General features: G+C 35.6%; 1 long non-coding RNA gene across 2 annotated transcripts; it reads right to left on the reverse strand.

The window, feature by feature from the left end:
* Positions 1-3,833: 3,833 nt before the first annotated feature.
* Positions 3,834-28,257, reverse strand: LOC110742044. 2 transcript variants are annotated; one of them, XR_002519273.2, is made up of 3 exons: positions 26,923-28,257; positions 14,898-14,985; positions 3,834-6,401 (listed from the first exon to the last, which is right to left on the reverse strand). It is a non-coding gene; the product is annotated as an uncharacterized LOC110742044 (long non-coding RNA). The 2 variants fall into 2 exon arrangements; XR_002519272.2 differs by having other exon boundaries at positions 26,788-28,257.
* Positions 28,258-72,089: the final 43,832 nt, after the last annotated feature.

The raw sequence follows: 72,089 nt of genomic DNA on the forward strand, positions 1-72,089 counted from the left end.
TCTTATATATATTTATATAAATACATTTATATATAAATTTACATTTAAAATTTATAGAAAAATATATAAATTTATGTATATATTATATATCTTACATATATTACTTATATATATTATATATATAAGTAAATTATATATATTTAACATATAATAACATATAATATATATTTGCTTATATATTATATATTTGCTTGTACATATTATATATATTTGCTACACTTGTTCTTTCAAATATAATATATAAAATATTATAATATATTATATAATATATAAAATATATATTATAGATATATTTGGTGTATTATATATTTAACATGTATTATATATTATATGTATAACACATGTTATATATAATATATAATATTATACATAATGTATATTATATATGTATTATATAATATATATGTATTATATAATATAAAATATATATCTATATCTATAATATATAATATGTATTATATAATATATGATATTTATCTATAATATATAATATATATCTATAACAGATATTATACATAGTATATTTTATATATAAGATATATTGTATATATAATATATGATATATATTTTATATATTATATATTTATATATAAAGTATATATTATACATAATATTATATTTATATATATATATAAAGCACATATATTTTATATATAATAATTAATGACAAGTGATGTCATTAATGCATTCATTTATTCATTCATTATTCATTGATATATAGCCAGTCAAGCAAGCAAGCAACAAAAATATATGAGTGCTTATCATGGATCAAAATTTTGCTGGCTAAAGGCTGAAGAAATAGAAGACGAAGTTTAAATACAGTTCATTTGTCTTCTTTATAGACTGGCTTTTTGCAGCAGACAATGTGCTATGTCTGAGACAGGTAAATTCCAGGCACCTTAGAAGAAAATAACATGTACCTAACTCAGTTCTAAGGGACGAGAAACTCTTTGTGTAATCTGAGGTGAGCATGAGGATGCAAGGAGTTAGTCAAACCAAAGAAAGACAAGATTGAATGCTGAATATGAAGAAAGCAAGGAGACCCAGGTAAAATAGGTGGAAAAGATGTCGAGGAGAATTTAACCTAATCATTATGCCCAATAGTGTTCACCAATCAGGATTTCGTATATATAAAGCAAGAATATTTGCTGTACATATAGAAAAAAGTTATAACTGTTTCAGGCATTAATTCAAATGATAAAAAGCTTTCTGTACAAAATCATCCCAATAATAATTAAAATCTTGTACCCTATTACCAATAATTTACTTTACAATAGGCCTCCATAAAGGCAATCATGTCCACATTAATTAACAGGAGATTATCAACAATCTGAGAGATTCATGGCCTTACTTTCTGAATAGCAGCATGCAGAATATTTTTGGGAAAAAAGAAAGCTAAAAAATCAGGGACATAGTACATCTCAGAAAATGACATCATCTTTTACTTTATAACTTCAAGTTTGCTCTCAAAAATGTATAACACCACAATATTGTGAAGTTTTACAATCCAAATCTACAACAACTCTACAAGGTCCTTGCCGTGTAAATGTCTTCAGATGCATAATCAAGCACAGAAAATAAAAAATATGCCCAGTTTGTTTCGCAGAACAGGGAAGAAGTGTTTGCTTAGATAGATTCTGGGCACCATCTGGGAGACAAGTGCCTGGTTTCACAACAGATTGCATAATTTTCCTGTAGAATCTGGAGAAAAGCCCTAACTGCTTTAATAGAGAGTTGATTTTACATGCCTTTAATCTTCATTTCGGTTTGTCTTAAAGGCAATCCATATGGCTGAATGGCAGCAGTAGTCATTAGCTTAACACAGTGTTCAGACTTCCATCTTTCTGTGAGAGACATGCAATATTTCACCTTATAGAGAGTTAGTTTTCATTACACATGGTAATTAATCTTTTTACTAGCCAAGCATCTACTGCATATATATGCCATTGATTGATTAGATTGGAAATTTAATATTACAGTTCATACATTAGTAATATTTCAATATAACACACACCAAGGACTCCACTATCAATATAAGTAAATCAGAAGCAGCACAAAAAATCAGCACCTGGAGCAAGAAGGGTGACCTTAGCAGGAAGGGAATACTTCATGCACAACAGAGAAATCCTAGAGCAAAGTTCACATTATTAGAAGCTCTGTGTGGAACCTGTGGCTAGAGGGTACATGGATTTTTAACAGGCAACAGAATACATCTAAAAGCAGATGGCAAGACATAGTTCCCAAATGGACAAGACAGTCAGGCTACCCTTTTATGTACCTGTCTCTACACATCTTTCTTGGCCGATGCTAGAGAAGAAAGCACTTTGCCATCATGTTGTAAAGGATACAATTAAAAATCAAAACAGATGAGCAGAGTTCAGTATTTTAATGAAAAGAATTGCTCGTCATTGTATCCTGGCAATAGTTTCTGAAATGGAAGAAAAGTAAAAGAGCTTTTTTCATTGAGATAAATTCTTTTTAGGCCTGAGGCATATACACGTGCTAGAGAGAAAAAAAAAAGTAACCTATATGTGTCTATCTACACAGAGAGAGAGTTGAGAAAAAAAATGTGTTTACCTTTATTTATCACACAGGAATCAAAATGCTGGCCTGGGACTCTCAAATATGTTATCAAACATGATCTACCAAATAGTGTTCCAAGCTAAAGTGATGTTGGCTTTCCCAGTACATTGGGAGAAATTGGGGAATGAAGCATACACATTCCCAAACTCCTAAATGTTAAATAAAAGCTGTAAGATTAAAAAAGTATAATTCCACAATGCAGACTTTTCATCCTATTATATGGTCCTTTTCTCTATTTTACCTTGATTTTCCTGCAGGGGAAGGAGTCGTCCAAGCAAGAAAAGTATCATTCTCCCCACAAACTATGTACTCGAGTGGCCCCAAGGAGTAGTACAACGATTATATGCAGTGGTAGCTAAATTAAAGGGTACAGAATGATAACCATGAAAGAGAAAGGAGAAAATAAATTGTAAGATTCTGATAGAGAAATAAAAACAGGAGCAGTTGAGGCCACTGTAGAAACCATTTTTTTTGTATTGTAGCTTTTGTAAAAACTAAATATATTGCAGATGATAATAATGGCCCCAATTCTTCAACACATCCTGGTTCTATCCACTTTGCCATCTACTTTGTAGTGCCTTCCCTTTCTGAGTCTGAGTTCAGCCATGTTTGCTTTGGGCCAAGTGAATCTTAGCAAGCATCACACAAAAGGAGGGTTAGAAGGGCTCCTTGGGCTTCTTCACTCTTTCCTTCTCTATTGCCATGTGAAGGACATTCCTGGGCTAAGCCAGTGGCCCCAGGAGGAGGATGAGAGACCCACAGATTAGAGGTGAGTCACTCCTACCATTCTAATCAAGGCCATTCTAATCAGCTGACATCTAGCCAAACTCCAGATATCTGAGTACACCAAGTGAGAAACAGGGAAGCTGCCTACAGGACCATCCCTGATACCTGAGCAATACTTGCTTATTATTCTACTGAGATTTTGTGTTGTCTATCACACAACTTTATTATTTCAGTTGATATCTAATACAAAGTAAATGAAAAGGGCCAGGCACAGTGGCTCACTCCTGTAATCCCAGCACTTTGGGAGGCCAAGGCGGGTGGATCTCCTGAGGTCAAGAGTTCCAGACCAGCCTGGTCAACATGGCGAAATCCTGTCTCTACCAAATACAAAAATGAGCCTGGCATGTTGGCATGTGCATGTAATCCCAGCTACTCAGGAGGCTGAAGCAGGAGAATCGCTTGAACACGGAGGTGGAGGTTGTCGTGAGCAGAGATCATGCCACTGCACTCCAGCCTGGGTGACAGAGCAAGACTCAGTCTCAAAATCAAACACAAACAAAAGTAAATGATAAATATTAACCTTTATTAATAACAACTGTTAATACGGTAATCAGTTTTGTTTGCTCTCTCTCTCTCTCTCGCTTGTTTATTTCTAGGAAATTCCAGAATTGTGAAAGAATGTGCTACGGCATTTGATATAGAGATACCCATAGCTGTTACATTGTTACTGAGAATTTTGGCCATCAAGTTCAGTCTGAGCCTATCACTGTGGACAGAGTGATGGTAATTTTGATTAGCTTGTTAATCAGGATCCACGTCTAGAAATGAAAATGTGCAAAATTGCTTGACCGGAAAATATAGAGCATTTTTGGGAAGGAAGAAAAGGGAAATGGATGGAAAAGACATAATTAATAAATGCCAACCAGGGGCTAGCAGAGTCCAGCAAGTAGTTGAATGAATGCATAAATAGACAAACAATCGATTTATTGAATGAATGAATACATGAATATTTTAAGGCTTAGATAATATTAGTTTTGTCTTTTAAGCACCATTGAGCATGATCTGATGGATATTGTACTAACAAAAGATAATAAGCTAAACATGTTTTTACTTTTATGTATTAAACAGGTATGATGTGCAGGGATATAATATGCAATTCACTTAATATTTTATGTAAATTCTATTATATTTTTTAACATTAGACATTACAGCTTAGCGTGTAGAATATGGTGGTTCCTCTGCCTGAATGGTGATATGCACTAATTTGGCTTTTTAGTGCAGAAATCACTTTGCTGAGGAAAGCTTTTGCAGCCTATTTAAACTCATTTTAATTGGAATCCCAAGTCATTCTTTGTGTCTATAAGTTGGAACTGCTTAATAATCTATAGCAATAAAGCAAAGATTTGGGTGCAGATTGCTTTCCAAAGTACCTCTTGAATGCATACTATAGACTACCCAATGCTTTCAAATACAGTTCATATGAGTAAATGAAAGGGAATGATGGATGCAAATCAATTAACATGTATCATCCAAATCATCAGCCTAACAGCAGACAAACCTTCGATAAATGTCAAGCTAAAATGGTAAAATCAAATTGTGAACAGCCAAACCTAATTAATCAATCCTGTGCATAATTATTAGTTTATCAGCACTGTTAATAGTCAAACAGAGTGATCTTTCAAACTAGAGTATTGGATTAATACAAATTAAATGGATTTCTGCTCAGCCATATATCACGATGTGAGTTTCACTGCATGGAATTGAGATTAGTTAAATCTTGATTTGAAAATTGCGTTCACATTCTGTAATAACTATATGGGCTGGGGGCAGGGAGAGAAGAGGGTGTTGCTGTCCACAGTGTGAGAGCAAGGAAAGAAAAGAACATTCTTCACATTTGAAATTCTGTCTTCTTCTTGTCACAGAGAATACCCTGCTCCAAGCTGTTCAGAATGTGAGAAATTCCTAGAGATTAAATTAAAAAGTGGCTACATGGCCTGATTACCAAAAGTCTAAAATATATGAAGTTAAACTGATGAAAGCTGTGAGCAGAGCCTAGCCAGGGCCCAAGATGTGGAGTGCGAATTATGGACGTGACGATGAAACTCAGTTAAAATGTGGAGATGCTACCATCATACAGGATGGGCAGTGGCTAAAGGAACAATAAATCAAACCCACATCATCAACTACCTGCAGAAAAGATTTTCTTGTATAATTTTTAGTCAGAATCCATGTGGAACTTAAAGTGGCTTGAGGTTCCTAGAGGTCTGAAAATAATAACAATGAAGCAACAACACAAAGTGGGTTAGTTTATGTTTGTTGTACATTGCATACTACTTGCAAAGCTGCCTGGCTCTCCTAGTTATTTTTTATGTAGGTAACTTATTTATATTTTATGATAAATTCGTGAATTCAGAAGTATTATTATCCCATGTTTTTCAAGGGTGAAAAATCCTTGACACGGGGAGATTAAGTAGCATGTCCAAGGTCAGTTTACAGCTAGTAAATCAAGCAGCTGAGATTAAATTCCAGACAATTTAGCAGCAGAGTTCACATTCTTAGAGTAGAAGTTTATCCTTATGTCCTGCAATTCAATATTCCAAAGTTGCACTTTGCATATTTAAACTCCCTTGTGTCCATCTGGATGCCAAGTCTGGTTTACATTGGAAAAGTGTTTTACCCTTTATAATGCATTCACATTTGATTTCTCAACAACCCCATGGGAAAGATGAGACACTAAGAATGAGATAGTTTAAGTGAATTTTTAAAGGCAATATATCTAATTTCGTTTAGTTTAGTGTGTTTGTTTGTAGTTGTTTTCTGTGATGATTTGCCTATTTATGTTTTATCTTGTTCCAGAAATATTTAAGATTCCTTATACAGCTAGTAAGTGGAAGAGGAAAGATTCAGTCATGCTAGAGTCCAGAATTCATGTGAAGTGTTCAGGACAGGGTAAGTCTTATTTCTTCTCAGAGGCTGAAGGTACCTGTCTCCACTCCACTTCCCAAGTAGTGATATGGCTATGACAAGTTGTAAGCTATAAGCAAACATTTTCATGTAGTCTCTTTCTGCATCTTACGTTTCATCTGTGCAAACTGAAAGGGCATGAGAAAATTTTGTTTAAAAACACTTTAAATTTCAATATTCTGAGTGTTTGTAAATGCATTTCCTAATCTACAAGTAGAAACTCAGTGATAAATATTCAGTAAGTACTAGAAAAGTAAAACAAGTAAATATGCTTTTTAAATATGCTGTATTCATATGCTTTTGGTGTACTAAATAGCTTAACACGGGAAAACTGCATCAATATTACAAAAGAAAAACAACAAAATGTCAACTTTGCCTGGGTTGCCTAATGGACGTCAAATCCACCACAACTTTTTGCTTATCATTCACCTGAAATATATATTTCATTAACCAATCTCTAATATAAACCATGAAATTGGCATTTTTGCCTGGAGATGTAACAAAAAAAAATAAAATGCCATGTTTAGGAGACAATGAAATAGATCCTAAAGATAAAATCAATATCAAAAGTACAGATCAATAAAAGTAAAGATGTGTGTACATTTAAATATAACTAGTTGAAAAATTCAGACTATATATCTCGTGTGTGTGTGTGTGTTTTATCAAGGCTACTTAAAGTGATTTTGCTGATGGAGTTGGAATTTGGGACTAGATTACTCCATGATTTATCAACATAATGCCAAAAGGAGTGATCTCAACTAGAAAACAGTCTCATGTAAATAAAGTCCACTACATATTTTAGTTATTTTGTAATGCAGATTCAGGCACAGGTTCAGATTTCAGCAAGCTGAAACAAAAGGAAGCCGGATTAAGTTGCAATTTAATTTTAAAGGTCTGGAAAGAGCACTATGATCTATTGTGGAAAAGACACTAATCACTGAGGACCATAATGATTGCTATTTGATAATTTTAATATGTAAGGGTGCCTGATTAAAATTTAAGGGGCATCTTGAGTATTTCTGAAGATAAATTAACATTTATTGAGAATTTCTTGATGCCAGAATCTGGACTGGTTGCTTTGCACACGATATCCCATTTAATCCTCATGACAACTTTAGGAGCTAGGTTTCATTAGCTAGGAAAAGGTTATGATTTTAGTGCAAATAATGTGAAGTTTAGGATCAGATAGTTATGAATTCAAAGTTTCCACGAACTATTTATTTATTGAGTGACTTTGGCATTATTTTACTTAGTTGGATGGGCCATGCGAATTGGACAGATGCCTTCTCATTTTAAACATTGAAACAGTATTTTATTTTATCTTATTCAATATACGTATTCTACTATTCTACATATTCTAAAGTCTTCACACATAGCAGGGAAAATACTGACAGTGTTGGGAAAAGTGCAGATGAAATGTTGAGGAAAAAGGAGAAGGATGTTTATATATTAATTTACAATCTGTAAAAAGAGAGTGTTTTTGAACTAAAATTTAGTGTATATTGATGCCCTTATTATATGTCTAATGGTAAAGCATCATCTTGGGATTGTATTGTGAATCCTAAAACAAAGGATACGCTGCGTCATGATAAGCTAACAGCCAACCCCAAATTTTAAAGACATAACACAACAAAGCTTTGTTTCCTGCTCATAGTGAATTGGTGGTTGGTGGGAAGATTCTTTAGAGCAACTGTCCTCTAAGTGATGGCTTAGCATTGCACTTCCAAGTCCACTTGTAATGCTTCCATTAACAAGAAACCCAGAAACAGAGAGGAGGGACACCACCAGTGATTAAATGCATTCACCTAGCAGTCAAATACATCATCTCATTACATTCACATTTTATTGGGCAAAGAAGTTCAGGTGACCATGCCTAACTTCAAGGTGGCAGGGAAATGTAAGCTTCCTGTCTGGGAGAGGTCTGGAAGGAAAATAAAACTAGACATTATTGAGCAGCTTTAGGCTAGACATTGTTTTATTTTTTTAAGCATTTCTAATTTTTCTAAGAAAAAGATACACAAGGTGTACTAATCTAGGAAAGCTCCCATCCTTTCACTGGAGTATGGAGCAAGTATCTAGATGGAAAATATCAACTTCCAAAGAAAAATGTACGGAGGTTGCTCTCTAACACATTAAGTAAATAATAATAAGAGCTATTTTTTAAAGTCTGCCTGTTACTGCCCAAATTCTAAAGTCATATGTTTCCTATGCCTCTGAAAGTCTTCGTGAAAGTTAGGCTATGAACTAACACAGAGCTAATACCTGACAGAGAAAAACCTCCCTGAGACTACAACTGCCTGAATGTAGAATTTACTGCAAGGGATAAATGTGACATTTAAATTGCATTGCACTTTCCCCTATGTATTTCTGTCAGGATACTTTCGGTCACAAAGTGGAATGATTTTAAAATACTTTAAAATACACAATATTTGACTGTAACATTATAATATGAAAGATCGTTCGATAAAATACTAGGTGGTACAAGTTGCTTGATTATTATGATGAATGTCAAAAGTATGCAATGTGGTATTTAATACAATTCAGTGAGTGATGAGTTAGTAACATCATATTTCCTCAGAGGAACAAAATAGAAGACCAGGAAATTCAAAGAAAGTCTGATAATTTCTAACAATACAATATTCAAGAATAAAACAGAATGATAGATTTGAATCTATATGTATTTTGCTTGTAACACAAATCTCTCATGGAAAATAAATAAATTAAAAAGTCAGGAAGATATTAACTGAAAAAATAATGTAACAAAACTCAGGAATATAACAGAGAAGACCTTATTATATTTATAAAAATATATAAGCTTCTGAAATGTTTGAGCATGGCTAAAGCTGTAATTAACAACCAGCACCTATATGTCAATTTAACTTTTCAATCTTTTCATCTTGAAAATAGTCATGTCTATGCAACCTCACAAAGGTTTCATGAGGGTTAAAAGACAACTAGTTAATATGTCTAGCAAAATCCCTGTTGTATAGTGTAAGCCTGATTATACCTTGGATCTCAATCCTAGAGAAGCCTCAAAACACAAATCCTAGGAATTGTGATTTAGACACCGATTATCTTAGTGGGTATTTTTTAAAGCAAATAGATGATTTTATAAACATGTAGCATTCAAAAGTACATCAGGCACTGAAAATTTTTGAAGTACGTATATGATACATTCCCAGTAATCAGTGTGTGTATGTGTTTGTGTGTGTGTGCAGGCATGTGCATGCGTGCACGTGCTTACATAATTTCAAAAGCTTCACAAAGCCCATTTATGGTCCTTAAAAACAACTGTATTATTTTGTAAAATAATTGTTCTCATTTTTCTCAATATAAATGAAAATAAACCAAACAATTGACTTAAATCTTCTTCCTCCGTAAAATCATGAAAAAAAGATGATATAGAATAATACATCAGTGTTCTAGCTAGCAGAGTGAGTATGCAAATATTTCAGCAAGCAACATTTTTATTCTAGCACCTCAAAATGCATTAAATATAGTACAGGTACTATCAATTAAAGTGTCTGAAAATTAATTTCAACAAGGAGCAGAATCATGCAACTAATCACAGACAGATCTAAATAAATTAGCTCTTAATCATAGCTTTGAAAGGAGAGAAAAAGAAGGCAACATCAAGAAAGTCAAATTACCTTCCCTGGGGTGAAGACATAATAAAACATACAATAAATCAAGGGTTTAACTTCAATTTTGTTGATAAGATGATCACAAAGTTTTAATAATGATACTATATATATTTTTCTCCCATCTTGCTTTTCAATATAATTGTTTATTGTTAGATAAAGGGACACATTTGCCAGAGTCAGAGTGAAATCTGCATGCAGCCAAATGACAGTGTTTGGGAGATAATGGGAAAAAAACACTTTCTAGCTTCTCAAACTTACTTTATCTACAGACTATGTTGGAGTGCGGGGTGGGGAGACTCCCTTGCCATAGCTTCACATATGGAGGTTTGCCTCTCCTGCATTTTTTCTGTACAGAGAGATGGAAAAAACCATCCCAATATCTTTTCCTATTAAATAAATCAAAGATCAAAAACTTAAGGCAAAAATATAGGAATTGACTCTGGCATTTCAGGAGTTTCTGTCCCATAGTTTTCATAAGCATAAGCTCATTTCTGCTTTTTTAAAGGAAAAATAAAACCAATCTGGTTTTGAATCCTGGCCATTCTGCCCATTAGCTGTATGACTGGCCAATTTACTTAATCTTTCTGAATTTCAGTTTATTCAACAGGTGATTTAAAAAATAACTGTCATATCTCATAGGGTTGTGGAGACGATCAAATGAGATCATCCTCATAGCACCTTAACAATATTCAGAGTTATATAGTATTAATAGTTTTGTACTGGCTGGCATTTAAATATTTATTTGCTGAAATATTTATTTTTATGGCTTTAATTACATTAGGCATCTTAACTCTCTGCTGAAGCAATTGCTAATGGTAGGGCAGAGTTTGTTAAACATTTGAATTTGAACAAGAAATGGATTTCTTTGATTTCCAATGCTTTACACATCTACTTTTTTAATCTACTAGGAATACCCTAGGAATAACCTAGAGAATGTTATAATACAAAGGGTACACAGTTGGAGAATGTCTGGGTGCATGCATTAAAACTACTACTCTAAGACTCTGCTCATAATTCCAAAGCATCTCTCTCTCTCTGTGCATCTTATGCAACATATGAATAGTTTCTATATCAAACCATTTCCATACAGCAGCCGGTATCTAAGGTGAAAAATTGATCACAATTCCCTGGCTTAAAGCTCTTTAGTATTCCCCTTTACCTTTTTCATCAATTCCAAATATCTTAGGAAAGCTAACAGAGACCTTCATGATTATAAGGATATAGCTCATCCCTATATCCTTATTTCACTGTTCTCTATCTCCAGTATTCTATGCTACCTTCTACAATATGGGGCCTCATCCCCTATATCTTGATCATTTTTCCCCTTTGGACCACTCTTTGCCTGGCTGCCTTTGAGTCATTCTTCAACACATGTGCTGCTGCTGCTTCTCTGAATTGCACACCTCAGTTAGGTATGCTGACAGAATATCCTATATATGACCTTGCAGAGGTAGCTCTTGATCTACTGTCTAATATTGAAATTATTCAACTATTTAATTTTTCCCACTAGATCATAAGAGCAGCATTATTTTGCTAGTCACTGTATCCCCAACATCTAATATAGTGCCTCGCACATAGAAAATATTTTTTTAAAGTAATATGAATAAATCATATAGCATTAACATTTTATTAGTATTGCCCTTGTCTCCATATTTTGAGCTTTTAAAGAACATGAATAGTTTCAATAATTAAATGCAAAAGATTTATAATGAATTTGGAATACTGTAGTTAGTTTCTCGAGGGCAGGAACCTATCTGACTTTGTGTTTGTTGTTGTATCATTTAATACCCAACAGAGAACCTGGCCCGTAGTATGCACAAGATCAACATATGTTGAACAACAAATGAATTAAGATGCCTTTGACACTTAGAATCCAGAGAATCAAGAAAATACCAGATTACCCTGTACTAGGAAATGTTAAATAGTTCACAGACACTTAAAGCAATAATTAATGAATAAAGAAATGATAATGACCTTTCTAATAACCTCACTATTTACTCAAGTTTGATCTGAATGGCCATGTGATAATTATTTTGAAGTCTTAAAGATGTAGGAATACGTAAATCCCTTTCTTAATTAGTACACTTTGCTTGTTTCCATTGTTCAAAGAAAAAGCAAAACACATAGTCTCTTCACAAGATACAGAGTAACAAGGAGGAGCACATTTTGTGAGGGTGTGTGTGTGTGTGTGTGTGTGTGTAGTATTGTTCCATTCTGATATCCAGGTTAATTTGAAAACACTACATTTGGTTTCTTGGCATTTGTTAAGAAATTATACTCAAAGTGAATTTTGAAATGATTCATGATTCATGTTGTGTAATCTGAAGAAATGACTGGTAACGATATTCTCCTATATTTGTATGATGCATTAATCTCCATCATTGCCAGTTAACTGTGTACATTTCCAGTTCCTGAACAACAAATATTTTGGAAAGATAAATAGCTTCTCTTTCTGGAAATTACCATATATGGACTTTTAAAGAAAATCTTGCTAGTTTTTATGGAATGCAGTCATTATAGAAAGCTGTTACTTTAGAATGAAATGAAATCCATGTCTAAGTCAGAGAATGATGAAGAAAATGAGGTGAAGGAGAGGGTCTCATGTCTCTTTCAAGAACCACTGAAGGATACATCAATAAGTAAAATAAACCTAAAAACTATTAAGTAACTAACAATACACCAGTACTCAAACATACGGGGGAGTGGGATCTCCAGCTTGGACCACCTGGATCTAGTAGTAAAATCACGCCACTGGGATTCTTGACTGTATTACTTACTCTCTGTGTGCTCACTTTATTATCAGTAAGCATCATGCTATGTTAAGCTACTCTAAGCCTAACAACTTACAACTTTGTTTTATGTTTGGTTTTATTAATTTTAAAAAATAATTAGGTTTTGGGGTTTTTTTTTGTTTTTTTGTTTTTTTGGTTTTTTTTGACAGGATTTCACTCTGTCACTCAGGCTGGAGTGCAGTGGCATGACCATAGCTCACTGCAGCCTCGAACTCCTGGGCTCAAGCAATTCTCCTGCCTCAGCCTTCTAAGTAGCTGGGACTACAGGCATGTACCACCACACCTAGCTCGACTTTTGATTTCAATGAAGTGTGATCATGCCCTCTCTAGCATCCATATAACCAAATCACAGTAAAGATAAGATATGTCTTGCTGTCATTCCAACAGGCAAGAGGGACAGTGTAATATGACAGGTCAGTCTAGGTTGTCATGATGATGAGACAGAAGAGGAAACATGCCTGATAACCTCCATGGAGATGCATGAACTGAGGTGTAAATAATTCTTTAGAGAAAACATTCATGATTTTATTAAAAAATAAAAATGAAATTTATTTGGAGACATGGCATTTTATTAGGGGCTCACATACAGGGGAGAGTCCAGTGGTGGCGGGCTGGACAGGAGAACCACCTGATGTACAGACTTGGTCCAGTGGTGGTGGGATAGACATGATATCTGCTTTCCTACAATCCACTGGTGGTCGGCTAGACAACATATCCACCTTACATATGGTCCAGTGGCAGTGGACTGGACAGACAAACTGCAACTGCTTGCAAACAGCATGAAGTTTATGTAACATTCTCATTTCCAACCTTCCCCTTAATGACCTCCGCCTGACAACCTTCACGTAATCCAAAACTCAGGGCCACAATTCTCTGTACAGCTGTGTTCCATGCAATGGCAGCTTATAAGACCAATGAAAATAACTTTTGAGCAGTGAAGAAAGGATATGTGAATAGAACACCAAACTCATCCTGCTTCAAACAAAGCAAGTTTACCTTCATCTATTTTATGTATTAGTCATCTGCTTGAGACTTTTATTGGAGATATTGATTTATTTTTTTAAAAACTTGAGAACTTCTAATATTGATTAGCTTAAGGTTCACTTCTAGTTTAAAGATTTCATTTGTTTCTGAGGGCAGGGTCAATAGTATTCAAGAAAAATAAAAAAGCTAGTGGAAAGACAGATATCCATTCCAAAATAAAAAGATACCCATAGTAAGAGCTAATTTTTACTAATTAGTGTCTAAAAGTGATGTGATAGTCAAAAAGAGCCAAGATTAAATATGTAGTGCCAAGACCCACTAATCTTTTCAAGTTATGATTACTTGTCCAAGAGCAAAAAGTATCCAGGCAGTTGTGATCCTCTGCTTAATGTTGCTTCTGGGAACTCCTGAATCAGGTGGTAAATAGTTTCCCCAGATATCAAAAGTTTAGGTTTTATAAATTCAAGAAACTGCATGTTCTTGTGAGGTTTTGCCTGATCCTGAGTTTTAATGGATGGTAAGGAGTAAAGAGCTCATCAAGAGTATGAACTCCACTTTTCTCTTTGGGAGCATCATTCCTGCAAGTTTCATCATACAGGAATATCTGTTCATGCCTAAGGCGTGACTGTATGATCTCTATGTGCCATAGATAATGGTATTATTGATTATAGAGATTCCTTTCAAGCGCTTAGTAGATACCAAACACTTTATTAGGAATTTATCAACCAAAATATGCCAAATATTATTTTCATCTTTTCAAATTAGAAAGCTTAGCACAGATAAGTTAACCACCTTGGCTAAATTCCAATGGCTAAGAAAATTCAAACCTGAATTTATTTCATTGCAAAGTTATTTGTTTTCCCCCTTAACAACTCAGGCTTTTCTCCTCAATTCTTTGTTTCTTATGTCCACAATAATTCCAACATAGAACAAAATAGAAAGATGTAGTTTTTTTATTTGTAGGGTTGCTCTCCTCCTCCACCTTCTATTTCTTCTCCTCCTTCTCCTCTTCCTCATCCTCCCCGTCAATCCTTGTCTTTCTTCTCTGTCTCCTTCTCCTTAACTGATTTTTCACCCTGTTATATAGCTTTCTTAGATATAGGGCTACAGTAATTTCAAATACATCTCTCTTACTCTTCAGAGTTATTGCTTCCTAAAAAATAGTCTAGGCAAGTGTCCCTGAATTCTTTGACCGGGAACTTACCTGCTCTCCAGAAGGAATTATATGGTGAGCCATGTGAGTCACATGACCTGCTCCTAATTCCCATACCATTAACGATGTGGGGAAAACTCTGTAAGAAGAAACAACAAGGGCAATTATTTTGTTTTGAGGACAACTCTTCTGGGGGTTTGCGATGTGAAGTTGACAAATGAGACAGAAAATTCTCTCTTCTGATAATGATAACACCATCTACTATTATACTAAAAACTTTTCTCAAGAAAGCACTCATTTGACTTTGCCTTTGTAAGAGCACTTGAAATTAATTCAGATTTGTGGTTTCAAAGGAGGTTAACAGAACCAAAATACTAAATTACTTCCAGTATCTTAAACATAAATTTAGAGAAACTACTTTTCAAAGGCAATTTTTCAGAATATAGAAAGCATATCTCTAAATTCAAGCCACAGTAGGCATCAGGGCTTAAATATCTGAATCTCCTTTGTCTTAAACTGAGTAATTTGGTAGTGACATCAGAATTCAAGCCCTGTCCATGTTAGGACTCATGTACTAGGAGTTTTTGACAAGAATAGTTGGTATTAAATTCTAAATTGATGCTGAGTGACAGAATATTTCCCATGTCTCTGCCACTTGCAGACAACTACCACAAGCTCAATTTGCTTCACAGGGATGTGGCATGTGCCATCCCACAAAAAGTCACGTGCGTTCAAATGAGCACTGGCCAATATTGCTTTTGAGAAATAAGAAAGCTTGTCTGCGTTCCCAGGGCCAATTATTTAGCCAACTATACATTGGGGAAATAAATTCTTGAAGCAAAAGATTTCATTACATTCATAACTACAAATATTGTTCTTGGATATAAACTGCCTGGCTCACTTAACTCAGTGACCTTTTATTTCTATAGATCTAATAGATTTATAATACGTTCTGGGAAGAAGTTTTTTTTCCCTTAAATTGCTCTTTCAAGATCTTGAATATCAGATGAAATATCAGATGAAATATCTAGTCCTTCTAGAGATATCTAAAACGTCAAAGGACTACGTATTTTGTAAGCCTGGCTTCCAACTTGCTTCTTTGAAGCAGAACATCATAGAATTGGTGTTGGAAGGGATCATAGGAATGATCCAACCTAAACTGATAAAGTTTCTTTTCTTTTTTTTTTTTCCTACTGGATCTTGAGTGCCACAAGAACTAAGACAACGTCCAATTAACCTTTATTTTCCAATGCCTAGTGAAGGATTTTATACATAACAAATCTTAATTCTATAATGACTAAACGGGGAAAAATAGTCACAAGCTTATCTATCTCTGTGTTTTCCAACAAGTGGTACATTTATCAGGAAGGCCACAAGTTTATTTTAGGTAGTATTTGGATAACAGTTGGTATATTATTTCCTATATTTTAATATAGGTGTAATAAGAAATAAGAAGTAATAATCATGAAATTATAAGCTGAAAATAAATACAATAAATAAATGGTACCTGTATCTTCAATGGCACAACTTTTGAAGGGTGGAACGTAAGAATTCTAGAAATCCGTCATACTCAGTGCTTGGTTCTCTTCATTTCACCCCTTCTTTATAGAACCACAAACTGCCTAGGTTGTTATTATTATTATTATTATTATTTGACATGGAGTTTAGCTCTCTCACCCAGGCTGGAGTGCAGTGGTACGATCTCAGCTCACTGCAACCTCCACCTCCCAGGTTCAAGCAATTCTCCTGCCTTAGCCCCCTGAGTAGCTGGGATTATAGGTGCCTGCTACCACACTCAGCTAATTTTTTGTATTTTTAGTAGAGACAGGGTTTCACATGTTGGCTGGGTTGGTCTTGAGCTCCTGACCTCGTGATCTGCCCGCCTCGGCCTCCCAAAGCACTGGGATTACAGACATGAGCCACCGCGCCCAGCCTTATTATTTTATGGAAAAATATAATGTGAGTTTATGATGCCATTGAAATGTATGGTTCCAGTTTTTTGTTTCTCAACTAGTTGACCTATATGCTTCCGATTACTATGCAGTTGAATGTGCTCACGTACTATAATTTGTTATTTTTATACTGCCCCCTCTTCATCTTCTAATGCTTGTATTTCTTTGCACTCTATGATGTAAGTAATAGCTTCAAAGGACAATTTTTTGAAAGACGCAAGTGGATTGTTGGTAAAAGGCTTATGACAGTGTATTGGGAGGCATGGAGGTGGCAGGAAGGTACTAAATTTGATACAGAATGAAAAGAAGGATTCTGGAAAGTTTTAATTTTTATGATTTATTTCCACATTAGAGTAGAAAACAGATATTAATTCACTCATTTCTAAGAATTATTGAAACCGACCCTTAAATCTTTAGCCTCAATTTTTATACAAAGAGCCTGCCTGAGGTACTTTGAAATAAATAATACAAAGATTTATTAGAAATGCTGTTTTCCTCTCACTAAAATTGGGCTTCCAAGCTTTGAAACCCTCTCCCATCATTATTTTTGACATTCATTTTCATTCGGAGGATATTATTAAAATCGTGCTCATTCCACTGTCAGCTTTTTTGCACAGAAAAGTGGTGTGAAAGCATTAAATTCTTTACTGAGCAGGAATGTGCACTTGGATTCTATCTGAAATCAGCACCAGAAGAACTTGTCATTGTGTTTTCCAGAGTGGATGATTAAATAGGGCACATTTTTCATTTATTCTTTTTTAAAATAAATGTGAACAATGCATATACTTGTGGGTTTATGCAGTTCGCCACTATAAAAATGGCCAAACATCAGTCCTTTGTTCTTTCTACTCTTCTTCGGGGGAGGCAGACTGTTTAAAGGGAGGTAGAAGTTATTTTAGGGATTCTGAATGCTGAGCACCTTTTATTACCTTTAGATATTTCAAACAATTTCCCAGATCATCTTCCATATTCCAGCTTTGTGATACTTACACAAAGCAATGTGTTAAACAATTTCTTATATGCTTCTAGAGTACAACAAATAGTAAAACAAAGTGTGAATACAACACATACTTTTCCTTCAGTCTATCATTTAATACCTTCCAATTTTATATCCATGCATCACTAACAAATGACCAAAAAAAGATTCCTAAGTTTCATTAAACTGTACATGAAAGAGTCTCTGAATAATTATTTAAAAGAATTTCTTCCCATAAATTATTTGCCTCCACTTTTTAACAGCATAGTTAGGGACTTTTTGAGCTACTCATTTAAATGATTCTCCAGTCATTTACTGTTAAGTTTCTGTCTTGGTTTATTCACAGTCTACTTTTATATACATTAAAAAAAAAAATTGCATTATGTAGTGTTCACAACGCAATTCAATGATTAACAAGGTTAATTTCTGGTTGAATTTCTGTAATATAATGTTTATTATGAGATACGTTACATTAAAACTAGAGACTTAGTGAAGTTTTTTTGGTGGTGGGGGATGGAGTATTGCTCTGTCTCCCAGGCTGGAGTGCAGTGGCACTATCTCGGCTCACTGCAACCTCCACCTCCCAGGTTCAAGTTATCCTTCTACCTCAGCCTCCCAAGTAGCTGGGATTATAAGCACCCGCCACCATGCCCAACTAATTTTTGTATTTTTAGTAAAGACAGGGTTTTGCCATGTTGGCCAGGCTGGTCTCAAACTCCTGACCTCAAGTGATCCACCCGCATTGGCCTCCCAAAGTGCTGGAATTATAGGCATGAGCCACTGCGCCTGCCGGAGACTTAGTAATTTTGACATTACCAGCACTACCTTGACGAAAAGAAGCATGTTGAAATTTGGAGGCATGATAGACCAGTTCTATACCTTGATTGCTGGTAATTACATGACTGTCCATATTTGCCCATGCATACAACTGCATACCAAAAAAGATGCATTTTCTTGTATGTAAATTATAACTCAGTAAACTACGAAATTATGAAAAGGATAATATGTCAATATTAGCCTTAAAATATCATCACAGACATCTGTATGTTGTGTTTCAACATTTTATCTTTGCATTTTCTCTTTAGCCAACCCTATTAAGCTTTCTACTTCGCCCCATCAATCCACTGAAGACCTCAGCAATATTGCTTTCAATGACTATCATTTTGCAAACTCATTGATAGCTTATCAGTTCACATCTTACTTGGCATCTCTTCATCATTTAACTGGTGTTGCAAGCAAAGAATCATTTATTCACTTTATTTCCAGGACACTGCAATTTTTTTCGATCATCCTTCTATCTTATTCACTGCTTCTTTCCTGGAGACTCCTCTTCTTCTCAATCACATGACTTGAAAAACATAAATATATGCTGCCAACTCTTTCCTCCCACCCACCTGTGTGTGTGTGTGTGTGTGTGTGTGTGTGTGTCTATGTGTGTGTATACCTTTAGCTTTCACTTTTCCCTGAGTTCAAAAATGACATGTGCCAGCTCATGCCTTGGACATCTCCTTCTGTATATAAAATTGACATTCACTTAGCATACACAAGATGAACCCTTGATTTTCTTTCCAATCTGTTCATTCTGCATATTTCTTGAACTCAAATAATTCCATAATTCACTGGCTTCTTCTGACCAAAATCCAGAAATTAATTATTGATTCTCTTTTTCTTTCTTTATATATAACCCATAAGCATGTTCTATATGCATTATTTTAAAAACATAACTTCACTCTTACATTTTAACATTTTTCGATTACTAGCCTGTCTCACCTGAACTTTTCCAATAGTTTTCTGATTTCTCTCCTTCCATAGTTGTATTTGTAGGGTACAAAGTGACACTATACTTCATGAATACATTGTGAATTAATGAAATCATGCTAATTAACATATCCATCACCTCAATGCTTATCTTTTTTGTGGTAATAACATTTGAAATTTACTCTCAGTGATTTTGAAATGTACAAAGTATTATTATTTACTGTATTAACCACACTGTTTAATATATTACAAAATTTTTCTAAATATATTCCACCTGCCTCATTTAGAACTTTTACTCTTTGACGATCACCTTTCCATTTCCTCCCCCCACTCCCAGACTCTGGTAACCACCATTCTACTCTCTGTTTCTTTGAGTTCAATTGTTTTAGATTCCACATATACGTGAGAACATATATCATTTGTTTTTCTGAGCCTGGCTTATTTTACTTACCATAATGTTCTCTAGTTTCACCTGTATTATCACAAAAAAAGGTTTTTTCTTCCTTTTTAAAGGATAAATAGTACTCCATTGTGTACACATACTCCATTTCATTTACTCACCCTTCCACTGATGGACAATCAGGTTGTTAAGTCTATAATTTGGCTGTTGTGAAGAGTGCTGCAATGAACACAGGAGTGAAGACATCCTTTGATATATTATTCAAATTTTTGAAGGTAAATACCCAGAAGTGGGATTGCTGGATCACATGGTAATTCCATTTTCAATTTTCAAGGAACTTTTATACAATTTTCCATTTGGTTTCACTAATTTACATTCCTACAAAAAATGTATAAGGGCTCCCTTTTCTGCATGTCCTGACTAACATCTCTTACAGTTTGCCTTTTTGATAATAGCCATTCTGACAAGCGTGAGGTGATATACCATTATGGTTTTAATTTGCATTTTCCTAATGATTAGTGATGTTGAACATTTTAAAAAATATATCTGCTGGCCATTTGTATTTCTTCTTTTGAGAAATGTCTATTCAGGTCCTTTGCCCATTTTAAATGTATGGCTTCACGTATTTTCTCTGAAGCTTAAAATTTGCCACTTCATTCTGCTAATCATTTCTTTTCTTTTACATGGGCTTTTATTTTTGATGAAATCCCATTTGCAATCCCATTTGACCCTGAGATTTGGGGGTCAAATACAAAAAATTATTCAAACCAATACAGTATTTTATTCTGAATATTTTTTTCAGTAGTTTTATAGTTTCAGGTTTTATGTTTAAGTCTTTAATCAATTTTCAGTTGATTTTTGCATATAGTGTGAGTTAAAGGTACAATCTCCTTCTTCTGCATATGGACATCCATTTTTCCCAACATTATTTATTGAAGAGACTATTAATTTCTCATTGTGTATTTTTGGCACCTTTGTGAAAAAGCAATTGACCATACATACATGGGTTCATTTCTGGGCACTCTATTCTGTTCCATTGGCCAATCAGTCTATTTTTATGCCAATACCATGCTGTTTGAATTATCGATTTTTTGTAATATAGTTCAAAATCAGGTAGTGTGATGCCTCTAGCTTTGTTTTATTTTGTTTGTTTGTTTATAGCTGTCTTAGCCATTTCAAGATTTTTGTGGTTCCACATTAAATTTTAAGATTTATTTTTCTATGAAAAAAATTGAAGTTTTGATAGCTTTTGCATTGAATTTATAGATCACTTTGGTTTGTACAGTCATTTTAACAATATTTATTCTTCCAATTCATGAACACAGGATACCTTTCCATTTATTTGAGTCTTCTTCGATTTCTTTCATTAATGTCTTATAGTTTTCAGTGTACAGCTCTTTCACCACCTTGGTTAAATTTATTCCTGGTATTTTATTTTTTATAGTTATTGTAAATAGGGTTGTTTTCCTTGTTTCTTTTTTGAAAAGTTTGTTTTTAATGTACAGAAATGTTACTCAATTTTTCCACATTTTTTATTACACTCTCTTCTTCTCAGAATAATCAGAAAGATTTTTTACAAGCGGCACTTACATCTTGCAATTCCTGTGCTGAAATCATCCTATAATCTTTTTTTTTCCTTACACTTACAATAAAATCCACATTCCCTATTACGACTTACGAAGCCCTACACCAGAAGTCAGCAAATTATGACCAATAAGCCAAATCCAGCCTGTTGCCTATGTTCATTTTTGTAATTGTGGTAAAACACATATAACATAAACTATACCTTGTTATCTATTTTTTAGTGTATGGTACAGTAGTGCTAAGTACATTTATATTGTCATGAATCCAATCTCCAGAATGCTTTCATCTTGTAAAAGTGAAACTCTAAACCCATTAAACATCTCTTAGTTCCTTCTCCCACCAGATCCTGGAAAACATCATTCTCTTTACTGTATTTAAAAATTTGACTATTCTAGTTACTTTATATAAATGGAATTATACAGTGCCTGTATTTTTGTGACTGACTTATTTTAATAGCATGATGTCCTAGAGGTTCACTCTTGTTGTGACATGTATCAGAATTTTCTTCTTTTTTAAGGTTGAGTAATACCCCATTTCCAGCGGTGGACATTTAGATTGCTTCAACCCCTTGGTTATTGTAAATAATCCTGGTATTAATGTGATGTATTAATGTGATTGCACAAATATCTGAGACCCTGCTTTCAATTCTTTTGAGTATATATCTAGAATTGCTAGATCATATGGTAATTTTATTTTTAATTTTTTGAGGAATTGCCCTGATGCTTACCATAGCAGTTTCATCATTTTACATTTCCATCAAGAGTACACAAAGATTCTAATTTCTCCACATACTAGCCAATACTTCTTTTCTTTCCTTTTTTATAATCCAGAACCTCATGGGTATGAGTCTGTATTTCATTGTGGTTTTGATTTACATTTCCCTAATGATTAGTGATGTTGAGCATCAATTCATATGCTTGTTGGCCATTGTATATCTTCCTAAGGGAAATGTCTATTCATGTCCTTTCCCATTTTTTAATTGGATTGATTTTTGTTGCTGCTGACTTGTAGGAGTTCCTAAATATTATTAATGTTAACCCACTTATCAGATATATGATGTGCAGGTATTTTCCCATTTGATAGGTTGCCTTTATAGTCTGTTGATTGTGTTCTTTGATGCACAGAACTTTTAAATTTTGATTTAGCCCAATCTATCTATTTTGCCTTTTATTTCATGTGCCCATTGACTTTTTTTGTAAATGAAGTTTTATTGGAACATAGCTACACTCATGTGTTTCAGTTTTGTCTATGACTGTTTTCATGCTATTACAGGAGAGGTGAGTAATTGCAGTGGAAACCATATGGCCTACAAAGCCTAAAATATTTGCTGTCTGGACATTTACAGAAAAAGTTTGTGAATCCCTCCCCTGTGCAATCTGACTGTTATCTGTCTTCCACCCTTTCTATATACCACTATTCCCACTTAATCTATTCTAGCCATATACTGGCCCTTCTGTTTTCTTCCAAAACAACAAGATCATTCTACTTCAGGGGTTTGAACTTTCAGATTCATTCATTTAGACTATTTTGTTTTGTTTTGTTTTGTTTTTTACTAGAACTTTAACTAGTTTATGCCTTTATTTCACTGTGGTCTCTGCTTAAATGTCCTGCCCTCAGAGAAAAGAGTTGACATCAGCTAAATATCTTAAAATGCTAACCTCTTGATTGTGTTTTATCTTAGTCAGAATGAAAAGGCAATGCCAAAGTTGGTAAAACATGTTTATATATCCCACTTACACATATGAGTTACTATATAGTAAGGGCTGCGAACCATTGCCCTTCCATTTTATACTAATCTGCTGAACTAGTAAAACTGCTATATCTCTCTTCCCCATATCAAACATAAATTATCTATGAAAGAGAAACACCAAGAAAGAGAAGAAAAGCCTGAGAAAAATCCTTAGAGCAACTAATGGGGCTATTTTGAACCATTATATGTGGCAGGGGTAGTGGCTTTGGCCTGGGATAGGAGACAAGAAGGCATGGCTGTGGGAGGATGGTGAAATAAAAATACTGAAGGACAAATAATACCTACTCATATTAATATAATGATTCAGAGAGCTCTTGTTAAAGTATCGTGAGGAGTAATAGATGAGCAATGTAGCCAGTTGTTGTTTTAAAAAATATTTGATATTCCAGTAGAAAATAAAGCCACAGACTAGAATAACAGGGCATTTGAAAAACGTAATCATTTCAAAGGAAAAGAAAAACATATTGGATTGTCGATTCCATCACAGACAGATATATTAGAATACAGAGAGAAATACTTCTGAATTTATCTAAAAATATGCTAAAAGAAATAAGGGAATTTATTATTAATATATATTTTTCAAACCTGGGAAAAGCTAAGCAAAAGTTTAGGTATTAAACATAATAATGTGGTTGTAATACATATAAATGCAATAAGGAATTAGAAGAAAACGTCTGGAATGCAAAATGAAAATACATAAATTAATATATTTTAATATATTTATATTGTATTATACATTTAAAGAGACATGATATATGGAGAATAGAGGTAGAAGTGATAACACTCAGAGAACAGGGAGTTCAGAGAGAGAGAGAGAGAGAGAGGGAAATGAAAGAAGTAAATTTTGGAAGCCATAATGGAGATATAACATTCAAAATTTTTTCAAAAATGTAAAATACTTTTAATTGAAACTCCTACATGTTGATAAAGGAGAGTAGATTCAGAGAGTAGATTCACCTGCACAACATATAGTAGAGACTGAATAGCAATAAAGAATAAGAGAACTGGGAACATTTGAATAGCTTACAAAGAGAAAAAAAAACAAAAAGTGGATTATATACAAAGGAACAAGAGTTAGATTGAAATCAGAATATTCAACTTTAGCTAGGATGCAAGAAGACAAACCAATATTCTTTCAAAAGAATTAAAGTAACTAACTTAGAATCAAGAATTTTATGGCCCTGTCACACTGCAACTGCTGCTGCCATACAAGTGTGTGCATGGAAGTTGTAGCCCCTACCACTGCCCCATCCCTCCTGGCACCTTGCCCTCATGAATACATAGGGGCCCCACTGCACCGCCAGGAACTTGAGCATGAATTTAAACTTAGAAATTAATTTAGAACCAAAAAGAGCCTGGATTTCCAAAGCAATACTAAGCAGAAAGATCAAAGTTGGAGGCATCACATTACCTGATGTCAAACTATACTATAAGGCTACAGTAATCAAAACGGCATGGTAATGGTACAAAACTAGACATATAGATGAGTGGGAAAGAATACTGAACACAGAAATAAATCCACACACCTACAACCATCTGATCTATGACAAAATCAACAAAAATAAACAATAGGGAAAGGGCTCCCTATTCAATAAATGATGCTGGGATAACTGGTTATCTACATGCAGAAGAATGAAACAAGATCCCTACCTCTTACTCTATATGAAAATTAACTCAAGATAGATAAAAGATTTAAATTTAAGACCTCAAATTATAAAAATCCTAGAAGAAAATCTAGGAAATATGCATGTTGATGTCAGCTTTGGCAAAGAATTTATGGCTAAGTCACCAAAAGCAATTGCAACAAAAACAAAAATTGAGAAAAAGAAAATGGAACTTACTTAAAATGAATAACTTCCACAGAGCAAAAGAAATTTCCAACAGAGCAAAAAACAGCCTACAGAATAGTGGAGAAAATATTTGCAAGCTATGCATCTGACAAAGGTCAAATATCCAGAACCTATAAGAAGCTTAAATCAACAAACAAAAACCAAACATTCCAACTAAAAAATAGGCAAAATACATGAAAAGGCACTTCTCAAAAGGAGACATTCAAGTGGCCAACAAATATATGAAAAAATTCTCAATATCATTTAGTCATCAGAGAAATGCAAATTAAAACGCAATGAGATACCATCTCATACCAGTCAGAATGGCAATTATTAAAATGTCAAAAAATAATGGATGTTGGCAAGGTTGCAGAGAAAAAGGAACATTTATACACGATTGCTTGTAATGTAAATTAGTCTAGCCACTGTGAAAAGCAGTTTGGAGATTTCTCAAAGAATGTAAAATAGGACTACTTTTCGACTCAGCAATCCCACTACTGGGTATGTACCCAAAAGAAAATAATTTATTCTATCATAAAGACCCATGTACTCATATGTTCATTGCAGTGCTAGTCACAATAGCAAGAACCTGGAATCAAGCTAAGTGTCTATCAGCAGTACGTTGGATAAAGAAAATGTGGTACATATACACCACGGGATACTAAACAGCCATAAAAAATAACAGAATCATGAAACATGGATGGAGCTGAAGGACATTACCCCGTGTGACCTAATGCAAAAAGAGAAAATGAAATGTTCTCACTTATAAGTGGGAACTAAACATTGAATACACATGATTGCAAAGATGAGAACAATAGATACAGAGTGGCTCATTAGATGGGGGACGAACTGGGAGGGATGCATAGAACCACTTGTTGGGGACTATACTTATAGCCTGTGTGATGGGATAGTTGGGACTCTAAGCCTCAGTGTCATACAATTTATCTGTGTAACAAATCTGTATGTGTATCCTTTCATCTATAATAAAAGTTGAAGAAATCAAAATGTCAGAAAGGACAGATACATATAAATTTCAGAGATAATAAGCATAAACTAAGGCAATTATAGTTATGCACCCAAAAAGTAGGTGATATATTATATTATCTTCCCTGTGCAGGTAGGTATATACTATAAAATTAATCATATACTAAGGAATACAGAAAAACTCCATAAGATTTAAGGGATTTGTATTAAATCAGGCATGTTAGCTAAACCTGATTCAGTTATATTACATGTGTACAACAAAAAGGTAAAATTCACAGCTACTTAGAAATTGAAGAAAAAATGCTAAATGATTTACATAAGATCTAAATAATAAATAAAATACTAAGCCTGAAAATGAGTAAGTTAGAAAGTTGGTAGTATAGAAAGAGGCCCTTATATCTTACAGTAGGAAAGTATAAAACCTGAGAACCAAATTTAGAAAAGTACAGTCATTGTCATCAAACTTCAAAGGTGATTGAGTTAAGTCAGCTAGGCCATGGCCAAGGGCTTTGTTGGGAAAACCTTGGACCCTGACAAATACAGATGGGAGCATATAGGTGAGTGCTCCAAAGATGTTTGTTCTCCAGATAGATCTTAACGTTTAGGGCCAGCAGAATCCATGTACCCCTCACTAGAAAGAGCTAACACTCCCCTGTATGAGGATAGACTGCACAGGTTTGTCTGCCACAAGGCAGCGCAGATACTCACCCAGATCTGTTCCAGCTCCACTTATGCCTGTTAAGCCAATAACCCAGCCACGGATACACTAAGCCTGACAATAGAGACAATACTTTGAAGTACCAGAATACTTCAAAGGACCCACAAGAATTTGCCAGCACATACCAGACTGAATGTTGATGACATTTGATCAATGGATCTGGAACATAGGCCTTGATAAGAAAGAAGCATCGGGTTGGAGCTACTCTCTTGAGATAAGGAATTTAAAACTCTGGCAAACTCCTAAGGAATGGAGAAAATTTGCAGCTAGCTTAGCTTCTAGAAGCTAGGGGAAAGTGATGACCTACTCTGGACCAAATTGAAATATCTAAATTACCGTGACAGATGCTTAAAAAAGGAAGTAAAAAGTTCAGGTAAGTAAGGATGCTACAGTGGTTATATTATGTAAGGCCAGAAGTATCATGCTTCTAGAGAAAGCCAAAAGGACACTATTCACTTAAGTCATAATACTCTGATGACAGACAATCAGGGTCAAGACAACCAGACAATCTGTGTCAATGTGTCATAGTGGTTATCTTCTAAGCAGGCCAGCACTGAGTAAAAGATGCTATCATAAAATTTTACTCATTAATCATAGCAATGAGGATGTGGGAGCCACAGATCAATAGAAGCCTTCTGGAACCCAGGGGTTCAAAATGACTTAAAAACTGAGAGTGTGGGAGTAGCAGGTGAGAGGTCTTGATCCACACAGAGTTGTGAAGATGTTCAATAAAACACAGCACTTACAGAAGCCAAGTAGACAGACAGCCAATCAGGGTGATACTTAATACAAAATCAAAAGAAAGCAAGAATGGATGCAGAAAGAGCTGAGGGTAGTTGCCTTCGTTAAAAACTAAACAAATCAAACCTTGCCTAGTTTCTATATATGAGACAGTTTTCAGACTTGTAACGTGCACTTTAGGGGTCTGCCACATCAGTAAAGTTTTTAAGGGTCTAGTGATCAGAGGTGTGTGAGAATATCCCCTTCAAAGTAAGAGGCAAGCTGCCACATCTTGTATCCTCTACCACAAAGAAAGAACCACAACACCCGGTAAGGCTATTCAGATTCTGCAGCGAACATATTTGATATTTTGCACTCCTGCTTTAACCTCACAGGGTCAAATTTCTAGCACTGAGTGAGACCAAAAGCAAGGAATGACTCTCCAGGAGGGGCAGACCAGTGTCAAGCAGGCCTAGTGCTTGGACCATATGATACAACAGACCCTGCAGTGTTGGAGATATCAGTGGGTGAGAAAAGATGTTATGTGCTGGCATGTAGCTTCCCAGTGAGAAAAATCACAGTTCAGGAGTGAGTTCATGTGATTATCAGTAGAGAATTAGACAAACTTTATAAACAGCTCCCAGTGCATTAACGGGTCTTGGTAAAGACAAAATGCTTGACCGTGAATGTCTTGGGACAGTAAGAGACCTTTTTTTTTTTTTTTTTTTTAAGAGTCTCGCTCTGTTGCCAAGGCTGGAGTGCAGTGGTGTAATCTCTGCTCATTGCAACCTCTGCCTCCCAGGTTCAAGCAATTCTCTTGCCTCGGCCTCCCTAGTAGCTGGGATTACAGGCACCCGCCACCATGCCCAGCTAATTTTTGTATTTTTAGTAGAGACTTGGTTTTGCCATGTTGGCCAGGCTGGTCTTGAACTCCTAACCTCGGGTGACCCACCCGCCTCAGCCTCCCAAAGTGCTAGGATTATGGGCTTGAGCCACCATGCCTGGCCTGATGAGTTGTGTTCTGTCAGACCTAGCAAGCAATACATTTGGGTGGGTCCAGCAGCAATTCACCGGATGATGAAAATGGTATAATCCAGGATCAAGTTTGAGGAAGACCACAGGGCAAGAACAAATTGAGTAAGCCTAAAACCCCATGTCACAAGTCACTATTATACCAGGATCTCTCCCTCAAGACAAACCTATGCCATATGAAAGGGTCCTGTACAACCACTAAAATAAGGAAATAAATTCAAAACATGCTTTATGGGTGGACCAGCTCAGTATGTGGTATGCAAGCCAAAAATGGATGTCAGATTCATTAAAGCTATATACTCAGGCATGACCTTGAGAGATGGTGCCAAGGGAAAATCTTTTCAATGGGCAGAAGTTGAAGAGGGCTGGGCACAGTGACTCATGCTTGTAATCCCTGCACTTTGGGAGACCACGGCAGTTGGATCACTTGAAGCCGGAAGTTCAAGACCAGCCTGGCCAACATGCTAAAAATCCAGTCTCTACTAAAAATACAAAAGATTAACTGGGTATGGTTGTGAATGCTTGGAATCCCAGCTACTGGGGTGACTGAGGCACCTGGGAGGCAGAGGTTGCACTCTAGCCTGAGAGACAGAGTAAGACTGTCTCAAAAATAATAATAATAATAATAATGAAATAATTGAAACACACAAATAAATACACAAAATAAATTAAAAATGGCAAAACAAACAAAAACCCAAAGAGAAGTTCAAGAGGTGCCCCTTGATTCTGCAATTTACGCTGAAGGAGAAATGACGTGAACTGAGAATATTTAGGGAGTCATGGCAAATGACAAAAGGACTGGCCAGCTTGTCAGATGCCTGAAAGGAAAAAAGACTCAAAGCTCTGAGACAAGGAAGACCATGTTAGATGCAGGAATATAGAAGCAGGCTGGAAGTGTGGTGATTTTTCTTTTAGTTCATGTCCACCAAAAGAAAAAGTACATCAGGGAAGAGACACTGAACCACCAAGTACACAAAATTACTTGCTTAGTTGCTATTCAACAAGATTTGCCATTAATCATCTCAAAACTGCCAGTACAGGCACACAAAGAGAACAGCTATAGTGACAGAGATGGAGGCTTCTGATGGGTCCAACAGCATGGTTCCTACTCATCCAGGCAGATTTAGCCATATCTGAACATTTAAGTTGCCAGCAAGAATGACCAATGTCGAGCATTACTGTTCAAAGTGCCAGCCAGTCACAGCATATCAAGGTGGATCCCTTCATTCTGGAAGAGCCAGAAGCTCATTCACATAAGAATAGGTACTTATCTGGGTGTGAGCTTGCTTTTCTTGTCCACAACAATTACTTATAAAGTAATCCCATCTGAAGTGTATATGGAAATGAGTCTTTTGAACATGAATATAAAATGACACAAGTATGATCACAGCAGCATTGTATATGCAAAATATTGGAAACAATCTTAATGCCTATTGATGGGAGAGTAAATGAATGAATAAACCATAATATAATAAAACAATTCAACATAATAAAACAGTCTTAATAAATAAACCCTTACCACTAGCATCAATATGAATGAATGACAGCAAAAATATTAAGTAAAAAATATTAACATTCATGATAATACACATTTATAATAAAATTTAAAATAATAGAATATATCATATACACAAATAAATAACTGTAAACTAAATATATATAGTTGCACTTAACTATACATACATATGCACACACATGTACACATACCTTCTTTAGGAATAAAACTATGTGGAATGATTACTGGGTAAATAAATAAATTAAAGCAGAAATAACAAAGTTCTTTGAAACCATTGAGAAAAAAGAGACAGCATACCAGAATTCCTGGGACACAGCTAAAGCAGTGTTTAGAGGGAAATTTATATCAATAAATGCCCACATCAGAAAGTGGGAAAGATCTAAAATCAACACCCTAATATCACAATTAAAAGAACTAGAGAAGTAAGACCAAACAAATTTAAAAGCCAGCAAAAGATAAGAAATAACTAAGATCAGAGCAGGACTGGAGGAAATCGAGACAAGAAAAACCCTTAAAGAAATCAGTGAATCCAGGAGCTGGTTTTTTGAAAAGATTAACAAAATAGATACACTGCTAGCCAGACTAATACAGAAGAAAAGAGAGAAGAATCAAATAGACACAATAAAAATGGTAAAGGGGAGATCACCACTGAGCTAACGGAAATACAAACTACCATCAGAGAATACTATAAACACCTCTATGCAAATAAACTAGAAAATCTAGAAGAAATGGACACATTCCTGGACACATACACCCTCCCAAGGCTAAACCAGGAAGAAGTTGAATCCCTGAATGGACCAATAACAAGTTCTGATATTGAGGCAGTAATTAACAGTCTACCAACCAAAAAAAGCCCAGGACCAGATAGATTCACAGCCAAATTCTACCAGAGGTACAAAGAGGAGCTAGTACCATTCCTTCTGAAACTATTCAAAACAATAGAAAGGGAAGGACTCCTCCCTAACTTATTTTATGAGACCAGCATCATCCTGATACCCTAACTCATTTTATAAGGCCAGCATCATCCTGATACCAAAACCTGGCAGAGACACAACAAAAAAAGAAAATTTCAGGCCAGTATCCCTGATGAATGTCCAAGTGAAAATCTTAATAAAATACCGGCAAACTGAAACCAGCAGCACATCAAAAAGCTTATTCACCATGATCAAGTCGGCTTCATCCCTGGGATGCAAGGCTAGTTCAACATATGCAAATAAATAAGCGTAATCCATCACATAAACAGAACCAATGACAAAAACTGTATGATTATCTTGATAGATACAGAAAAGGCCTTCAATAAAATTCAACACCCCTTCATGCTAAAAAATCTCAATAAACTAGGTATTGATGGAACACATCTAAAAATAATAAGAACTATTTATGGCGAACATAGCCAACATCAGACTGAATGGGCAAAAGCTGGAAGCATTCCCTTTGAAAACCAGCACAAGACAAGGACACCCTCTCTCACCACTCCTGTTCAAAATAGTATTGGAAGTTCTAGCCAGAGCAATCAGGCCAGAGAAAGAAATAAAGGGTATTCAAATAGGAAGAGAAGAAGACAAATTGTCTTTGTTTGCAGATGACATAATTGTATATATAAAAAACCCCCATCGTCTCAGCCCCCAAACTCCTTAAGCTGATAAGCAACTTCAGCAAAGTCTCAGGGTATAAAATCAACATGCAAAAATCACAAGCATTCCTATACACCAATAATAGACAAGCAGAGAGCCAAATCATGAGTGAACTCCCATTCACAATTACTACGAAGAGAATAAAGTACCTAGGAATACACCTTACAAGGGACGTGAAGGACCCCTTCAAGGAGAACTACAAACCACTGCTCAAGGAAATAAGAGAGGACACAAACAAATGGAAAAATATTCCATGCTCATGGATAGGAAGAATCAATATCGTGAAAATGGCCATACTGCCCAAAGTAATTTATAGATTTAGTGCTGTTCCCATCAAGCTACCACTGACACTCTTCACAGAATTAGAAAAAACTACTTCAAATTTCATATGGAACCAAAAAAGAGCCCATATAGCAAAGACAATCCTAAGCAAAAGAACAAAGCTTGAGGCATCGTGCTATCTGACTTCAAACTACAGTACAAGCTACAGTAACCAAAACAGAATGGTACTGGTACCAAAACAGATATATAGACCAATGGAACAGAACAGAGGCCTCAGAAATGACACTACACCTCTACAACCATCTGATCTTCGACAAACCTGACAGAAACAAACAAAGGGGAAAAGATTCTCTGTTTAATAAATGGTGTTGGGAAAACTGGCTAGCCATATGCAGAAAACAGAAACTGGACCCCTTCCTTACACCATATACAAAAATTAACTCAACATGGATTAACGACTTAAAGAACCATAAAAATCTTAGACGAAAATGTAGGTAGTATCATTCAGCACATAGGCATCAGCAAAGACTTCATGACTAAAACACAAAAAGCAACTGCAACAAATGCCAAAATTGACAAATATGATCTAGTTAAACTAAATATCTTCGGCACAGCAAAAGAAACTATCATCAGAGTGAACAGTCAGCCTACAGAATGGGAGAAAATTTTTGCTATATATCCATCTGACAAAGGTCTAATATCCAGAGTCTACAAGGAACTTAAACAAATTTACAAGGAAAAAAAAACTATCCCATCAAAAAGTGGGCTAAGGATATGAACAGACAATTCTCAAGAGAAGTTATTTATGTGGCCAACAAATATATGAAGAAAAGCTCATGATCACTGGTCTTTGGAGAAATACAAATGAAAGCCACAATGATATACCATCTCATGCCAATTAAAATGGTGATCATTAAGAAGTCAGAAAACAACAGATGCTAGCAAGGATGTGGAGAAATAAAAACACCTTTATACTGTTGGTGGGAGTGTAAATTAGTTCAAGCATTGTGGAAGACAGTATGGCAATTCTTCAAGGATCTACAATCAGAAATATCATTTGACCCAGCAATCCCATTACTGGGTATATACATAAAGGATTATAAATCATTCTAGTATAAAGACACATGGACACATATATTTATTGCAGCACTATTTACAATAGCAAAGACTTGGAACAAATCCAGATACCCATCAATGAGAGACTGGATAAAGAAAATGTGGCACATATACACCATGGAATAATATGCGGCCATAAAAAATAACGAGTTCATATCCTTTGCAAGGACATGGATGAAGCTGAAAACCATCATTCTCAGCAAACTATCATAGGAACAGAAAACTAAATACCACATGTTCTCACTCATAAGTGGTAGCTGAATAATGAGAACCACATGGACACAGGGAGGGGAACATCACACACCGGGGCCTGCAGGGTGTGGGAGGCAAGGGGAGGGAGAACACTAGGCCAAATACTTAATGCATATGGGGCTTAAAACCTAGATGGCGAGTTGATTGGTGCAACAAACCACCATGGCATATGTATACCTATGTAACAAACCTGCATGTTCAACACATGTATCCCAGAACTTAAAGTGAAAAATAAAAAATGTGAAAAGGAAAGCAAGGATATAATAATTACGAGACAGGGAATAACAATCTCTGAGTAGAGTCGGAGTGATCAGATGGAGAAATCTTTTGATTACATGTAGGCTATAATCTAAGTCAGAGATTTTGTTTGGTTTGTGGGTTCATGGTGCTTATTACGTAATTTGAAATAACTAAGTAAAAAATACGTAAATGAAGGTAATGCCTAAATTGATTGTATCATCAGAAGGTATTTTAATGATGTGTGTTATCACAGATTATAATGAATGCAATTCCATGAAGTTACCACCCAAATTGTGTGTGTGTGTGTGTGTGTGTTTATGCATGTAAAGAACAACCAAGGTCAATGTTAAACGGAAAAGGATTTTATTAGAATATATAAAGGCATTCAGTGTTTATATTTATGATTGTTCTCTAATATCTATAGATTATTTTACAAGCCTCTTTACAGAATGGAGAGACTTATTCTCTGCCCCTTGCATGCGTGTCAGACTCTGTGTCTTGCTCCTAGTGGATAAAATGCAGTAGCAGTAATGACATATGACTCACAAAAAATATTTTAAGAATCAGAACAGCTTCCTCTTTTGGATCACTTGATCTGTGAGATGTCAGCTTCCATTCCACAGATAAAGTTGCCATGTTTATCAAATAAAAATATAAGAAGAAGTTAAATGTGAATTTCAGATAAATAATATATGATTTTTTTGGTATAAGTATATTCCTTGCAATATTGGGGATATACTAAAATTTCATTTATGCTTTTTGCCTGAAATTGTAAAATCCAAGTAACTGCTTACCTAAAATTCAAGTTTAACTAGACATTTTAAATTTTATCTTAGTACACTTATAACAATCATCTGGAAAGGTGTGCATGGCACGGACCTGAGCTTTCCTGCCACAGACATCAGACTGTGCCATCGTGGAACTTGATCCTCTAGCCCCAGTCAAGCTTTCAGATGAGGGCAGTCCTGGCTGATGTCTTCATGTCGATCTCCTGAGATGCTCTGGGCTAGATCACTCAGATAAGCCACTCCTGAAACTGCACCACAGAAACTGTGAAATCATAAATGTGTGCTGTTTTACAGTTTTAGTTTTGAGGCAATTTGCTCCTCAGTAACAGATAAGTAACAGAGCAAATACCACATCAATCATGCTTCTTAGAATCCATAGAAGAGGAAACTGACATAAGTCACTTGTTTTTAAATTATCTCACAATATATGTTTTTTGTTTGTTTGTTTTGTTTGTTTGCCTTAGCCCCAATATCACTAGGCCTTAAATGGTGCTTAATTCACTAAATTGTAACTTTTACATTTATCAGCTTTGAGGGTTCATTCAAACTGTTCTGTTCTGGAACATATCAGAGTCCTTTTTCTCTTGATAGAGCCACATTTTATTTTCCACATTCTGATTGAAATCCCGAGAGAATAGGAAGAAAATGTGTACATTCTGATGGAAAGTAAAAGCTGTCATTTCATAAAAAATACTTCTGATTCTGAAAGAAAGAAATATAGCTTCCTTTTCCTGCTCTCTTAAAGGAATGCATGGGTCCACTTCTTCTCTCTGCTTCATCACATGCAAGTTCTATGACCAGTTATTTTTCTTTTTAACTGCTTAGCAGTTTTCCTCTATAAGAACATTTCATATTCCACAATTTACCTTTGAATCCTACATAGCTACTTGTCCCTAGAGAGTCATTCACCTTTTTCTCATTTCTAAGTTTAACATCTGTGTAAATATCTGCTTCACTGAAAATCCAACACAGTTATTTTTTGCTGAGTACTGTTTATTTTCTGCCCCCTCAAGATATTTCAGACATGCATTATGATTGTGGCTCAAGTGAGAGACTGGAAGCAAGATACTATGTGTCCTCATGTTTAAGAGTCTCTGATTCCAATTTGGAAACGTCATTTCCTCCCCTTTAAGCAGTTTGCTGGCTTAAACTGTCTCAAAAGATTTCTTTGCCATAATAATTCTTCATTAATAAGATGGTAGCATCATGGAAAACTCTAACATGCTGGGCTACTTAAAGGAAAATAGAATAGCAAATGTGATTTCTCATAGTCACCATGCAGAATTCAAAGCGAAACACATGGGTTGAAAAATGCTTGCATCCACTTTCCTCCAACAGACTATAGAGCTTTTAATTAACCACAATACATATCCTCATTTACTCTTAATTCAGCCATTGCTTGGTAAAGGAGGAAGCGCATTGCCCTACTAGGCAGGAGACCTGGCATCATCTCTGGGCTCTTTCACATTTATCTATCTCACTGGGACTCAATTCAAATATTATCTCAACTCTGGCAAAGAAGTTGACCTTTATGTTCAAATTTGGTTCTCCTTTTCATGATCCAAATTTTATTTTCTTTTGCTATGGTCTTGACTTATAATCTCTAGTTCAACATTCTATTATGTAATGAATGCCTTCTTATTCTAAGTCAACTGAAATCCTTTATGAATTAAACATTTAAAATACTAATAAATGGAAGTGGCTACTGGCCTTATAATTTGTTCAAGGGTCTAACATGTAGTAGAACCTTGATAATTTATAATAAATAATAGTACAAAATTTTAGTTTGCACCAAACTATTTAAAGTTGAAATAGTTTTGCCATTTAACAAATGAGAAGAGGACAAAACAATGGCTTTTGCAAGTTGATAGCTGTAGTGATTCGTGTGAATCCAAGTCTATCTAATGGCAGAGTCCATGTTATTCTACTTTGTGCTGAAGCTAATGAAAAGGCTAAATCTTGTTTATATCTTTAATCTCTCTGATTCATGGTGCACTGGGAGTGGTGGATTAGAGGCTTTCTAATTTTGCTTTTCTCTCTAATTATAAAGGCAAGTGCCCTTGGTTTAATGTTGTGCTCCACTGATTCATGAAGTTCTGCTAATGCAATATTTGTCATCAATATTGCAATAAATTCATGGCATCTTTTTCCTTTGCCATGTAAGATGAATGGATGAATTGCACTTGGAATAACTAGTGGTTAGTGAATCCAGTTCCTTGCATTTCCCACACAGTGGCTTAGAACTCTTTCTTCTCTTTCACTGCTGGCATCTTATCAGTCAAGTTTGTCTGTTTTCTCAACTTTGCTCCACTGCTGTTGACTTATTTCATCTAATCCTATTACTGCAGGCTCTTGATGGGGTCTCCTGCCTTGAGTCTCTTTTCTCCTCTTACCTAGCAGTATGAATCTTCTAACATTACCTGATCTTAGTCATCACAATTACGTCTGGTCAAAATACTTCAGTGACTCTGCTGCCCTCAGAGAAAGAAAATAAAACTAACCAACACATATCTTCTCCATCGTCTGGTACATGTCTATTTCTGCAGCCTCACCACCCACGAGTCCCCCTACATAGTCTCATTGGTCTGGCTATTCTGCTGTATTGTCAATGCAGAATTGAATGTCTGGAATTCTCACCCATTTTCTTCATCAACCCCTGCTCAATCTTCCAGATGCAAATCAAGCATCAGCTTTCCCTGAAGGCTTACTTATTCTCCTCACACCTCCTAGTCCCAACTGCGTTAGGTGTTACATTATGTCACTTCTATGAAGGTTTAATTTTTGATAACATAATCATGAAATACAGTCATTTAGTAGTTCATTTTTCCTTAAAGACTGTGAGCTATGTGAAGGCGAATGTGACAATTTCATTAATGCTTTTTAAACATATATAGAACTTACATGTTAGGCAGTGTTTTCTATGCATTTTACAAATATTAACTTGGTTACTTCCCATTACAACCTTTTGATGTAGGTACTGTTGTTATTAACATTATATTGATAAAATAAGGCAAGAGGAATTGGGTGACTTTCTTAAGGCCCCTTAGCTAATAAGTGGTGATCCTAAACAGTCTGAATCCTGACCGTTCTTTTAACACAACTCTATGTTGCATATGTATATCCTCAGTGCCTAATTTTGTGCTTGGCAAAAACTATATGTTCTATGAGTCTTTTTTTAGTGAATAAATAAACTCTACTTCTGTTTAGTCAAAAATGCAACATTAAATAGTAACATGGACCAACAAAATGTTAACTAAAATCACCCTTCACTTCAGCCTGGTTTTATTTTGAATGCATTTCAAATTCTGGAAAATAACACTATGTGATTCAAAAACAAAAGAAGAGGAGGGAAAAAAAGGCAATATTATCTTTAAACATAATAAAAACAGCTCAACCTTGGAGATACATACCAGTGAGTGAAACATTGAATGTCAAAAAATCCATTTCAAGCTCTTTAGGGTGTTAAGATAGCAGATAGATTTCCCTCTTATTTTAGCTCCCTATTTTGTGAAAAGCATTTACTGATACTGGTGGTTGCAATGATATCTCTTTGCCTTTTCTCTCTGGGAAGATCACATCTGGCATAAGGTGGCTCAGGTGGAGAAATACAGCAGATGTCACGAATCAAAGTGATCAGCTCAATACTGTTCTTGCCTCAATCAGCATGGATGGTCAAAGGAAGAAAAATGAACTGGGATGCTTCCAAACAACACATCCATCCAAATCCACACCTCTATAGCCTTCCTCATGGCCTGCAATAAAAAGTGTTTGAGATTTCACCCAGAAACCTACTGTAGAATACATTAGAAAAAATGTAAAAATGAAATGCTTCAAAACACTGAATACTTTTTTATTTTTTAAAAAGGTATCATCCTGTTGGCATCTTGGCATCTAGAAAGAAAAATTTTAACTTAGTGATGAACAATTAGGAATGTTTGTCTTTTTCTTCAGTTTAAAAAATGACTAAAATGACATATTTAGTATTTTGAAGGTACCAGGTTGGAAATTTCTGAGTCATTTTCATAAATGGGCTAATGAATTGTGCTGGATTTTTGTTAACAATGATAGCTACAATTTTCCTGGAAGTTACTGTATAATAATTTAATTCTAATAACCACTCTGTAAGATAGTTATCATTAATATATCTATAATATAGGTAAGGAAGTAGAGGCTCTCAGAAGCTGATTATAAAATCCTGGTAGAGTCACGATATAAATGCAGTTTTGTGTCATTATAAACTACATCTGAAATGATTATTTCTCTTGCTTTGAAGAGTGTAGTGTGTGTGTGTGTGTGTGTGTGTGTGTGTGTGTGTATGTTGGGGAAAATGAGTACATATGGAAGATCCACTGTGTTTACTCAAGGAATCATATTCCTAAGGGAAAATGGGAATGAAAATCTTCCAGGAGTCTTTTTGGAGTCAAGTGGGTCCTTGGTTTCTTAGACAAATAATCATTTTAGGGTCAGAAAAAAAGGGACAACATGAATGCATGTTATATGCCATCTGCCACAGACCACACAAGACTTGTCCTTAAGAAATGTAATAGTGGAGGTGCTGGCAAATTTTTTAGGATTAATAATAGTGTGAGTAACAGCGCTCATATTTCTTAAGACCATTTATATGCCAGTACCTGTAGCAAGTACTTTACATTGATGATCTCATTTACTCATCACAGCCATCCAAACAACAGGCGCCATTATCACCCCTGATTTAGGGAGGAGGGATCCATGGCTTGAAGCCTTGACAAAGGTAACATTCTAAACAGCCTCCCTAGATTTCTGCCCCTGCCCTCCAGCATGAACGTGGACACCGAGTATGATGGGATAGTCACTCCCATGATTAGATGACACAGTTGCATTCAAGAAAGGGAGATTATCTGAGTGGGCGTGACTTAATGAGGTGAACCCTTAAAAAGAACTAGGCTCTTCCTGAAGAAAGCATCTGAAGAGTGAGAAGGACTCAACATGAGTTAGATTCTCTGTTGCTAGCTTTGAAGATAGAGTTGGCCACATAGATTGGAATGTCCAGGAGCTCCAAGAAGCCCCTGCCTGACAGCCAGCAAGAAAACAGGGACCTCAGTACTGCAGCAGCAAATAACTGAAGTCTGCTATCATCAGGTGAACTTGGAAGACTCTCTTGACCTCAAGATGAAAGCCTGGCTGAGATTTTGGTCTCAGCTTTGTGAAACCCTGAACTAAAAGTCCAGTCACACTGTGCTCAGACTTCTGACTGACACGACTTTGAGCTAAAAAGAGGTGTTTGTTTACCCATTAAGTTTGTGTTTAATGTTTTAATGGAACATTAAAAACTACATATCAAAGGTCCCCAGAGTAATTAAGTTTCAGAGAGGAAATATAAATGGTAACATGACTTTGGAACCCAATTCTCATCCATCTAGCAACATGTGCCTTAAAATGAGTCTAGAAGAATTGACTTAATAACACATCTAAAGACATTTCAAATGTAAAGAGACATTTTATTATAAATGTGATAAACTTTGGGCTCATAGTGCCAGGTGAACTTTTCAGGTGAAAGCCAGTTAGAAACTCAGCATGAAAGAGGGGCTGTAGGCAAGCAAGTACTCCAGAGATCATCTTATGGATGGGTGGGTTTTGGACCCGCTTGTCATAGCTGAAGCAGACAACCTGATGCCTTTGACAAAAACACTGGCCACCACTACAGGGGACAGCTGTAGTGCTCATGGGCAGGGAATATTGTTAGGTGATGCAGGTGCTTCAGCAGCCTCAGGCTTTGTAATAACCCCTTTTAAACAGCCAATTGGATCCTCATTTTGGGCAGCAGTTGTATACGTCCTGCCCTTCTTTGAGTTTTTGGAATATGTCATGTGATTCTATGATGCAAGTCTCCAGATATGCCTCTCATTCTGCCAGAAATGTTTTACCACTGCCTTTCTTAGGCCATTTTTATTCTTACCTTCCACATACCAACTTCACTGTCACCTACTCAAGAGGCTTTCTTCTCTCGCTTCATTGAATCTTTTTTCTCTGCTTTTTCTCAAGCATCGTAGTTTTTGCCCTCCATGAAACTTATACCTTATAAATTTTCATTGGTTGGTTTACTGTTTTTATGATATCTCCATGTTTACTAATATTTCTTTTAATAAAAATTATAGCTAACATGTTATGTGAATTTATCCGATGGTAATAAATATCTTGCAAAGAATCCAGAGAGTTGGGGGTCATGCTATTCACATGCTAGAGATGTTGAAGTCGGATGAGTGGGGTTAGAGACCACTCAGTGTTACACAGTGGCTAGCAGTGGTTTATCCAGGATTAAAACCCAGGCAGTCTGAATTCTTGTTACTCGGCAATACTGTCTTTAGGCTAAAAAATAAGCAATGCTCACTTAGCAGATAGCACCGTACCTGATACACAGAAAACACTCATTAAAGATTTGCGAGGGGGGAAAAAACAAAAGAATGAATGCATCGCAATGGGGCAGAATTCAGGTGACTTCTATTAGCTTTTTGGCAGCAGAGAAAGCAATTATTGATAATAAGATATATCAGAAGGATAAAAAGAGGACAAGAAGACAGAATGGGAGGAGATGATCATAGTGGCTATGCAGCAGCTGAAAGCAGACCCCAATCTGATGATAAAGGGGAATTACTTAATGGTGCATCTTTACTCCAGACCTTCAGAATCAGCATCTTATGGGGTTGGGAGGAGTGAGAGACATGAAACACTGTGTTTTTATAAAGTTAACAGGGGATTCTGGTGATGTGCCATCTTCTGCTTAGTGTGTGAACATGATTAAGATAACTCTGGTGAGTACCGGAAAGAGAGTAAAATCCCAGAGTTTTTGCAGTTGGAGACGACACTAAAAAACAAACAAATACCAAACTCTATTTTTCACTGAAATTATCACTTCAATTTTTACCATCAGGCCAAACAAATAATGGTATAGAGATAATTATATTAATTCTTTTTTTTTAAACTTTTTGACAGTCTTTAACAAGCATCCCTTAAATATGTGAAATTATGTGAAAGTAATATATCTTCATAAATACAACTGTTCTTTCAGATATAATAGTATTACCATTAGACACAAGAAGAAATTGAGGCAGAGACAGAGATTATCCAATTTCTACATTATCAGACAATTGATCAGTGACAGAGCTAAGGTTAAATTTAGGGAGGCTGATGTTTGATCAAGCACTGGTCCACCTAATGGAAATCTATTCATCTTTTTAAAATGATGCATCACAGTTCTCACAGGGTGAAAAAAGCAAGCTAGGCAGCTAAAGTGCACATACACCCATACGTACAAACAGATTAAAAAGACAAATGTAGAGAACCATAATGGGTTTAATATGTTTTGTAATCTCTAGTGTGAAGTTGTAAATGAATGGTGAGAAATAAGAATGGAGAATCAGAAAATAGACATCCTAAAAATGCCAACTCACAGATTACAAAACTTGTCTTTATGATGGAGAGCTAACAAAGTGTCTTTCACATCGTTTCAGTGCCAACATCATAGCATTTATGCTAACTATATCTTTCCATGCTCAACTCTCATAATAGCCTAGAATAAGTCATATGGAAATTTAAGACAAGTGAATTTTTTTTTTTTTTTTTTTTTTGAGACGGAGTCTCACTTTGTCACCCAGGCTGGAGTGCAGTGGCACGATCTCCACTCACTGCAACCTCTGCCTCGGGGGTCCAAGCGATTCTCCTACCTCAGCCTCCTGAATAGCTGAGACTACAGGCTCATACCATCACGCCCGGCTAATTTTTGTGTTTTTAGTCGAGATGGGGTTAAGTGAAATATTTTTGAGTTCTCATATAAAACAAAGATTCTCTAGTATGTAGATTAAATATTTGATTTTCTTATATTTTACTGAAAGGTTAAAATGGCTGCAAGGTTGAACTTTTGACATAGAAGAAAAAACACAAATTCAAACAATATAATTCTATTAGGGAAGAAGGTGTGTAAATCTAGAGTTTTTTGTTTGTTTGTTTGTTTTGCTTAAAATAAAACTTAGATTCACCAAAGATGATTCTTTTCTAATATATTTTAGGTAAAACCATCTCTGTTTCTGCCAGTGCCAACATAAACACACAGTACTAAGCCTTTGTCAAAGTTTACTCTACTGGAATGTTCTCCTAATGGCATGATTTTAACAACAGAAGTATTTGCTCTGTATTTACTCTGGGAAGCTTTGCAACTTAAATCTGATTTTCACGCAAATATATTTTAAGTATCCCTTCCTGAAACCCATCGAGATGATAAAAGTTTGGAAGCTTATGCAAATGTGTAATACATGTGGAATTTTACATGAGCATTTATGTTACTAAATCTGAAATTAAATCATTCATTAGGATGACTGCTGCCATTAAGCCCTTCTTACTGTTCTTAAACTCTATGTTTAACAGAAAAAAATAGCAAAGCCAAATATAGGTAAACGCATTATTATTATGATGATTATTTATTGAAATAGACTGTCACTCTGTCCCCCAGGCTGGAGTGCAGTGGCACCATCTTGATTCACTGCAGCCTCTGAAAGGACACAAAGATAGATGTGTACCCGCCCCCGACCCGCTACACCCTTGTTCTGCTCTCTAATCTTTGCACATACCAGAGATTTCGTAAGTTCTGTGAGTACCTGGTTTTCTGCACGTACCAGAGATTTTGTTTTGCACATACCAGAGATTTTGTAAGTTCTGAGGCAAGGTCACAAGACGTGTTTAAGTAAGATAAACTCTTGCTGCCATAAACCTGCTCTCCCGCCTCAAAGTTTGAACCAAAATATCAGAAATGGCGGGAACCAATCATAGTTAGCCAAATCGCCTTGTTCAAACACTAGCCAATCATATATCTGATTTGTATAATAACTCTATGCCCACTTTTCTTAGACTATATAACATTGTTCGGAGCTCAGTGGGGGAGCTCTCCTGCCCGTCTCGTTTCACGAGCGAGGGAGAGTTCCAGGTTCGAACCTGTAATAAAGATCCTTGCTGCTTAGCTTTGACTCTGGACTCTGGTGGTCTTCTTCGGGGAATAAACGGTCTGGGCATAACACCTCCACCTCCTGGGCTCAAGCAATCCTCCTGCTTCAGCCTCCCAAGTAACTGGGACTATAGGCACGCACTACTATGCCTAATTTTTGTATTTTTAGTAGAGATGGGGTTTCACTGGTCTTGAACTCCTGACCTCAGGTGATCCGCCTGTCTTGGTCTCCCAAAGTGCTGGGATTATAGGCATGAGCCACTGCACTTGGCCATTATTCATGTTAAATATCAAATTATATACTACAAAGCAAAGTGAATTAAGTAGAATAATATTTAGATATGAAACATTTTGGTATCTTATACTATGTGCATACTTTTCTTTTTCCAATGCAAAATAACCTTGAGCATCATTTAATTATGCAACTACCATAAAACACCCAAAAGAACAGCAGAGAAAAATGAGTATTTCTGAAGCATTTCTACAGAAGATACAACAGAAATTTCAAGAGAAAAAGGTTGAAATTGACCAAAAAGTTGCATTATATACAACTTATGCTATAAAATATATGGTAAAAATGGTTTCATCTCCAATGTCAGCTTCAATATTGTGCTGACGTTTATTAACTGGCTTTGTAATTATTATTTCTGTCAATTATCAGGAGTGACATCTTGTAGAGCACCCTCACTTCTTAGCAAGACAGAAAACCCCTTTTCAAGGTTATTACTTTTAACTCTTTCTGACAACTTAATGTGTGACACTAAAGTGCTGAGATTTAGAGACGGAAGTTAAAAACAAGCTTGCTCTTTACAGAACACATACTATGGTAGAAGCTCACGTGCAAAAAAAAAAATGCACTGTAATGAAACATGTAATTACAGAACTATTACCAAAAGAATATATAGTAGAGAAGAGGGAATGAGTAATTTCTTCTGGAATTTTAAGGCCAGCATCACTGAATAACAGTCCACTGGAAATATTTGCAGAATAAATTAGAGTTTATTTGGTACCCAAAAAGCAACCAAATAGAACAAAAACCATGCACAAATGCCTTGAAAGGGTATCTTTATTTACTTCATTAAAGCAAAGGAGAGGAAGGGATAGTTTAGAGTTTACCTTGGGTAAGTAGATCCTAGCACTCAAATATAATCAAACTATTTTGTACATGTTTGAGGGGGTCTTGCTTTTTTGTTTGCTTTTTAGTTTTGTTTGCTGTCTTTGCTTTTTATTAGAGAAAACTGCCTTTCTACACATAAGGGGCAATTTGATTTTAGCATCCAGGCTTCTGTGGCCAAAGAAGAAGGGACTTTTCCAGCATAATTATTAATAGCACTAACTTTCACTCTCAAAAGTACTCCAGTTTGGATGATAAATTTTATAGTCAACCTAGCAAAAGATGACATCTTGTAAATGTGGATTGGAAGCCATGCATGTCATTTACCCACGTTGATCTCAAAATCTGTACGTGAAAAGTATGAATAAATATGAGACAAATCTAATTGTTATTCTGTTCAAATTTTAGTGATAACACTGAAAAGGTTTTAACAATGAGTTATTCCACCATAAGAAATGTTTGAAGAACATTTCCCAAAGGATCCTCTGCTTCCTTAATAAGTTAGAATTTTGTATTAGGGTCAGATTGTGCTAAGTTATGATATCAAAATAAGCATATTAAATGGCTACAATTTCTCTAACATCTAAAGCTGTGATAAACTATTAAACAGTGTGATATTTCAGATATTTAATTCACCAAATAACATATTTGGGATGTGTATTTTCTTCAAAATTTCCTCTGGAAAATAACAAAATGGTGAATGATCTATGCTTAGAGAAATGTAAAAGTAGATAAGCTCTTTTGCTTTTACTATTGTGAAAGGTAAGTAGAAAAAAAGGGGGCTTATGAATAAATGAATGTATCTGACAATTGTGTTAATAAGCTCTCCTATCTTATTTTTAATCAATGAATCATGTAGAAAGCTTTGTTTAGACCTTGGCTAATCAATAAGCTATTTTGTAAAACAAGAAACATAGACTTGGGGTCAGTGAATCCTTTTTAAAATTTAACACATTAGGTAAAGAAAAATCTGCAAATACTTTAGGATTTTTTCATTGAAGCTTTCTAGAAGAGTATGTTGTGATTTAAAAGGGTATACACCTTTAGCAAACTTTAGTATGTTGTGTTTCCATTCATCCAAATTTTATATTTGACCTCTGTCTCATTGACTTTAAAATTGTCTTCTGCATTTACTTATCATCAAAACTGGGTTGGGTACACCTAGAAGAATCTTAGTCACCATAGACAAAATCAAAAAAGATTGTTTTTTATTTTTCTGAGTTTCAGTCACCAATTATAAAGTCCAGGAATCCTCTTAGCGTTCTCAAGTGTTCCTTTCTTTCTTAACACTTTTTTTTTAGTGAAAAACATAAGATGCTAGTAAAAATATAGCAGTATATCACATGTCATTTTATTCCTAAAAAGAATGTAATCCCATTCAACATTTTGTGATTCAGAACAACTCATATTCACATATCTCATCTATGCAACTGCTAATATGTTTAACTTATAAATATAAAGAAGAAATAATTACTCAGTGTAGGCCATGGCCTTGATAATGTGTGAGATAAACACTATATATAGAATCACAAAATTTCAGAGTTGGATGTAATTTTAGATATTGTCATTGACCAAATGAGCTATTAGACATCCATCAAGATTGACTTAAGTGCTCAACGCTGAAAAGCAATGCAATTCATCCTTTCATTAATTAATTCATGTGTTTGTCCATCCCTCTATCCATTCACCCCCACACACATCCAATTAATCACACCTCAACTGTTATTTGTAAGTAACAAATGACATAAACACATAAAAGAAATTGGGATTTAGGAATATTTATCATAATTGTTGAAGAGACTATGTGAATAAATAAGGGCTCATTAGAAATTTGTACCAGACCATACAGAAGCTTTTGTTTAGGTTATATGATTTTATTTTTTATTCTTCTGAGACTGGAAAGAACTATATACACACACACACACACACGCACACACACACACACGTGCGCGTGCACACACACACACACACATACATATACATAGCAGGCCCTAGAACATGGAACATTCAACTATAGTGTACACTCTTTCCATTTCACCATTATGTTTTGCAAAGAGTATTTTAAATACCACATGGTATAGGCACTGACAGGCAGACTCTTGCTGCATTCCTAAGGCTTAATGATCTAAAAGATGGGAGAGATACATGCGTACTAGGGGAGAAGAGTCCTCATCATCTAAAGTGATAGCTCCTACAGAACTGGATAGAAAAAAGAAGGGATTAACTTGATCCAAAAATCATTTCACCAAGTTACATTGATGGAAGTTCAACTGGTAGTACAATCCATCCTCTATCATGGGAACTTAGGGACATTTCAGTGGATTTAATACATTCACTTTTAAAAGCAACTTTGTTCTTTTCGATTATGCAATGATATCTCAAGTTTTCTAAGTCACTGGAAGCTTTCCCTGGAAATTGAGTTTCCCTAGTTATGCTCAATCCCCTTTTCTAAAACTTTGCCGGGACACAGAACACTTTTTAGGGGAAGGAGAAAATAAAGGAACATTTTAGAAATCCAAAGTCAGGCATGTACCAACTCTGACATTGAACTTCTGTGGGCCCAGCATCCTTTTGTATAAATGGAAGGCACTAAATTAAATTAGTAATAGAAAACTTGTTGAACTCTGCCCCATAATGTGCGTTGTTTGTCAGAACTGTGTTTTATTATTATAAAATTCAACACAAAGGTCCTTAGTTTGGGTATGCACTCTCTAGTTTAGCAGATGCTCTGTGACAACTTAATGCCTAACATCCTGTCTGTTTTGCAGTTTATGTCACCTGTCCTTCGTCACCTAAGCTCATCCCTGTTTACTCCTCACTGCTCATGCCACCATTTTTATCTCCCCACCCAACCACACAATTCCAGCTCTACTAGGCTCTTTATTGTTTTAGGACTTCTCAAAACAAGCTCCTACTTAGAGTCTTTGCATGAACTGCCGGTTCTGTGTCTAAAACTCTTCCTCCATATAATTGCAGGATGAACTAATTCACCACCTTCAATCTTCTGCTCAAAAGTCTTCTTCTCAGAAAGGATCATCTGATCATCTCACTTAACAGTAAAACTCCTGAGCTTTCAGATCCCCCTTACTTTGCTCTATTTTTGCTTTTTTTTTTTTTTCTTCTTCTTTTTCTATGACCTGCTTTACAAAACATTCCATTCCTGACATAAAATACCCTATTGGATGTTTATCTCATTCTTTCCTTTGTTTAAATGCCAGTTTTTTTCCTTGTATTCTAAATTTTGCAGAGAACTCAGTTCAAATCCTAGCTCTACATTTCACAGATTTTTTCAAGTGCCAACTCTGAGCCTCGGCTTTCCATCTCAGAAAAGTGGACAGTGATTCTCATATAGCCTGATATGGTATTTTAAGTATTCACCACACTCATACTTAGACATGCCATGCTGAAAAATAATTATTATTATTTCAAGCTTGTTGTAAGCCACATATAAAAGTCGAGAATGGTATATCCATGTTGTCAGGGTTCTCAGGATTTTTTTAAAGCTCCTGACCTATTCTAATTTTATCCTACTTAAGTTACTCACTGTTCCACTACATCTGTGAATAGATTACCGCTGGACCTGGTACTCAATTCGATCTCTAGAAATGTAAAGCAAGGACATCAGGAATTTTCTTTCAAGTTTAAATTAGGCATTTGAAACTAGTGGTATACCAAGGCAACAAACAAAAAGAAACAAACTTTTCTGCCAAAGTGATTTTACTTTAAAATTGACTGCACTCCCATGATTGTTTGCAGGCAGAGACTGAAAGTCAGGTAGAGGACATAGCTACTGAAGAAATCACTAGGGACGCATCCAAGTTTGGAAAGTTAATAATCATAAGCTTAAAAATGCATTTGAATAAACTCTCACATTACCTTCAAAATAGTCACAGACAACGTCAGAGTTTAAGATTCAAAAGATGAATGGCAAAAAGGTTTATTTAAGGCTAGAACCTTTTTTTAATTGACATTGCTATTGCTGTGTTAGTAGTAATGTTGTTGTTTTCGTACTTCTTATTATTATATTAAATGCCACTAGAAATAAGTCCAGAACAAAAGAAACAGCGTGTGAAAATTTACCACTGAACAATTCTTACAAATGGAAACCCTATCTTAGAAGTGCCCAGAACGTTTGGAAAAAAAAAAAAAAAAGAATATTTCTTTTCCTAAGGAATTCTAGCTGGAAATATCTGTGGAAACCTTTTCAGAACTCTTTTAAATATGAGCTTTATATTAAAACTCTACTGGAGAACAAATTTCCTATTTCAACTACATAGAAAAATCTTAGAAAATCTCCGTCCCATATATCCCTTTCAGATAATCATTGAGTCCCCACTTTAAGTATTTTTAACAATGGTTAATCCTCTGAAAAAATTCTGTATTATTTTTAGAGACCCTTAACATTAGAAAGTAAGTCTTTATGTTAAACATAGATCAGGTTCCATGTAAATGCATTCATTTATTCATTCATTCTACATGCATTGAGCATTAGATACTAGGAGAACTAAAAGAAAAGGAAGAGAAAGCACACATTCTACATTCTAGGAGCTCACAGTTTTCTGAGAACAGTAGAAGAACAACTATGTATTAATAGCCAGATGTGATTAAGAAGCTAATAAAATGGATTTTTCAACTGAATTAGGGGTGAAGAAGAGAGGCACATGAATTGTCATCTTCAGTATAGAAATATAATAACATTTTAAAATTAAGATTTAAATAAACATTTTAAAACTCAAAGAATTTTCTCCCCTAATACCTATAAATTCATATAATAACAACAAGAATAAACACTTTGGGGAAAGTTTTCCAATAAATAACAAAAAAAGAAGGAGGAATAACCTTATCTTCAACAACTGGTGCCTGGGGAAAGAAAGAAAATAATCTGGAGTAGGCTGGGCTCAGTGGCTCACGCCTGTAATCCCAGCACTTTGGGAGGATGAGGTGGGTGGATCACTTGAGGTCAGTTCGAGACCAGACTGGCCAACATGGTGAAACTCATCTCTACTGAAAATACAAAAAATTAGCTGAGTGTGGTGGCACGCGCCTGTAATCCTAGATACTAGGGAAGCTGAGGCAGGAGAATCACTGGAACCCGGGAGGCAGAGGTTGAAGCGAGCCAAGATTGCACCATTGCACTCCAGCCTAGGTGACAGGGTAAGACCCTGTCTCAAAAAAATAAATAAAATAAATAAATAAATAAATAAATAAATATAAAAATTCTGGAGTAAAGTGGAGGGTTTAGCTATTCCTTATAAGGCGAAGTAGTGAGTTGACAATAGCCTCAGAATTCTCAAAAATTAGTGGGTAGTCATTTTTTTCTTCCATCTTGTTTCAACTCAGAAGTCACAGAAATCCTACCAAGGAAGAAAGAAGAAAAGTGGAGAGGTGAATCGACTGAAGAGGACAATGCCCAAATTGGTAGGAATGGTAAAAACTTAACCTCAGGTACTGAAGTTGATTTAGGGAGTAATTAATACTGTTGCATCATGAACAGGCTTACAAGGGAACAGAATTGATGCGTTTTAACAGTCTTTACGTTGCCCTCATCTGTTCTCTCTCAGCATCAACTTTTCACTATCACTCCACCCATGTAGTTTAGCTGTAGAGAAGTTGATAAACACAAGCCCCCATGAGTTCCTCAAAATAGAAACAAAAATTGTTCTCAGAAACAGTGCGAGTCATTTCATTCTTTATCAAAAAACAGAATGTCTACCAGAAGTCACCCCAAAATAATTAAAGTGAAAAGAAAGTATATGGAAAATCTAAACCAGAACTTAAAACAAAATATGGATAAAAAGGAATAGAGCATACAAATGAGCATGAAAGAACACAATATAGGTTAACACCTAACTCACAATTCCTTACGATTGCTTCGTATCATAGATCAACAATAATAAGTGATAATTGACTTAATAAAAACTTGAATTCAATAAACTGAATTTTAAACGGAGGTGTTACAATAATCAAATGAGGCGGGTGGATGGCCTGAGGTCTGGAGTTCAAGACCAGTCTGACCAATATGGTGAAACCCTGTGTCTACTAAAAATATAAAAATTAGCCAGGAATGGTGGCGGGCGCCTGTAATCCCAGCTACTTGGGAGACTGAGGCAGGAACATCGCTTGAACCCAAGAGGTGGAGGTTGCAGTGAGCCGAGATCAAGCCACTGCACTACAGCCTGGGTGACAGAGTGAGACTTCGTCTCAAAAATAAATAAATAAATAAATAAAACAAAAAATTGCAGGTAGAAGAAAACATTTTAGGGACCAAACTTTCTCATTATGCAACTAGTAAATTGAAAAATATGAATAAAACAGAATATAGATTTTAAACCTGAATTACTGACACTGGAATAACCCTAGTGAAGGAAGATGAAAATGCAGAGTAAAACAATTAGAGATAAGCTAATAGATTTAGAAGATGTGGTAATTCAGCACAAAGTAATTGGTATGCCTAAAGTAGAATATCCTACATACAGAACAGAAAATCTACCTACTCATATAATGAAAGATATATTACTGGAAAAACACAAATTGAATACATATATCACAAGAACACACGGTGTTTTAGGATATGAAAATCACAGGACAAATATATATCCCAGATAAACTGTCACACTTTGACACAATAAACAAATTCTTCAAGTATTTTGACAGACAAAACAGGTCACCTACATGGAGGAAAAATTGGAGTAGTCTAAACCTTTTCCACAGCTATATTCACTTCTAGAATACAATGAGCTGCATATCAACAAAAAATATCTAGAGTTTTGTGGGAAGATAGTGACATTCAAGAATATTAAATCTAGCCAAAATGTCTTCTAACTATAAAGGAAAAAGGAAGACATTCTCAATCATTAAAATGATGAGCATAGAATCTGTGAGATTGTCTTTGAAAACCTGCTTGATAATGTCCCACCAATTAAACACAGAATCAAACTCAAGAAGCCAGAGATAGACAATCCATGGTAAAAACACCATGGTAAAAATAAAGTGCATTTAAGCTTAAAGATAATGCTTAAACAAATAAAAGTTATGTAACTTATGGCTATAGAAAAAGATGTAAAAATCATATTTTTTAATAGTTTAAGGGTTTATAGGCTGGGCGCATATCCCAGAACTTTGGGAAGCCAAGTACTTTGGGAAGTGCTGTAATCCCAGCACTTTGGGAAGCCAAGATGGGTGGATCATAAGGTCAGGAGTTTGAGACCAGCCTGGCCAACATAGTGAAATACCACCTCTATTGAAAATATAAAAAATTAGCCAGGCACCTGTAATCCCAGGTACTCAGGAGGCTGAGGCAGGAGAATCTCTTGAACCCGGGGGGCGGGGGTTGCAGTGAGCCGAGATTGTGCTGTTGCACTCCAGCCTGGGCAACAGAGTGAGATTCTGTCTCAAAAAAAAAAAAAAAAAGTTTATACACACACACATATGCTTTTAGAAATCGGAGAAGAGGTAGAGAAGAGAGGTTTGTGCTTAATCTTTCAGAAAACTTATTTTATAAGCTAAAATTAAAACATTATTAAAAATAAGCACAAGGTTTAATATTTATTTCATAATCTCTTAATTTACAAGAATCTTTTAGTAAATAATATCACCTATTGTAAAGAAATACTTTAATTTTGCTAACCTTCAGATTTATATCAATTGGTTTTAATTATGTAATAGTCAAATAATACTAAAATTAAGAATTCTAAAAAAGACACTATTTTGATAAAGTTTTATTTTTGTAAAAGTAACTCACAGATATTGTAGGTTCAGTTCCAGGCAACCTCAATAAAGTCAATATTGTAGTAAAGCAAGTCACACATCTTTTTTGGTTTCCCAATGCATATAAAAGTTATGCTTACACTACACTGTAGTCTAAGTGTGCAATAGCATTATGTCTAAAAAAAAGTATATATCTTAATTAAAAGTACTTTATTGCCAAAAAAAAAAAAAAAAAAAAAAAAGCCAATGATCTTCTGTACCTTCAGGGAGTCATAATCTTTTTTCTAATGGGAGATCTTGCCTTGAGGTTGATGGTTGCTGACTGTTTTGGTGGTATTTGCTGAAGATTGAAGTGCCTATGGCAGTTTGTTAATATAAAGCAACAAAGAAGTTTGCAGTATCAATGGATTATTTTTTCACAAAGGTTTCTCTGTAGCATGTAATGCTGTTTGTTAGCATTTTACCATGGTAGAACTTTTTCCAAAATTGGAGTCAGTTCTCTCAAACTCTCCTACTGCTTTATCAAATAAGTTTATACAATATTCTAAATCTTTTGTTGTCTTTTCAACAATGTTTATAGCATCTTCACCAGAAGTAGATTTCATGTCAAAAACCATTTATTTGCTCATCCATAAGAAGCAACTCCTCATTCATTCAAGTCTTACCATGAGTTTGAAGCAATGCAATAATATCACGAGACTCCATTCCCAATTCTAGCTCTTTTGCTGTTTACACCACATCTTCATTTCCTCCTCCACTGAAGTCTTGAACTTCTCAAAGTCAACCACGAAGGTTGACATTAACTTCTTCCAAACTCCTCTTAATGTTGCTATTTTGACCTCCTTCCATGCATTATGAATGTTCTTTATGGCATGTAGAATGGTAAATCCTTTTCAGAAAGTTTTCAATTTACTTTGCCCAGATTCCTCAGAGGAATCACTAATCTATGGTATCTATAGCCTTATGAAATTTAGTTCTTAAATAATAAAACTTGAAAGCTGAAATTATCCCCTAATACATAGGTTGCCGAATGGATGTTATACTAGCAGGCAATGAAACAACATCAATCTCCTTGTACTTCTCCAACAGAGGTCTTAGGTACATTGGTACATTGTCAAAGAGCAGTAATATTTTGAAATAAATCTATTTTTTTCTGGCCAGTAGATCTCAACAGAGGGCTTAAAATATTCAGCAAATCATGTGTAAACAGATGTGCTGCCATCCAGGTTTTGTTGTTCCAGTTGTAGAGCACAGGCAGATTTAACATAATTTTGAGGGGCCCTAGGACTTTCAAAATGGTAAATGATCATTGGTTTCAACTTAAAGTCATCAGCTGCATTACTCTCTAACAAGAGGGTCAGTCTGTCCTTTGAAGCTCTAAAGCTAGGCATTAACTTTTCCTCTCTAGCTACAAAAGTCTTAGATGGCATCATCTTCCAACAGAATGCTGTTTTGCCTACACTGAAAATCTACTGTGTAGCCTAACCACCTTAATCAACGATCTTAGCTAGACCTCCGGATAAATTGCTGCAGCTTCTTCATTAGAACTTGAACTTGTATATTATGTAGATAACTTATTTCCTTAAACCTCATTAACTAACCTCTGTTAGATTCATATTTTTCTTCTGTAGCTTCTTCACCTTTCTCCCGCTTAATAGACTTAACAGAGAATTGAGCCTTTTTCTGGATTAGACTTTAGCTTAAGGGAACATTGTGACTGGTCTGATCTTCTATCCAAACCACTCAAACTGCTTTATAGCAACAAGGCTGTTTTACTTTCTTATCATTCTTGTGTTCACTGGGGTAGTGCTTTTAATTTTTTACAAAAACTTTTCCTTTGCATTTACAACTTGACTGACTGACTGGCACAAGAGGCCTAGCTTTCAACCTAAATTGGGTTTTTACATGCCTTCCTTATTCAGTTTCGTAACGTCTAGCTTTTTATTTAAGGTGAGAGATATGCAAGTCTTTCTTCCACTTGAACGCTTAGATGTTATTGTTGGGTTATTAATTGGCCTAATTTTAATATTGTGTCTTAAAAAATAAGGAGGCCGAAGGTGAGAGATAGGATAGATGGAGCAATCAGAGCAGACACAACATTTATCAATTAACTTTGCCATCTTATACACAGGCATGTTTCATGGTGCCCTATAGCAATTACAACAATAACATCAAAGATCACTGATCACGATCACCGTAACACATTAAAAAATAATAGAAAAGTTTGAAATATCGCAAGAATTACCAAAATGTGACACAGCACAGAGGGAGCACATGCTGTTGGAAAACCAGCATCAATAAAATTCTCTATGCAGGGTTGCCACAAACCTTGAATTTGTAAAAAATGCAATATCTTGGAAGCACAATGAAGTGAAGTACAATAAAACGAGTATGCCTGTATTTATATCTATATCTCTCTCCCTGTCTCTCTTTCCTACTTTCTTTCTTCTCCTTTCTGTGCCTCTTGCTGCAACACCCTGAATTTTATATACGCAAAGAAAGATGTGTTTATGGAGACATAATATTTAATGATAAGATTTGTTGTGATTGCTTAAATGTTCCTTTTGGCAGTTTTCTTCATTCCTTGAATTATTTTCTAATACATATTTTTCATTTTATACAAATAAATAGGGCCAGGCATGGTGGCTCATGCCTGTAATCACAGCAATTTGGGAGGCCGAGGCCGGCAGATCACGAGGTCAAGAGATCAAGACCATCCTGGCAGATGTGGTAAAACCCCATCTCTACTAAAAATACAAAAAAAAAAAAAAATTATCTGGGCATGGTGGTGCACTCCTGTAGTTCCATCTACTTGGAAGCCTGAGGCAAGAGAATTGCTTGAACCCAGGAGGCGGAGGTTACAGTGAGCCAAAATTGTGCCACTGCACTCCAGCCTGGAGACAGAGTGAGCCTCTGTTTAAAAAAAAAAAAAAAATATATATATATATACACACACACACACACACACACACACACACATTATATATATATAAATATATATATATATATTTATAAACACATTCTTTAAAAACACATTTTTTCCCTGGCGTGGTGGCTGATGCCTGTAATCCCAACATTTTGGGAAGCCAAGGCTGGTGGATCACTTGAGGTCAAGAGTTTGGGACTAGCCTGGCCAACATGGCAAAGTCCTGTCTCTACTGAAAATATAAAATTAGCCAGGAGTGGTGGTGAACACATTTAATCTCTGCTACTTGGGAGGCCAAGACGTAAGAATTGCCTGAACCAGGGAGGAGGAGGTAGCAGTGAGCTGAGATCACACCACTGCACTCCAACCTGGACTCCAGCGAGACTCTGTCTTACAAAAACAAACACATTTTTAATGACGAAAACACAGAAAGCATGCACACGAATATGTTACTTGCTAATTCTGAATAATGGGAGTATAGCCACTAATTTTTTTTTCTAAAAGCTTTTTTTTGCATTAAAGTATAGAAGGTTTGGCATAAAATAGTATAAACATTTTAAGTTTACAATGAACTCTTTACTCAAACTAATAAGTGGCTTTAGAGCCAGGTACAGGTAGATTTAGATTTAAACTCTACTTGAGTGCTTACTCTATGTGTGACCTTGAGCAAATTACTTAGGCACTCACAAGTTTATTTGCTTAATTTATAACATAGAGGTTATCTTATAGCCCTGATGGTTTTAATGTGAGGACAAATTACATAAAAAATGATTAATCCTGTCTCTGGAACATAGTTAGCCCTCCATAAGTGATGTTTCTCTTTTCTTATGTTCCATTTTTCTTTTGCAGTAAGTTTACAGTGCCTAAATTGCATAATTATACATATTTAAATATTGCACACACACAGTCACAATGTAGCAACTCACAAACACATACACAGCAGAGTAAAAATGACTCATCAAATCCAAGGCCTGGAAAAAAATGGATTGTCTTTTTTTTCCAAATCAGTTTGAGGCAGGAAAATAGTTACAAGATTTTATTAAACTCTGGTTGGAGCACAAAGGTGGGTGTTGAACAAGATGAAATCTATGGTATTTTTAGAATTAAGAATCAATATCTCTCTGTCTCCCTTCCTCTCTCCCTAACAGCCCCAATACAAAGTCCATCCATATTACTGTAAGCCAATCGTTAAAGGAGAAATTAAGAAACACTACCTACAACTAGATATGCAAAAATAAATATCCCCAATACTTTGCCTGATGACTCATGGAACATCATGGGAGGCTATATAAATGAGCTAAATGAAGAAATACCACACATCCAATTTTTATGTGCACAGACTTATGGATCACAAAATCATTTCTGGGAGAAAAGAGTCCTCATGGACAGGATGTCAGATTTAACAACAAAAATACAGGAAGCTCAGTAACATTGCATTTCAGATAAAGAACAGATCATTTTTCAGTATATCCCAAACATTGCATATATTTTACCTATTTTATCTGGCCACCCTACTCTAAAAAGATATGACCAACATTTGAATAGGTATTCTAAGAATGAGTATGAAGAGCTGGCTGCCCCGTGGACTGAGAGAAGGGAGAGGGTGGCCACATAGAAGTAAAATGACCACTGCAGAGACATGAGGTCCATCAAGTTTCTGGAATCTCTATCAGTTGAGTACTTGGAAAAGTTTTGTAGACAAGGATGGACAAAGATAATCATGAAAAGTATTTGGACCTGGAATTTAAAGGTGTTCCAGAGATGTTGAAACTTGCTTGATAAGAAATGGGGAACTGAGCTGCCTTAGGTTTTCAGAAGGCCAAGGATGTGGTTGATGCTGTTCTTTAGAAAAAGTTGACTTTCAGTCTCTCTCATACCTCTAACAGTGGTGTTCAAAGGTTACAGAATATCTGTCAAAGCCAAATTAAACTTGTTATTTTAGCATTTGTTCAGCATGTATTATTTTTTCTTGACTTTATTCCAAACTCTGTTGGATAAACTATTATACCACTCTGTTTTTATATATTCCGTAACACTGCTGTAAGAGTAAAATGTCTTTTTGTTTTAACTAAATAAATTAATAGGTTGAGAGAAATGTGAAACATTTTTATCTCTCAAAATTATAAAAGTATATAGAACTTGCTTTTGCAAGGTGCATCTTTAATCTATTAGGATAAACAGTGCAGTAGTTAAAAATGTCAAACCTTATCACACACCTAGATTCAAATTCCTACCCATTTAATAGTTTGAGCTCAGGCTGGGTGCAGTGGCTCACACCTGTAATCCAGCACTTTGGGAGTCCGGGGCAGGCAGATCACCTAGAGGTCAGGAGTTTGAGACCAGCCTAGCCAACATAGTGAAACCCTGTCTTTTCTAAACATACAAAAAAATTAGCTGGCAGTGGTGGTGGATGCCTGTAATCCCAGCTACTCGGGAGGCTGAGGCAGAAGAATCACTTGAACCTTGGAGGTAGAGGTTGCAGGGAGCCAAGATTGCAACATTGCACTCCAGCCTGGGCAACAAGAGCAAAACTTAAGAAAGAAAAGAAAAGAAAAGAAGAGTCCTATCATTAAAAACAAGGAAAACAATAGTTTGACCTCAGCAAATATGCTTAGAAATCACAAGTTTGGGTTTCCTAATGAGAATATAACACACCTCACTTGGGTTTCATTTTGAAGAATTAGTAACGTAGAATATATAAAGCTTTTAGCAACATTGGTTGACACATAGCAAAAAAAAAAAAAAAAAAAAATGCTATATTTTTGGTGTTCCATGAAGATTCTGATTTAGGAATCAGATGACATATTCATGTTATCATTCTGCAAGTTGACTGCTAGGTAACAATTTACTTAAACTCTCTGAACTTCAGTTTTTTATTTCTCAAAGGTATTATTATTTCCAGATATTACTAGCTTCTTGTGAAGACTATGTCAATGTATTAATTCTTGTTCATTACATTACTTTATATAAAGTGCTTGCAGTACAGTTTTACCCAAATAGGTACTTTATACTATTATATAATTGATTCTTTTACTCAGCAAATATTTATTTAGCACCTACTACCCATAAGGTAGGGTGAACAAAGGCATAAACACTTTCTATTTGAGCAAGAAGGATTCAGCCTTTCATTAATGTAATTACTTGATTCATATTATTTACAAACACTGATGATTATTTTGAAGAAAAGAAACATAACTTAGAATGGGAAGCCCAGGCAAGACTCTCCTGAGAAATATACATCCCCTTTGTCTCTTTGAATCAGTTTTCCCATCTAGAATTCAAATGACTATAATATAAAAGATATTCTAAAATGTCACTGGAGTATTTGGGAATAGAACTCAGGTTTCTTGGTTCCCAGCCTTTATCTCTTTCACGATCCAGCTAAGTGACCCCTGGGCTTCTTTTCCTATCTGTAAAATGAGGAAGGTCAGAGGAAGAAGATGATTTCTATAACAACCTAGAGCCTATGGATCTTTGAACTTATCACTGTTACAAAACAAAGCTTGTAGGGAAACCCCCTGAGAGGAATTTACTTATTTTATCCCAAAGCATCTTTGGTCTGAACACACATATGTCACCATATGGGATACATTTAGAACATTCATTAGAAGAAGAATAATTGGTCTCTCATCGTACAGGAAAAAAAAGAGTGGACCCAGAGGATAAATACTTTAGAAACTGAAATAAAAGACTTTTAATATAAATCTGCCGAAGATAAATTGAGGAGAAGTAAACTGGAGCTCATTTAAAAAAAAAAAAAAAAGAAATGAAATGAACAATTAATTCACCTGTAAAGCTGCATAGGCACTTGTGTATTGGAGGAAGAGATTAATCTTGTATGGGTGGGAGGGAAGAATACAATCATACACATTAACAGAAGTACCCAAGAAGGATTTCTTGTTTATTGCAACAAGGAAAGGAATTGCAAATTTAAAAAGACCCTTGAAAATGGTGATTTGAAACAGATTTTCAACTTCTATGACTTTAATTTTGTCATTAAGCACCAAATGCACATGAAAAATAACAGAGGACCTGCATATTTGGCTAGAGTTTTAGAGGACTGCAGAATAATGACAGAAAAGTGAGAAGATATAGGAATGCATAAAAACGGTGTTAAAAGGTCTTGGTCTATTTGCATTGCTATAAAGGAATACCACAGGCTAGGTAATCTACAAAGGTTTATTTGGCTCATGGTTTTGCAGACTGTACAAGAAGCATGGTGCCAGCATCTGCTTTTCATGAGGGCTTCAAGAAGCCCCCACTCATGGTGGAAGGGGTAAGGGAGCAGGCATCACTTGGTGAGAGAGGAGAAAAGAGAGAGAGAGAGGGAGGAGGTGCCAGGCTCTTTTTAACAATCAGATCTCCTGGGAGCTAATAGCGAGAACACATTCAATCCCATGAAAATGACACCAAGCCATTTATGAAGGATTTGCCCCCATGGCCCAAACACCTCACAGCAGGCCTTACTGTCAACACCGGGGGTGATATTTCAGCATGAGATTTGGAGAAGACAAATATCCAAACTGTGGCAGAAGGAGAAAAGGGAGTGATGTCAAACGTCGAGAGGATAGACTAACTCATTCATTAATTCAGCAAATTCCACTGGTTCTACCTGCTAAATAAATCCAGCCTGTGAGGGCTTTTGGTTAGAGATGAGGTCTATGTTGCCAGGTCATTGAACAACGATCATTGCAAATGCAAGTTTGAACTCTGGCCACAGCACATCACATTTAAAAAAAATAATAAAACTTATTGGTTTCCATCAATACAAATGAAACAATGTAGGCAACAGAACTAAAGTATGAATTTGTTGATTTAGGAATCATTAGTTATAATAAATAATGATTTATTCCATCAATAAATAAAGATATCAATAAATAAATTTTTGATGCCAAGAATATATATATACATATATATATGGAGAGAGAGAATTCTATAATAAAGTTTGATGTGTATATATATGAAGAGAATTCTATAAGAAAGTTATATATACATATATATACACACACACATATATATAAACTTTGTATATTTCAGGCACCAAATAAAGGTTAGTTACAATAAATGTAACTCCATATATATATATATATACATGGAGAGAGAGAGAGAGCGAGATCACTTACAATGTGCAAGAACAAATGCTAAGCATTTTCCATGGATTACCCCATAAAGTGTCTATGATAACATTTTATGGTAAGTAGCTACTCTTTTTATCTCTGTTTTCTGGGAAAAGAAATGAAGAAATGAAGACTTGCAGGTGACAACCTTCTTACTTGGGCCACAGGCTCGCAGAGTGCTGAGTAGGATGGGAACCCTGGCCTTATAACTGCTGAGTATTCACTTTCAACCTTTCTACTGTCTTTCTGCTGAATTATGAAGTCAGTTCTTATGTTAAAAGAAAAAACAAGGTGAGAAAAAAACAGGAGAAAACAAATGAACGAAGTCACAAAAATTAGTATTTAAAAAAAATTACTTGAGGAAGCATGCTTAACATTGTTATAAACAAGGCATGGTTCATAACAAATGAATGACACGGTTAGAATTGAGGACTGGATTCAACTGATAAAAGGCATTGAAGAACAGATACATTTCATTTTACAAAGGAGATAAACAGTGATAACCAACAATTACTCCAGAGTCTACAACATAGGAAGTGTGCACTCTACGGGCTTGGGTTGCAAGAGACTCTGTGGAAGGTTTCCCACCCGGAACTCTCACTGCCTACATGGACCACCAACCACAGCTGAAATTGGAAGTCATACGTTGGAGGATGTGTTGGAAGGGGCACCAGGAGTCCTGGGACTACAAAAGCCGAAAACAGATTGGCCATTCTAAAATTAGGCAGTCAATCCATGAGTTATCAGTAACGAGATGAAATGTTTAAAAGCAGACAAGAGACATGAGGATTATTTTTGAGAAAGTTGAGAAAGATACAGATTCTTCTTTTCTTTTCTTTTTTTTTTTTAAAAAAGACACAAGATCTGGTTCTGTTGCCCAGGCTGGAGTACAGTGGCATGATCACAGCTCACTGCAGCCTGAAGCTCCTGGACTCAAGCAATCGTCTTACCTCAGTCTTCTGAGTAGCTGGGACTACAGGTGTGAGCCACAGTGCCCAGCTAGATGTAGATTCTTATGTTATCTCAGACACTCATTCTGGTACAAGTTATTTAACTATTCTGTGCCTTAGTTTTCTTATCTTGTTAGGATAATAAAAACTTGTGAGGTTGTTGAATCAAGTAAGTTGATGTATGTAAAAACAGTGATTAGAAGATGATAAATGCCATGAAAGTGTTTATTATTATTATTATGTTCATGACAAATGAAATGGAGATATTAAAACTGCCTGTTTTGAGGAAGAAAGAGGGAGAGGTGCTAGTGGGAGACATCATAATATTTAAGGTATAAAAAGATAAAGGAACAAAAGGATATCTTGAATCTATAAAAAAAAAAGTCAGAGAAAAAATGGACCAGAGTTCATAATAGATTGAATATGTTATGTAAATGAGGCACTCGTGGAAGATGGTTTGTAATAAGATGAAGATATATGCATGATGTTGGAAGATGGTTTGTAATAAGATGAAGATATATGCATGATGTTATATCACATTTGGGTTCAACTTAAGGAATATATTGCAAAAGGGGAAATACACAAAAATATAATTGTTGCCACTTTTTGCTTTTAGAGTGAAACTAAAAAACTGTTACACATCATGAAGAATTTCAACTAATGAGAAGAAAATTAATTAAATGTGGTGATTCCTGGGACTCAATGTTAATGAAAGATAGATAGATAGATAGATAGATAGATAGATAGATAGATAGATACACACATATATACATACATACATACATACATACATACATAGATTCATAGATAGATTTGACAAAACTTTACAGCAGTACAGTTACTACAGTAATTATTTAGTCCTGGCATTGGCAACTACTTTCTATAAAGGCCCAAAGACCAGAGAGTATATTACTTAGGCTATGCTCCTTATGGTCTCTGTCGCAACTACTCATCTCTGCCATTGTAATGTGAAGGCAGCCACAGACAATATGTAAACAACTGGGCATGACTGTGTCTTAACAAAATTTTATTTAGAAAAAGGGGGGCTAACTGAATTTGTTCCATGGGCCAGAGTTTTCTCAGTAACCGAATCTAACTGCAGTTTTATTTCCATGATAGTGTCATGATATGTTCATATTTATGTATCTAAGTAAAAATGCCAAACATATTACTGGTAAACAAAGACAGCTATCAAGTAATGCAACTAGTATTTTGAGGTTTACCAAAATCAGTCAGAATTTTGACTACCTTGAATATAGTATATGGATATTTCTGAGCCTCAAACTACTCATGTGTAAAACGGAGATTAAAAACTACAACTCAAATTTTTCTAAGAATTAGAACTAATATAAGTAAGATAATCAACACAGTACCATCTTAGGTTAAGGTGTTTAAATTGGCATTATTTTTATTCTTATAACAATAACAGGAAATTCAATTAGCTTAAACAGATAAGACGATAAATGTGGGCATATATGTATGTATTTTCCTACTTCAGATGGATCGATAGATAGATACATAGATAGATAGATGATAGATAGAGAAATGTAAATGTGTAAAACACAATTCAAGAAATTAGATTAAAAATGAGGACATGGTATCGTAATAGGAAGCAACATATTAAGAAAAAGTGTAATGTCTTTTAATGAATAGATAGATTGCATGACATGAACTCTGATTCATTTCCTTGTCTTATGATTATTTCTGATCATTCTCTTCAGCCCATACAAGTCTTCCTGAGTGGGTAGTAGTCACTTACAAGGGATAAATACTATGTGAGTTGAATAGGTTAGGAAGTAGAAATTTATAAAAATTACATCAAAAATAAAAGAGCTAATTTTTTTTTCTTTCTTTTTTTTATAATCTGTTTTTCTTTCTTTCTTTCTTTCTTTTTTTTAATTGAGACAGAGTCTCGCTCTGTCACCCAGACTGGAGTGCAGTGACGTGATCTCAGCTCACTGTAACCTCTGTCTCCTGGACCCAAGTTATTCTCCTGCCTCAGCCTCTGAGTAGCTGGGATTACAGATGTTCACCACCACACCTGGCTTATTTTTGTGTTTTTAGTAGAGGCAGAGTTTCACCATGTTGGCCAGGCTAGTCTTGAACTCCTGACCTCAGGTGATCCACCTGCCTCGGCTTCCCAAAGTGCTGGGATTACAGGAGTGAGCCACTGCACCCGGACAAAAGAGCTAAATTTTAATTGCACAAGAAATGTTCAGATTGTTTAAATGTCTTGCATCAAGAAATATGGTTGCCTTTAAAAATAAAATAAGCCATTTATTGGCACCACGGGCAAAAAGATAAATCTTTTACACTATAATCTTTCTGCTGATACAGACAGGAAGAGGTGCTTTATACAGCTGTAGTTAGGACTGCTAGAGAGGTTTATAACTCCTTTAAGCATGCAGAAGAAGTTGTTATTCTACAACTGTATTTTTAGGATGATGGCTACTTAAAATAGGGTGACTCACCTTTAGAATATACCAGATAATTACCTGACTCTTCCTCCTATAGTAAGGTATTAACTATAGAAGCTAATTAGTGACCTGTTTGGAGAAGATCTGATCATATGGGTCTTTATTTATGGGTGTTCATGTTCTCTTCTATGCATGGTGGAGAAAAACCTTCCGGCAACTATGATTATTACCATTATTTCATTTTTATTGCTTTTCCCATTCAAACGGAGACCACAGAAAGTCAACAATGTAGTTAATTTGCTTTAGCAAACTGGAAAATGCAAGATAATATTATTCCCTTATGAGTTAGAAACTACTTAAGAATATAACTACAGGTTCTAAAAGTTTAGTGTCACATCTAAACAGCAATCTTTTTTTTTTAATTTTTTTTTTCCGCATCTCTCAACTTTCCTATTTCCTGTGAAAGCACATAACATTAAACTGATGACACAATCAAAAGTTAAGGCAGGCAGTATAAAGTTCTCCCTAACCAATCTTTGTAAGCTTTGTCTAACATCTCTGTAGCTCAGTTCGGAATTTGATTTGATGGCAACACATTTTTCCCTGTTTGAAAAAAAAACACGGGAGAAAGGCATTCTAGTTTAGAAAGAAAGATAATACATTCACTCCCTCAATATGATCCCCAGAGCCAAAGACTCTAGGTTTATTCCAATCAGAATATTTTTCTAACTGTCCTTCTTTGATGTAGTTACTATATTTGATATGGCTATAGGACGTTATTTCTCCCAGGACTGACTAGATCACTACCCCCTTTTTCTTTTTCTTTTCTTTTCTTTTCTTTTTTTTTTTTTTTTTTTTGAGAAGGAGTTTCACTGTTGTCACTCAGCCTGGAGTACAATGGCGTGATCTCGGCTCACTGCAACCTCCATCTCCTTGGTTCAACCTATTCCCCTGCTTTAGCCTCCTGAGTAGCTGGGATTACAAGCTTGCACCACCATGCCTGGCTAATTTTTGTATTTTTAGTAGTGACGGGTTTCACCACGTTGGTCAGGCTGGTCTCGAAGTCCCGACCTCAGGTAATCCACCCACCTCGGCCTCCCAAAGTGTTGGGATTATAGGCATGAGCCACCTCGCCCGGCCTCACTATCCCTTTTTCTATATTACAATATGAACAATTAATTATGAAAAAATAATATGGCATGATAGAGGGGGAGAAGAATCGTAGCTCATCATATTGGAAAGTAGACAACCAACAGATAAAATATAGACATGTCTAGCTACGTTAAGAAATAAGACCGGGAATTTTACTTCTAGATATACTCTTGGTTGAGTATTTTAGAGAATCAGGAGAAAGTTCAGGGTGATATTATGCATTGTGTATAAAACTACCCTTATGGCTTGCTTGGTAAACTAGAAAAAAGAAAGCAAAAAGCTTTACTCATAATCTAAGAACTCTCACTCTAGATCTGAAAAATGAGAGAGGGGTCTAGACTGGTTGAGATCAAGTAACCTCAACCAGTTTCTCAACATGATACACACCAAAAACAGAGTGTGAAAATGGAGAATTGTATATAAAAACTTGGTTTGAGAGGAAATACGAAGAAACAGGAACAGGGGGCTGTAGGGAAGGAAGAAGACAAGAAAGGAGGCAATACAAGTGTGTTCTGTTAAGTGGGTAACCATGTGGGCCGCTGGAGCCAGATCCTGCTAGAGCCTTTGGAAGAGCATAAAGAAGCCCTCTCAGAATTGACAAGTGGAAAAGGAAGCATCTGTCTTTGGCTCTTACTTCCTACTTTTTGAAAATTGTCTCAGAGAGTGTTAGCCACTTCACAATTCTGAGTTGTGACGCAGCTTTGGCACCTAAGAAACCCAAGAAAAGATAGCAAGACTCTTGAGTGAGATGAGAAGCTGTCATAGCCAAGTGAGCCAGGGTTTACATAGAACTTCTCCTTCTGCTGGAATCAGGGTGAGGGCACCAGGCCGGGCAAAAGAGGCATCTGATAGGATCAGGATCAAGTTTCACCCACGAACTTTTAGATTCAATTGAGTCAGGTCAGATCACTTCCCAATCTATGCAAATAGGCAGAAAAACTCTGTGGGGTGACTATGAGTCACAACAATTTCTTGTGTATTTTCAAATAGCTAGAAAAGAGGAGTTTGAATGTTCCCAACATTAAGAAATGATGAAGTTTTGAGATACTGAATATGCTAATTACCTTGATTTGATCACTACACATAGTACACATGTATTGAAATATCACACTGTACCCCATAAATATGCATAATTACTATGTGTCATTTAAAAATAATAAATAATAATTTAAAGTGAGCCTTCTGAGCTTGAAAAGAACAGCATATCATCGTGAAGATTCAGATGACCCTATCATTTAACAAAAATTATGAAGAAACCTAAAGGAAAATTTAGGGAAATGTTCCGCATTTCCCAAAGAATTCAAATACCTCTCTCTATGAGAGAAGTTTCCTCCCTTTAACATTTTGTCTCTGGGTTAACAATGTGCCATTATGAGGAAAAACAACAGCCGTTTGATGGTGGAGAAAGACTGTAAGACAACTGAAAATGCTCCAGTAAAATGGATATATGCAAGTGAACAGGAAAAAGGAAAACTGGCATGGCATCAGATTGGATTAATAGCACAGAGGACAAATGAAAAAGCTCTCCCAGGAAATAAGCAAAACTGTGAAAGATATGTAAAAGAAGGAAGGTGAATGGAAGTGCTGTGTACAACACAATCCCCACTGCTGCATAGTAACTCAGGAGCCATGTAGCCCTGGCAGCAGCATAGCCACAAGATGAAAACAGCCTGGATTTCTGAGTCACCATTGGAAAGAGAAACACCTAGAATGCATGGATAAAAATCATTCAGTTTGGTGTGTTGCTGTGCCACAACCACAATAGGAGTCCTCAAATGTGTTAAGCTGCAGAGCTTTTTTCTTTTCATTCTTCTGTCTATTGATGACTTCAGAATAGTCTACTCTATTCTGATTAATACAAAAAATAGAAAACTAAGGGTTATCTGTTGCCAATTCACAAATACATTTCTTAACTCAATATTTGACTCTCAAAGATTATATTTGTTACAGAACACTTACTAAAGATGAAGAAAATTTTTATTAAATATGTGTGTATCAGAAATTTTTACTTCATTTCTAGAAATCTATATTAATGATGACAATAGAAGGAAATTGTTTCTAAGCATCTCAACTGTAATAAGCATTTTCAGATTATCTATTCTCCCAATTCAAATACATGCTGTCCAAATGAATGTAGTTATAAAATGATGAAATGATTGGCAGAAAATTCTGGGATATTATTTACTTCAGACTAAATGAAAATCAAAGCTGAACAACATTAGATAGGAGAGAAAACAATTTCAAATTGTTAAAAGGCACAATTTATAATGGAGTTAAGAGTCATAAATCATTATGTAACAAAATATTGAGTAAAAATAGTAAAAGCCCTTAGAAAATGGAATGTTACTTCAATACAACTTTCTCAGTTTTAGACAGATCAACTAATTCAAAATGAAGTTATAGAGGTTTATAGGTAATTTATCCCTTTAAAAAGCTGAAATACATAAATGATATTTTAAAATAACCAAACATTAATAAACATTAAAATACATGCACAACACTGAGAGTTTTTCCTTAGAAAACGAAGTTCTATCAGCGTTAATCCTGAACGATTCATCATATATCACAAGCAATTAGTTAAGCAGTCTTTTTTTTTTTCTTTTTTTCTTTTTTTTTTTTTTGAGACGGAGTCTCGCTCTGTTGCCCAGGCTGGAGTGCAGTGGAGCAATCTCGGCTCACTGCAAGCTCTGCCTCCCGGGTTCACACCATTCTCCTGCCTCAGCCTCCCAAGTATCTGGAACTACAGGAGCCCACCACCACACCCGGCTATTTTTTTTTTTTTTTTTTTTGTATTTTTAGTAGAGACAGGGTTTCACCATGTTAGCCAGGATGATCTCCATCTCCTGACCTCGTGATCCGCCCGCCTCAGTCTCCCAAAGTGCTGGGATTACAGGTTTAAGCCAACGTGCCCGGCCGTTAAGCAGTCTTTAAACATGGAAATAAACAGGGACAAGGTAAAAAGAACACTTCTTCAGGGATTTGAGCTCATTTTTTAAAGCCTTTTAATAGTTTTTTTTTCTTAATATGATTCTGGAGTCCTGCAAGTGACTTGTGATGATGAGCACTTCTTGAAGCACCTGGCCAGGGTATAAGGAATCCTGTCAGCTCATACATTAGGCTGAGCTAGAAGGGATCTGAAAAACAAGGTTTGGCTGTGCATCATTCAGAAGCGGTAGAAGAATGCTTCATCTAAAAGCATCCTTCTAGGATTAAATGTGCACATCAAAGTAATATATATTGAGTTTCATGTCTGTGGTTACAATTACACCTTATCTACACCTGTACATATATTATTTTCTTATTGAATATCCTTCCCTTAGAAAGGTTGTTCCACTACTATCTGCATCTGAGCAGAAAACTAACTTCAGAAAGCCTTCTTGGAAACAACAACAGAGTAAAATGAAGCAGGGTCTGGCCAATGATTTTCTGGAAGCCTGAGACTTAAAGGGATGCTCAGACGAAACTCAGAAAAGTCGCTAACAAGTCTGTGAAGTCAGAATTGTGATCAGTTTCAGCGAGGGAATCAGAATGCTGGGATCTCACCTATATCAGCTTCACTAATGTCAGGAGTCTCTGAACTACATGTGATGATATAGGATGGGGAAAATGGGCTGGGGTCAGGGTGCTGGCAGAGACCGGAGTAATAGCACATGTGGAGTCACGGCCACTCTAGGTTGGGATATAGTGCTTACAAATAACAGTTATTAACTGCAAACAATGACAGTAGAAGTCAGTGTACATAAGTTTGTGGTTAAACTCAGATCACAGGTGAAAGTGCTAAAATGAGAGTTAGGATGTTGACCTAGAGGATATCATGTAGACAACAACTTGCTAAAACAGGGCCTATTTTTAGGACTAAATGCTGCAAACAGGTTCATACCTCTTACCACCCTTTGAGATATGAAATTATAAACCTGGGCATTGATATCATATGACAATTCTTATCTTTCTCAAGTAATATTAATTAGTGTATGATAAAATTAGCATATTGATGGAAATGCAATTATTTAGGTACTGTGTAATAGCCCCTGTAATAGCTAATATCTATATATTACCCAAATAAATAGGAATATATATTATTATTAGGTTAACAAACATAATTGCAGCTTTTGCATTATTGGAATTTGTCGTTTGGTATTCTAATACATTCTTAAATAAATGTAATTATGTTATACATCATTTTAATAGGCATTTCTCACTCTATGCTTTTTGCTAATGACTTATTACTTGCTGTTTATTTTATGTTGATTTTAGACTATGGAAATGATGTCAGACAAAATGCAAATTCGAGCAATCTTCTTATTTGAGTTCAAAATAGATCATAAGGCAGTGGCGACGACTCACAACATCAATAAAGCATTTAGCCCAGGAACTGCTAATGAATGTACAATGCAGTCGTGGTTCAAGAAGTTTTGCAAAGGAGACAAGAGCCTTGAATATACGGGGCATAGTGGCTGGCCATTAGAAGTTGACAATGACCAGTTCAGAGCAATCATCAAAGCTGATCCTCTTACAACTACACAAGAAGCTGCTGAAGAACTCAGTGTCAACCATCCTATGGTAGTTCCGCATTTGAAACAAATTGGAAAGGTAAAAATGTTCCATAAGTCGGTGCCCCATGAACTGACCAAAAATTTTTAAAAATCATAGTTGTGAAGTGTCATCTTCTCTTATTCTATGCAACAATGAACCATTTCTTGATCAGATTGTGATGTGTGATGAAAAGCAGATTTTATACAACAACTAGTGATGATCAGCTCAGTGGTTAGACTAAGAAGAAGCTTCAAAGTGCCTCCCAGAGCCAAACTTGCACCAAAAGAAAAGTCATGGTCACTGCTTGGTGGTCTGCTGCTGGTCTGATCTACTACAGCTTTCTGAATCCATTACATTGTGAATGTATTATATTGTGAATGTACTACACCATCCATTACATGGTGAAGCCATTACATCTGAGGAGTATGCTCAGCAAATCAATGAGATGCACAGAAAACTGTAATGCCTACAGCCAGCATTGGTCAACAGAAAGGGTCCAATTCTCGACAACGCCCAACCACACGTTGCACAACCAACGCTTCAAAAGTTGAACGAATTGGGCTACAAAGTTTTGCCTCAACTACCATATTCACCTGACCTCTTGCCAACTGGCTACCACTTCTTCAAGCATCTCAACAACTTTGTACATGGAAAACACTTCCACAACCAGCAAGATCCAGAAAATCCTTTCCAAGAGTTCATCAAATCCTGAAGCATGGATTTTTATGCTACAAGAATAAAAAGACTTATTTCTCATCGGAAAGAAAAAAGTGTTGATTGTAATGGTTCCTATTTTGATTAATGAAGATGTGTTTCAGCCTAGTTATAAAGATTTGAAATTCATGGTCTGAAACCGCAATTACTTTTGCATCAACCTAATAGTTTTACTGTTGTATCCATCAGACATCTATTTACACATAAATACGGAAAAACGTTCTAAGATTCTAGAGTAGATTTGAAAGGAACCATGGAGATTACTGAACCGAACAAATGATGTATGAATGTCCCTCAAAAAAACATGCATTCAGTACCATCCATTTTCACCCTTGTCCAAGGCACTAGCATCTTCCTTCTTTTACTTCTTCGATCAAGAAGCATCCTCTATACAAGAACCACAATGATATTTTGAAAATGTGGATCATGCCACTCCCCCTCTTGAAACCTTTATTTCTGTTGCAATTTGATTGAAACTAAATGCTGCCATTGTCTTCAAAGCCCTGCAAGACCTTGCTTCTGTTGCATTAGGTCTCCAAACTCTCTAAGCCAATCTGCCTTGCTGAGAACACTGCAAGCACATTGGCTTCCTTTAGGTTTTCTGGAACTTCAAGATTCTTTGCAATGTCAGAATGTTTGCACTTGCTATTACTTCTTCTGCTGGCTGTTGAAATTGCAGGTTTCTTCTTATTCTTCTCATTTGTGTTGGCTTAAACATCACAACAAACCCCTACGGGCTGTCTCCCATTTAGTATGTAGTTTTATCACATTATTCTATTTACAGAGTGCAATAAGTACTTTTATGAACAGTACAAAGCACTTTCCTCACTTACATGTTTACATGTTTACAGGCCCTTTACTCTATTAGAATTTAGGTCCCACAAGGTAAGCAACTGTGTCCACTGTATGTCATTGTGACTAATATTTCAATTACCCATTGTTCCAATTTCTCGGTTAATTTAAGTAAATGTTGATTTCCCTTGAAGAGGTCCTTGCACTAATTTTTGAAGCTTTTGGAAACTATTTGTCAAGCAACACTGTGGTAGTTTAATTTTTTAGTTTCTGCCAGCTAAAAACAGCTTTCTGAAACTCCTTAGAAGTGTATTTTCTTTTCTTTACTTGGTTTTTTTACCCTCGAGTATACTAGGGGTATGTTCATGTACTGTTTCCTGTTTTCGCAAAGAGATGAACAGTCCATGAAAGCCAATGTCTCTTAGATATATTTGTCCTTCCAGTCTCATAACAGGCTTATCTTATTTAGGCACTCAATAAAGAATACCTTACCTTGGAATTGAGAGCATTCTTAATAGAGTTTCTATCTTAGTCCAAAGTATTTTGGTAGGAAGTATCAGAAACTCAGCTCAGACAACTCAAGTGAAATGAATTTATGAACTCATAAAACTTTCCAGAGCTGGCTTAGCATGGCTGGAGCCAGGAGCTCTGAGAATTTTATCAAGAACACTATATTTCTCTCTTCAACTATCATGTTCATTTCCTTCTCTCAGTTGGCTTCTCTCCGGAGAGAAGCATTCTTCAGAAAAGTGGAAAGATGCCTACTGACGAAGTGCATTGGTAACAACTTTCAATCCAGAATGGAATATCTGTTCATTCAAACAGCAAGCAGTCTCTCATTGGTGCTTTTTTGGTCACATGTCTTGCTTATACCAATGTCTGTGCTGGTAGATTGGGTTAGTCTGTTGGACTCCCTAAGTAGCATCCTATTTGGGGTAAAGTAGACTATATTGGGGTAAAGTAGACTATTGAATTGGTAATATGGCCAGAATCAAATAATTAGGGAAAGGCCAATTATCCAAAGAAGTCATACGGCAGAGAGCAATCACTTATTCCCATCTCACCTAACCTGTCTTGCTTCATGATAATTGAATATTTGGCAATTAATGCCCAAGTATCTGTTTTGAAATAGTCAAAGTCAGAGAAGACACTATATCTAGAAGTGGCCTGTTTCCTTTTTATTTTGTTCTTGTTGTTCCTTGATCAATTTTTCTCCATGACACATCTTCTAGGAGTATTTGTTAACAGACTAGTAAACTTTAGACAGGTTTTCAGACTAGTTTACATTGTCTACTTCAGTTTTAAGATGTAATGGAACA

Source organism: Papio anubis, chromosome 18 (genome assembly GCF_008728515.1).
Source record: "Papio anubis isolate 15944 chromosome 18, Panubis1.0, whole genome shotgun sequence".
NCBI classification, from domain to species: Eukaryota; Metazoa; Chordata; class Mammalia; order Primates; family Cercopithecidae; genus Papio; species Papio anubis.